Source organism: Stigmatopora argus, chromosome 15 (assembly GCF_051989625.1).
Source record: "Stigmatopora argus isolate UIUO_Sarg chromosome 15, RoL_Sarg_1.0, whole genome shotgun sequence".
Lineage (NCBI taxonomy): Eukaryota > Metazoa > Chordata > Actinopteri > Syngnathiformes > Syngnathidae > Stigmatopora > Stigmatopora argus.
Window position 1 is genome coordinate 10,014,578 of NC_135401.1, and position 52,103 is coordinate 10,066,680.

At 39.1% G+C, this 52,103-nt stretch overlaps 5 protein-coding genes across 11 annotated transcripts; 3 read left to right on the plus strand and 2 right to left on the minus strand.

Annotated features, from left to right (window-relative positions):
- Positions 1–512: 512 nt before the first annotated feature.
- Positions 513–7,947, plus strand: nt5e (5'-nucleotidase, ecto (CD73)). The gene is made up of 9 exons (XM_077620576.1): positions 513–918; positions 1,028–1,250; positions 2,776–2,964; positions 3,350–3,547; positions 3,671–3,825; positions 4,069–4,177; positions 4,515–4,664; positions 5,255–5,455; positions 6,963–7,947. The coding sequence occupies exons 1-9, from the start codon at positions 580–582 to the stop codon at positions 7,127–7,129; spliced, it is 1,731 nt and encodes a 576-aa protein (XP_077476702.1). The 5' UTR covers positions 513–579; the 3' UTR covers positions 7,130–7,947.
- A 273-nt stretch (positions 7,948–8,220) lies between these two features.
- On the minus strand, positions 8,221–26,353 carry snx14 (sorting nexin 14). 5 transcript variants are annotated; one of them, XM_077620572.1, is made up of 31 exons: positions 26,143–26,353; positions 25,876–26,022; positions 25,679–25,799; positions 24,661–24,734; positions 23,802–23,880; positions 23,641–23,684; positions 23,417–23,504; positions 23,254–23,338; positions 22,908–23,064; positions 22,715–22,790; positions 22,555–22,599; positions 22,376–22,456; positions 22,150–22,264; positions 21,810–21,965; positions 21,106–21,230; positions 19,679–19,737; positions 19,468–19,494; positions 18,464–18,613; positions 17,165–17,297; positions 16,037–16,223; positions 14,642–14,725; positions 14,394–14,494; positions 13,346–13,457; positions 13,079–13,119; positions 12,571–12,690; positions 11,862–11,985; positions 11,598–11,762; positions 10,316–10,411; positions 10,139–10,230; positions 8,686–8,742; positions 8,221–8,407 (listed from the first exon to the last, which is right to left on the minus strand). In XM_077620572.1, the coding sequence occupies exons 2-31, from the start codon at positions 26,010–26,012 to the stop codon at positions 8,369–8,371; spliced, it is 2,970 nt and encodes a 989-aa protein (XP_077476698.1). In that variant the 5' UTR covers positions 26,013–26,022; positions 26,143–26,353; the 3' UTR covers positions 8,221–8,368. The 5 variants fall into 5 exon arrangements, with proteins under 5 accessions (XP_077476698.1, XP_077476697.1, XP_077476699.1 ...); XM_077620571.1 differs by having other exon boundaries at positions 25,876–26,067; XM_077620573.1 differs by lacking the exon at positions 19,468–19,494 and having other exon boundaries at positions 25,876–26,067.
- A 617-nt stretch (positions 26,354–26,970) lies between these two features.
- On the minus strand, positions 26,971–34,926 carry LOC144089782 (heterogeneous nuclear ribonucleoprotein Q-like). Of its 3 annotated transcripts, none has more exons than XM_077620932.1 (13): positions 34,688–34,926; positions 33,235–33,357; positions 32,972–33,131; positions 32,066–32,184; positions 31,374–31,481; positions 31,174–31,287; positions 30,415–30,591; positions 30,115–30,250; positions 29,465–29,670; positions 29,232–29,381; positions 29,021–29,142; positions 28,618–28,943; positions 26,971–28,421 (listed from the first exon to the last, which is right to left on the minus strand). In XM_077620932.1, the coding sequence occupies exons 2-13, from the start codon at positions 33,340–33,342 to the stop codon at positions 28,396–28,398; spliced, it is 1,752 nt and encodes a 583-aa protein (XP_077477058.1). In that variant the 5' UTR covers positions 33,343–33,357; positions 34,688–34,926; the 3' UTR covers positions 26,971–28,395. The 3 variants fall into 3 exon arrangements, with proteins under 3 accessions (XP_077477058.1, XP_077477057.1, XP_077477059.1); XM_077620931.1 differs by having other exon boundaries at positions 26,971–28,424; positions 34,688–34,923; XM_077620933.1 differs by lacking the exons at positions 32,972–33,131; positions 33,235–33,357 and having other exon boundaries at positions 26,971–28,424; positions 34,688–34,917.
- A 2,294-nt stretch (positions 34,927–37,220) lies between these two features.
- Positions 37,221–38,763, plus strand: cga (glycoprotein hormones, alpha polypeptide). The gene is given in 5 exon segments (XM_077620783.1): positions 37,221–37,295; positions 37,297–37,398; positions 37,538–37,649; positions 37,755–37,936; positions 38,589–38,763. Coding segments are annotated over 5 exon segments (531 nt in total). The 5' UTR covers positions 37,221–37,235; the 3' UTR covers positions 38,664–38,763.
- A 954-nt stretch (positions 38,764–39,717) lies between these two features.
- znf292a (zinc finger protein 292a) lies at positions 39,718–51,815 on the plus strand. The gene is made up of 8 exons (XM_077620782.1): positions 39,718–39,995; positions 42,781–42,935; positions 43,615–43,693; positions 43,898–44,033; positions 44,209–44,411; positions 44,638–44,774; positions 45,043–45,184; positions 45,272–51,815. The coding sequence occupies exons 1-8, from the start codon at positions 39,846–39,848 to the stop codon at positions 51,371–51,373; spliced, it is 7,104 nt and encodes a 2,367-aa protein (XP_077476908.1). The 5' UTR covers positions 39,718–39,845; the 3' UTR covers positions 51,374–51,815.
- The last annotated feature ends 288 nt before the right edge of the window (positions 51,816–52,103 follow it).

A 52,103-nucleotide genomic window follows, 5' to 3' on the forward strand; every position in this document is an offset into this window, starting at 1 on the left:
CCAGCCAACATGCATGCTTTGGGGATGTGAGAGGAAACTGGAGTACCCAGAGAAAATCTACAAAAGCCCTGGGCGATCATGCACCTAGGATCGAACCCTCGACACCAGAACATTTAAATATATTATATATATATATATATGTGTGTGTGTGTGTGTATATATGTATATATGTGTGTGTATGTGTATATATATATATATATATATATATATATATATATATATATATATATATATATATATATATATATATATGTATATATATATATATATGTATGTATATATATATATATATATATATATATATATATATATATATATATATATATATATATATATATATATATATATATATATCGAGACTAGCACTAGTTAGTACCCTAATAGTAGCTGCGTTTCAACATTTTTTTTCAAAACAAAGGACCTCTGTATATGGTGAGAGTGTGGGTGGTGTACGTGAGAAACCACACTCCAAATTAACAGACTACTAAAAACACCCGACCCTCAGTGGAAAGAGGAGGCCCAAACCCCTTTGCCCTTGTCCGCGTTTCCTTTTACGCGCGCCGTCCACACATCCACAAAATGAGTCTCTCGTGGAAGTCTATAACAGTTTGCCTGCGCTTGTTGCTGATATTTGATAGTTGGCACTGGATTTCCACCTTCGAACTGACGCTTTTGCACACCAACGACAACCACGCGCGCATCGAGGAGACCAGCGGAGATTCTGGGAAGTGTCGCGCCGGGGGTCGCTGCTTCGCCGGGGTGGCGCGTCGTTTTAGCAAAGTGTCGCAGATCCGCAAGGAGGAGAAGAATGTTTTGCTTCTGGATGCCGGCGATCAGTTCCAAGGCACTGTGTGGTTTAACTACTATAAAGGCGCAGAAGCGGCCCACTTTATGAACAAGATCGGCTATAATGCAATGGTAAAATGTCTTTGTTTCCACGTTCGCTCTTGACCGTGGAAACTTAAGTCCGTGTGTTCTGTGCGCGTCTGTGTGTGCGCGTTTGTGCGTTTGCGTGCGTGCGTCGCAGGCTTTCGGGAACCACGAGTTCGACAATGGAGTGGACGGGCTTATCGCGCCTTTCCTGCAGAATGTTAATTGCTCTGTGGTGAGTTCCAACATCAAACCTGACCAGACATTGGCAGCAAATTTTAGTCGCTATTACCGGCCTCACGCGATACTCAGCGTGGGATTGGAGAAGGTCGCCGTGGTCGGGTATACCACCTCCGAGACTCCTGTTTTATCCATGCCAGGTATACAACCTTCATTATGATTTGTTATTGTAAACTGTAAACCACATGTGTCAAAGTGGCGTCCCGGGGGCCAAATCTGGCCCACCGCATCATTTTGTGTGGCCCGGCAAAGTAAATCATGAGTGCCGAATTTCTGTTTTGGGATCAAATTAAAATGAAGAGTATAGATGTATATTAAATTTCCTGATTTTACAACTTTTAAATCAATAATTGTAATTTTTTAATCATTTTTTCTATGTTTTTAGTTCAAAAATCATTTTGTAAAATCTAAAAAAATATATTAAAAAAGCTAAAATAAACATTATTTTAGATCTATAAAAAAACTGAATATTCAGGGATTTTAATCCAGTTCTTTTAATCAATTTATTTTAAAAAATCTAAATATTATATCTAAAATGGTCCGGCCCACGTGAAATCAAGTTGACGTTAAAGCGGCCCGCAAACCAGCCTGAGTCAGACACCCCTGCTTGTAAACAGTGAGTGGAGGCAGTTCATTGTCCTTTTAAGGACATCTCTCTATGGTCTCAACAAGCAGAATAGTACTGTCCTATTTTGGTCTTAAAAATAAAAATGAATAAATAAACACAATTAAACACTGGTTAGAAGAGTACTGATTCGACTCCTGAAATAAAAGTAAAATAAAATAGTTTTTTCCCTTATATTGTTAGAGTTAAACAGAGCATACAGAAAATATTAACAAAAATGTATTTCCTCTATTTTTGCCGAACTGTGACTATTATTTTTAGCTTTTAGTGACTAATCATATTCTTAGCCAAGATGTCGTGAAAGGCACTCAAAGTTTAGGTGGCAGTTGATGACTTTTGACATCTATGTAAATAGCAGAATTAAATATAAATCCCTTCTATTTTTCTTTCAACACAAACAAGACAAAGCGGCCCGGCAGCCGAGAGGTTAGCGGATTGGCATCACAGTTCAGGGGCCGAGGGTTCGATCCCAAGTCGGTCCACACTGTGTGGAGTTTGCATTTTCTCCCTGAGCTTGCGTGGCTTTTCTCTGGGTCTGGGTACACTGTTTTCTTCCCACATCCCAAAGACAAAGCAAATTTGATCATTATGTTTAGCAACCTGACAGTTTTACAGAAACCCTAACGAATTAATCATACATTATTATAATATTAGGAAATTTGAGAAATATGGTAAAATATTAAACTGATGTGATAATATGGCAAATTATGCAAAATGGGATCTTCATTACATTGAATAATAGTATACATAAAAATGTGTTAATTATCAAATTAAAACATGAAATACATTATATATTAAAGAATAAAAAAATCTAGTGAAACAGTAATAAGTCAGGCACAGTTTTATTATGTCGCACTATTATTTCATAACTGAAAAACTGTTTGTCTCTCAATAAAAAGTACTTAAATTTGGTTATTCCATGCTGTAATTAATTGTGTATGGCTTTTTTTATTTAAACCAAGGGCTGTTTGCAGATTTAGATTCAGAACTGCAATAACCTGTTTCTGAACATTTCCTTCCATCATGTGTTTGCCTAATAGGTCCGCACCTAAAATTTGAGGATGAGGTGGCATCACTGCAGATTGAAGTTGACAAACTACAAACACTAGGTTACAACAAGATCATTGCCCTCGGACACTCCGGCTTTGACGTGGATAAAAAAATTGCTAAACGAGTGAGGGGGATCGACGTGGTTATTGGAGGACACACCAACACATTCCTATACACTGGTATGCCACAGTCTTTTATTTTTGTAAATGACCAAGGCTGGTGGCAGAGTGTCGGCTGGTTAACATGTCACCTCAGTTCTAAACTCAAGGGTTCAATTCCGGGTTCCGGCTTTCCTCCATCATTATGCATCCCCAAAGATGCATGATAGATTAATCGAGCACTCTAATTTGTCTCTAAGTGGGAATGTGCATGTGAGTAGTTTTCTCTCTGTGTGCTCTGAAATTGGTTCGCAACTAGGTGAGGGTGTTTCACACCTCCCACCCATGAGGCTCCCGCTGCCCTTTGGCCTGATAATCTAAAAAAAAAATGAGTTTATAATTTTTTCAAAATATAATAATGCCAGGTCATGTTTAGTAATACAAATTGTATTATTTCACCATGTAGGACCTGCTCCATCTACTGAAGTACCAGCAGGTCCATACCCATTCATGGTGAGGTCAGATGATGGCAGAAATGTGCCGGTGGTCCAGGCATATGCTTTTGGAAAATACTTAGGCTACCTTAAGGTTACCTTCGACCAGGTTGGAAATGTTGTCAAAGCAACTGGAAACCCCATCCTATTGGACAGCAGCATACCTCAAGGTACACTGAAGCAACTGACTCAGTCATGTCTGGCTGTGAAAGTAGAGCATCACTGTCAAGGACAACATGAGTGGTCCCATTTTGGCTTGTTTCTTATTTTTATTTCCTTTATTAAACATCCAGATCCCAATGTCCTTGCTGATGTTGAGAAGTGGAAGGAACAACTTTCTCAGTACTCAAAGCAGTATGTCGGCCAGACATTAGTTTACCTCAATGGATCATTTGAGGAGTGTCGTTTTCGAGAATGCAACCTTGGAAACTTGATTTGTGACGCTATGGTAATGAATTAAAATTACTGTAAACTGCAAATTTAACAAATTCCATGGCAAACACAAGGCTATGTTTGACACATCACATTTGCCACTAACCACTGTTCCTAAATGTACATATTCTCTGTGTCTCTTCTGGTATTTGTATATGTTTTAAATGGCTGCAGAAGGAAGGGGGCTAATTACCTATATTAGATGAAGAGTTACAAAGCACTGTTCCAAAATGTAACATTGTTTTTTTTGTGATGATAGGTTAACCACAATTTAAAAGACTCTAATGAACTGCAGTGGAATCATGTCAGTGCATGCATTTTGAACAGCGGAGCCATTCGGACAGCAATTGATGAGCGATACAAAAATGGTAAACTATGAAGAGGATGTTTGGATATTAAAATACTTTTCTACTGCACAGTGATGGTTTACCTAAGATGAGGGTAACATTCCAATTAGTGTCAACACAAAGCAAATTGTATTAACGAATTTATGAATGCGTTAGTAAAAGTTGTTTGCACTTCTCCGTATTAGAAAATACACCTGAAATTCACAGATTTTGCAAATGGAAATACTTTAATAATGAGCAAAATTGGGATTATTAGAGTATTGTTGGTACCGTGTAGTGGACAAGCATATTTGTTGCCGGCCCAAATGCAATTTGTATTCTATAATTGTTGTGTTTCTATGTCACTTTTTACTTTTAGGCACCATAACAATGGAGGAGATCCTCACCGTCTTACCATTTCAGCAAACTATGGACTTGATCCAGATAAAGGGATCAACCTTGAAAAAGGCTTTTGAACACTCCGTCCACAGATACGGAGGCATGCATGGAGAATTTCTGCAAGTCTCAGGTCTTGTTTTTGATCTACTAAAACTAATAGAACAATGTCATTATTAAGATCATCATTTTGGAAAATTGACTTTGGTCAGTATCTGCACCAAATGACAAGAACAGGACAATAGGTCTCAGTATATATTGACTGCAGTTTGTTGCTTTAACCTCCTAATACCCAGACTCTTTCAAGGAATGCATTTTTACTTTTTAAAAAAATATTTAGGCTATTTGGGACCTGATGAGTGTAAAAACTAAGAATTATCTTTTTACATGATGTAGTTTCTGAGAAAAATTATGTCCACACATGTGGACGCTAGGTCCTAGGAGGTTAGTGGTCAAGTACTTCACATAGAAAAAAAATATAGAAACAATATAGTCTTTATTTTAAGATTGATTGTTGCCAAAAAAAATCTTTTCCACCCACGACGTTTTCGACCCACAACATTTTCACCTTGGGATGCCCGTGCTTCATCCGCCATTTAGTCGAGACTCGAGGACATCCTGTATTGCAAAATTCATCTGGAAATAAATTAACACCAATCACGTTGGCCGTACAGTGTCAAGGGAGTTGTTCCTGACCAGATATCTTTTTTTCTACATTTGCAGGCATCCATGTAGAGTACGACCTCTCAAAGCCCATGAACCAGCGAGTCGCTTCCTTATCTGTACTCTGCACTCAATGTAGAGTCCCAAAGTACGAGCCACTGAACCTAGAGATGATGTATACCGTTGTCTTGCCTTCCTACCTAGTAGGTGGAGGTGATGGCTACACCATGTTAAAGGAAGAGAAGCTGAAGCATAATACAGGTGGGCATATGGACAGCATTTGAGTCCATCTTGTGTCTGTAATGTCTCAAAGTCATATCAGCTGCAATGTGTATTACAATAACAATGTGATAAAAAAATGTTAACACAATCCACTTAGGAAAACACATTCTTGAAACATGATTCAATTGTTCTACTTAAATTGCTTATGGGGATTCTCCAATTTACCTTGTTTTCCTCACTTTGAATTTTTCATTTTCATAGCGGTGTGAACCATTCTCCGTCGCAATAACAATACCATTTCCATCAAACTAATTGAATGGAGTTCCACCCCCCAATTTTTCCATTTTTTTTTTCATTGTTAACTGTGAACATGGAAACAATTCAGGTTGAGGAAGATTCATGATACTGTGGCTGAATATTGACATTGAAGAGACATTTTGCAATCACATTTTTCAGCTGATTTGACTCAACGGTCAACCATATTAAATCATTTTAAAAGCTTTAGTTAGTGGAGGGAGAGGATGATCCATCAAAACCAGACAATGACTTTGGATAATGTGAAAATGACTGCCAAGTAATGATGCATATAAAACTGCTAGACTGGTGATTATTCCAGATTGTATCTTTGCTCGAAGTCATCTTGAATAAGATGAGACGTAATACAGATATAAAATCCATATAAAAAGTCTACATATCACCTGTTCAAATGCTTTATATTAGTGATATTATAGACCAATATAAATCATTTAATATGTTCTGCTCTTATTTGGAACTTGAATAGAAACTATTCAGAGAATGAAAGTAGTATTGTGAAAACTAAACACCCATTATGTGATTGCAAATGTGGACACAACTTAAAACTATGGTTGTGGCTGTTAACGATTAACCAATCTTCTTCAATAATTTGCAATTAGTCATCCACTGGATTTGATTGGCACCTTAGTCAAGTTGCAGAGTATTATGAACGGTTTAATCTAGAGTTGCAATTGATCAATTATCAAATTCATTTGTAAATTGTTTTGATCAAGTCATCATTTAGAGACAAAAAGACATGAAAAAAAATTGGGTTTGAAGATCGATATGTAGCTGCCAGGTTTCAAGAAGAACAAGTAATACTTTAAAAGGTATTGTCCTCAAGAAAAATAACAAGTAGTACTTGAGTGGTGACTTGGCAGACCTTCAACCTGTAAAAACAAGTGCCCTAGAGCGGAGAGGAAATGGATAACCTTAGGAATGTTTGGTAGGACAACGAACGATAACTCATCCGCTAATTTCCAGCAGTAATGTTTGTGGTAGGTCTTCTTGCTGAGGTATGTGTTCTCAATACAACATTACCACAGAACATCGCTGAACCTTTTGCGCAATTCGCTATTAAAATAATTATCCCTAAACGTTCTTGGCATTCTGTTGAGAGTATTAGCTCCAATTCTATTTGTTTAAAAAACACTTGCTAGGACTTTGGAGTAAAAAAAATGCCAAGAGCTACCCAAAATGTGCATTTCTTTACTGACACATCCCAAACTATTCAAATATTTACCTCTTCCAGGTGATATGGACATTTCAGTTTTGTCCAAATACATCTCTTTCATGAAGCGTGTGTACCCAGCGGTGGAAGGTCGGATCAAGTTCAAGAGCAACGCTGCGGCATTTTCAGCACAAAGCCTCGCCCTGCTGTTGTTGAGTTTATTCTTATCTTTCACACTCTCACTATGAAACTAGATGCAGAAATAACTGAACAGGTTTATTCTCAGGGGAGATTCAATATCAACCTGTAAGAAATGTCCCATGAATCGAAAAATATTTTTTTGACGCAATAGAAGGTAATCTATTCTAGTGCAGTGGGTGTTAAAAGTGGACACAGCTGAAAAAAATAATTTGGCGTTCCTTTTCCTAGATTGCGTGATCAAAATACTTTTTTGACAACACTGCTACATTTGTGACTCAGCATTATGCAACTTAAAAATTATTTTCACGCACTCCAGAAAAAACGTCCTAGTACAAAGACAACCAACTTCCAAACCTCTTATCAAGGGTCTAGATTACAAGAACACCTAGGTATTCTTAGATCTGCCATTTGCAGTTTCTCCGGCAATGATTGTTACTTGAATTTAAGGAATTCTTAGTTAGAAAATATTGTGGATGTTTTCATAAAATGACCTGATTTAAAAACATATTGCACAGAAATTGTATCACGATAGCCACTTTTTAATACTCCCTTAGGAGAAATATTGTGGCTAATATATGCTCCAAGTGCATTGTTACAATTGAAACCTTACCTACTCACATTTTTAGTAATTTAATTACATAATTGCCTCACATTTTACTAATTGATATTTGTTGTACTGTGTGAAGTTATTACTTCTTAATTACCTCATATAATTTTCCCCAAAACAAAATATTATTGTTATTGCAAATGACAGTTTAGAATGTTTAGTCTTCAGTATAGCTGTACAGTATAACTGTTCTCAAACATCCTGATAAGCAAACGATTGTCACTTTTTGCATAAATAAACAACCAATTGGAACCCCCATATTCTCTTTGTGCTTTATTTGTTAATTCCATTATTTAAAAAGAATTTGAATTAAGAACTTAAACTAAGTATTTTAAGTGCACTATATTTATAACTTTGCTATATTGAATCATTAAAATCCAACTCCCTCTTTCAAAAAAGAAAAATGTAAAATTATTTTAGAATTGACAGTAAATCAAACATGACAAAAAAATGAATATTCTAAAATTAAGAAAAACATTTCTGTTTGGTTAAGGAGTTTAATAATTCAGTAAGAGAATAATCCTTCAATAGTTCTGAATGTCAGAGCAACACTGTTATTTATTTCACTTTAAATATTAATGTTTTACAATAGGAGAAACAACAAAAACAGAGGTCTCTGCAGCCATAAAAGTGCAATTAACGTGCATTGAAATGGTTAGTTTTTGTCAGTTGTACTAATTCACATCCAAGGAGCATTGATTGAAGAGTCTTTATGCACCTTGGGGGAAGATATAGCATAATCGTGAGAGAATATTTTGCATATACCAGATATACACACAGAGTATAATAATCCCATGACTCCATTAAACCAATATCATTGGACAACACAGTTATATGACCACACACGTTTGCAGTCCAATGGTCACGATGGCCTGTTTGATTATGTATTATCTAACAATGATTAAAAGTACAACCAAAACAATGTGAAACTTGCAGTGGTTAGTGGTGTAATCAACATGTTGAACACTGTAGATTGTCAATAAACATAGCTAATACCTTGTTTAGTTCTGGGAAAAGTTCTTGAACAGCAATATCCAGAAGAACATAGGTCAGCTGAGAATTACAAATAACAAAAAAAGAGAGAAACATTTAGGCGGCTGAAATGAAAATGTTACACAAGTTTTCTAAATGAAATGCACAAAAGTACAATTAGAAAAAGGAATATAATTGAAAAGTGGAAGAAGAAAAAAACATAAAACCTTTTGTTCACCAAAAATCTTAGGATACCGTTTAAACATTCTTAACAGTCATACATGTAGTCGCACAAATTAAATGCTGATAATAATAATTAAAATTAAATTAAACTATCACTGAGCTGCCTGACAAGTACTAGAGTAATAGAAAGGTATTTACAGAGTGATATGGTCATCTCACGGTGGTATGCTGTTGCTATTTAACAGGTGTTGCGTAATGCACTCTGAAATATGATATCCTCTTTTTATAATTTTGATTTGCTGTTCTATATTCATCCTCACAAATGGGAAATCCTTGGAAGTGAATGGACAAACATTTGATTTTTAATTCAGTTAGACTTATTAATTAATTGTTCAAATAGATGTTAGAAATAATTTACTTGAATAAAAAGATTAATCATTATCAATCAATCCATCACATGTTTTTTTTAAATCATAGGTTGGTTATACCAAGTATAAAAGTAATTTAAATGCATACACTAAATATTGACATGGTAGTCATTTTTATGTTTCTAAATACAGGAAATATGCTTGTAAATAAGTGCGGAGACTGGCTCAGGCTGTGAGTATTGGAGTGCCCAATCCCTGAGTTTTAGAAAGAAACTCTTAGTCATTTCCTTAGCCATCAGAATATTTTAGACAGGCCTAAACAGGGTCCAGGTGACATCACCCATTACTCTGCTTTCTGCTTCGCCCCTCCAGCTATGTAAAGGCTTAGCACCGTCAGCGGCAATTCGGCACAACTGCAACTCCCTAATATAGTTCGCCATCAAGCTGTGCCGCCAAGTTACAGCCCCACCCCAAGTTCCCAAATGCATCATCAGTCGGATGTTTGTTTTTTGGGCTTTGTCTAGGTGAGAAAAACGGCTAGCCGCAGGCAATGTGGCTGGCAACCATGTGTGGTGCAGCAGCAGATGCATTACAGTCAGCTATAGTTCTGTCCCTCTTCACTGTATTGCTGTTTTTTCCAAGTATACTTGCCTTTAACCAACAAACTTTATGGAAAAAAAACCAGCTGTGTGCTTACTGGACACTTGATAAGCTTCCACTACATATTTATCATTATGGGTTACTCCATCACATGCACATGATATTTTCTGAAAACATATACGCATTCACACTATACCAAAGTGTTTTCTTTCCACTGCTAAGTGAAGTCAATATTTCACCTTGACAGGACAGGTTATTGAGCTATGGAGTAGGCGGCAGAAGAGGACATGAGCCATGCATGAGATGGTGTGGGCGAGTGTTGTTACCTGCTTGTTGACAACTGGCTGCTGAAGCCCATCAAAGAGGAGACATACGCCTTCATATTTTGCCTCCTCACCAATACATTTCCCCAGAAGGTCTACAGATAAACGGTTTTTGAATTGGCAGCCATCCTTTTAAACATCTCTCTGTCTTGTGAGGGGAAAATGCTGACAGGAAATTACCGGGAATGTATCTCATCATCTCTCCGAACGTCCTTTTTGCTCTTCTCTGCTTATCTTGAGCTGAGCGAGGGGGGCTGCTCTCACAGAAAACAGCATCTATGGGAGCAACCAGATATTTTCCAGGATTTTTTCCCTTCTTTTTTTGTATAAATACACACTATATTGAGGTCACTAACCTTTTAGAAACATACTTTATAAAGAAGGTTATCTATGAAAACATGATATGAAACTTCGTGTTCATGTTTGCGTTTCAATTTCCCATTCCTAATCCATAATCCCAATATTTATATAACCTGCTTTTTCCCCTATATTGGTAAATTTGGTTTTCATCTAGGTAAATATTAAAATGTGTACACACACGAGCTGTGGTGTTCAAAGGTGCCAAATTCTGTTTTGGGGCGCAATTTGTCAACTGGAAAAATGCAGACACTAATCTAATGTATCTTCCATTCTATGATCTGGTGCCTCTAAATAAAATATTCGTGTGCGGTTGATTGGTCGCGGTCTTTTGGTCGCCCGGACCCAAACAACGGGCGACCAAAAGACCGGCGACAAAACAAGGTAAAACAACACGGTCTACGCATCAATAAACGCCAACGATGGCCCTGAGCAGTTTCACTGAGCCGACGTGTGAGTGTATAAGAGTTTGTATGTACATGAGTTGTCCCCTTAGGAAGGGACGTCAGTCAGGGTCTTAACAAGTTCTCCAACAAAGCACAATAAAAGTCCGGGAAATTTGGAGCTTTTCTTTAGCCTAATAATTAATAGGGCATTGAGTATGACTAAATAATAATTCGCAGTTTGTATTTATGGAATTTGAGCAACGATTTAAATGGTAATTATCAATAACCTTTCGGGCGACCAAAAGACCGGCGACCAAACGACTGAGTACCAAAATATTGTAGTAAACGACATTTACTTTAGTGGCTCAATTGAAATGAAACATACATTTAGAAATTGATGAATATAACGATATCCTTTAGAAACATTTAATGATTAACATTTTTTTGTTTCCTATAAAATATTGTGTTATTGTTATATTTCCTAAAACAGTGAAATTTACGGAAGAGGATTCTGGCTACAGGTTTTTATCCTCTTCCATGGGAATTGGGGTTTGGTGACTGTAAACTATAAGTAAATAAAAAAATCCAATAATTTCACTACTTTGTAGTAAATCTTTCTATACAATGTACAAAACTTTACGGCGTGATACTTTCAAAATGTACTATATATGGTAACAAGCTACTGCATTCGCCAGTATTTAAGATTCAATGAGGAACACCTCTCAGCAGGGTGATGAGGGAGATCAGACGGTGCTCTTCTACCATCTGATTCAGTTTTTGTTGAAGGTAGCAATCAGTATAGGCCTCGAGTGTGTTCTTAAACAGAATCCTTCCACCCATCAACAGATGGTGCAACCAGTCAGGAATGTGGAAGACAACTCGACCTGCCAAATAAAGTTAGGACCTCACAATGTGTCATACTGGTTATAACAATTAACTACAACAATTACACATGGATGCTGATGATCATTGTACATACTTACCCACATACATTAAATAGTCATACACGCCCTCCACAGTAAGGATTTCCATGAAGTAATTTTGGTTGTGCCTCTTTTCTGCCATTTCGGACCGGTTGGCATTGTTTTTGAAGAGATCATTGAAGAGCTTAAAAGACAAAAATGTTTTTAGTTGTTGTTTTTCAATATATTGAATATATACATCTGTTATATTTCTACTATTTATGAAGCATTAGCTTATATTATTAGTCTATAAGATGCACCAGCCAGAGAATACACAATGAAGAGGAGTAAAAATATACTAAAAGTTGGACTGGAGTGTAATTTGCTTTTTTGGGAGGGTATTTTTTATTTTAATTTGATCAGAAACCAAGGACAAATATATGTTAAAGTACTAATAGTAAAATGGAGAAAAATATGGCTAATTGGCATCTGAAAAACATACGTTTATCCAGATAATCATAGCCTAAAAACATAGCAGCACAACAGGCTGTTGGTGTTGAGTGAGAAAAAAAACATACAAGTGGCAGACGCAGTTTTGTGGCAAGTCGCAGACCCAGCCAAACTATTAAAAAAGTGTGACTTACTGTCCAGAAAATATGTGTCTGAGATAATTTATTTGAAATATGTTACATAATATGCTCTGGTGTGCAAGTTGCAAAGTATTTTACAAAAATTGGCATCCTTTCTCATAGCATTTTGACTGCACCTGCTAAGAATGAATGTTACAAACCTTTTTATCATTTTCTGAAGTGGGACTGAGGATGGTGAGTTCGGGACGGCTGGGTTTGGGTTTGGGTGACTCACAAGAATTAAAGTAGGACTGGATGAATGGCTCAAGATGCTGTCCTTTCTGATGAAGAAAAAGCACAGCTAACAGTACCACAATGATAATATAATCCATGTTAGTGGTCACCATAATAAACAGTCATATTTCATACATTTAAACTAAAGAAATTATTTTTGGGTACGTATTAATAAATGTGTTAGTGGTCAAATACTTGTGCTATTCTGTTTCCATGGTACTTTTAACCCAAGCTAGTTTTGGGGCAGAAAAATGCACTGTAAACTACAACTATTTGGTAAATAATTTAGATGACGCACTCTCAATTGTCGTAAAATCACAAAGGAAGCATGCCTTTGTCTCTAATATTCTCAGCTAACTTCTACTTATTATACTTCTGAAATCTCATGGAAAAGACTTGCACGCATACTTCCAGCACTAGGAAAGTCTCACTCACCTCTTTTATCAGTTTGCTGGGGACTGATTTAATGATTTTTCCTGTAAAACAGGCATAATTATTCTTAGTGATGAATGGTCATGCTGTGGTGTGACGTTTGGATCTTGTTGTCTGAGTCACAAATATCCCTTCACAGCAACCCAAGGTCAGATCGATCAAACACTCAGCATTCCCAACAAAGTCCCTTGCTCAAAAATAATCCCTTCGACCAGATTTTAGTCACATTCTTTTTCCCCCAACCCACAGACAGTTTGTCTCATACTGTACCGAGGTTAACATCAGGCAACATCTTGTCCAGGAACTGCGACTCCATGCTGTGAGGAGACAGGAAGTCGGCAAGGAGTTGGCTATTGCTCAGCTCGGGGTGCTGCAGGAGTTTCTGCACAATGAAATTGTAAAATTTTAGGGAAAACATGAGCAATGTTATAAAAATAATGTCACCTGCAAAAGCAAATGGCAAAGTTTACATGAAGTGTTATGATCCTTGATTAGCCAAGTCATAAAATTAAATCACATGGTTGTACTGCCTTATTGTAGTGTCTATTTCTACTTTAGTCACCAACTTTGGTTTATTGTTTTACAAAGGGTCATAATTCTTGTCTTAATATTTTTTAATCCATTGCAGGTTCTCTGTACGACTTTGAATAACAATGCATGACCTTTAATATTTACTCTGGTCCAGGAAAAAAGTTTCCTTTCCAATGCATCTGGCATAGTGACGCAATTGCAGTGAGGCCATGAATTTGAAGATATGATTTTTGACTCCCTTGTGACCATAAGGAGAACATTCGGATGAATTAAAAATAAAAATCCTCATATTGCTGCTTTCCCCAAGTTATCTCTTTTAAAGTGATTGATTGTGAGATCCATTGAATAAAAACTTAAGAGATTAGTACAAGTCCCCCGGCTGTTGCCCGTAGTTAGCTGGGATAAGCTTCAATACCCCCCGTGACCCCTGTGATGATAAACGGTTCAGAAAATGAAGTAATATATTATCAGCAAATGGCAATTTTCCAGAAGCATAAATCCTCCCAGCATCGGGCAGCCAAAGGGTTAAAATAAAACCACACACCAAAGGAATGATTTACACCAGCCCTTATTAGCTTTGTGTGGGAAGGAAGAAAGTGGAATTTAAAGAAATGACCGAGCTTTAGTTTTACAATTTTGTTCCCCTGCCACACCAAAATAAATACGGCGCAAAGGGAGAGGACGGTGAAAATGTGCTTGATTATACAGTGGGAAAGACTTAAGCAATATATTTACTTGAAAATAAGAGTTCTCATAGAATTCAGCAGCTAACAGCTTAGGCACTCACCTGCAGATACTCTTGAAACTCCTCTCTTTTGGATGACAGGAACTCATAATTTTTGGGGCCAATGATTCTCTTGGAAGGCAACTGTGCATCGGGAAATGAACCTGCAGGGTCATAATTTGAGTGAAATTCTTAACTCTAGCTGGAAAATAAGAGTTCCTTCACAATGTCATGCACTATTATTTTATTCATTTTTGGCAGTCTAGACCAAGGACACAAATATAGTGGCATCTCTGAAAATAAAAACCTACCGTGAAATTCGGTTAGCTTTGACTCAAGGACGTAAAACTCCAGATATCTTCTGTATACAGACCAGTTCTCAGTCTCGTGGCCCACTGTTGTGAGACACAAAGAGAAGCTGGTATTCCAAGTTTTATAAAAAGGGCCACAGTCAGAGTTGGAAGCTGGTTTAAAAACCAGCCAAAAAAAACACCACCCAAATCGTCATGCGATTCTTTGTCACATTCAGAGAAGACTGGAATCAAATAGAGCCAAGTAGTGCACACAATTTGGTTTTATCAAGCCTAAGATTAATCATGTTGTCAGATGTAGTATCTTGAAAATATAACATTATGTACTTAAACATGATTATAAAGGCAAAATTGTGTAAACAATTTTGAAATGCCTTTTACAACAATAATAACAGCAAATTATGTACTCCTCAAGCAATTCTGGATGTGAATGATCTAATAGGGCTAAATTGAAGCCAGCCACTTATAATCTTTTTCAGCTCTGTGTTTTCTTCATTTCAGTGCAATGAGAGAATGAGCCATGTGGAAAGTGAATCACTGCACTACGGGTGGAAAGTTAGAGTAGAAGTTTCCACTGGCTCTATGACTTAAACTACTAGGATGCCAGATGACGAAAAAACAACAACAACATTCTTTTTTTTTTAAATAGAGTTAGTTATATTGTGTGATATGCATATTCAATATATTGATGGATAACTCCACCAGACATTTAGACTCAGTGTAGAAGCAAGCCAAATTTAAAAAATATTCATTTATTCATTTTCTGAACCGGTTATCCTCACAAGGGTTGCGGGAGGTGCTGGAGCCTATCCCAGCTGACTTTGGGCACCAAGCGGGGGACACCCTGAATCGGTGGCCAGCCACTCGCAGGGCACGAAGAGACAGACAACCACTCACGCTCACACTCATATCTAGAGGCAATTTATCAAGCAGCGTACCGAGCATGTTTTGGGATGTGGGAGGAAACCAGAGCAACCGGGGAAATCCCACGCGACCACAGGGAGACCATGCAAACTCCACACAGGAATGTCCAGACCTGGGATCGAACCCTTGATCTTAGAACTGTGAGGCCGACATGCTAACCACTTAAACACTCTCCCACCGGGCCGCCCTGCTTTCTACTAGATTATTTTTTTTACAATTGTTATTTGTTTTTTATTCAACTCATTCTCATATTGGTATATACTTAAGAAATTAAAATTAATACTTCTGATATGTAGTCACAGGACGATGTCCAACCAAGACTACGTGAATACTTCATCCACCACATATTGTTGCAAATTCTTTGAAGACTGAGCACAACTTGGGTCATTGAATGTGAAATCAGATTTTTCTAATATGAATTTGTCTTGAAACAATGGTCATAGAGTAAACTATTGGTGTAAACAGCTTTACCTGCTTTCCGGTCATTCCGTTCCACATCAATGCAAAACACTGGAATCCTCTCCCTCTTCACGTCGTCATCATAGAAATCAATGTAAGGAATGGTGATGTTCCAGGCAGACAGATTCCGTGGGGTGCTGGGAGTGGAGGCCACTTCTATCGGGGAATCATCCTCCAGCACCATCATAGCTTCTTCCACCTAAAAAGTAAGGGAAGTGAAGGAGAATTTAATCATCTTCACACCATATCAAATTCATTCTTTGATGGTTAAGGGAAGTGAAGGAGAATTTAATCATCTTCCCACCATATCAAATTCATTCTTTTATGGTTAAGGAAAATAATGAGAATGTAATCCATGCCAACATCTGTTTTATTGATCTTAATTTGGACTCATTTGCTTAGTGCAAATTTCTATTTAAATTAAGTCAAACCAAATGAATTTTCTGCATTCAACATTTTTTGTAATCTGTAGTCACTGAACAAACATCGAAGGATTGTTGGCAATACTTGACTGAAGTCAAGGGAAATCTCATGAAAAATAGGATATCCCCTGATAGCAGTAAAGATTATACATTCAGGAACACTACTATAAGTCATTGAGCGTCAGCCATTGTACTGCAGCAAATTAGTGTGCCCTGAGAGTTTATTGGGTTTATCTCAGTAGTAAATTTAGTCTCTACAATACACCAATAACGTATTAATTATTCTGCAAGTAAGAGAGCAATGTAAAGTCAATGACAAGTCGATAAATGCTCTTACACTCTATGTGTACCTTAAACTCAGACAAGACCATTATTATTTTAACACACTATTTATCTTGCACACTGAAATGTTTTGCTAATTCCTTGTCTTGAGAAAGAAGAGGTCATGAATTGAGGTAATGAATTTGCCAACTTTTTTTCTTGACTCACTGACGCCCTCGCGTGATACATTCCATGACACTGCAGAACAGTGTTGGAGAAATGTCCATACTACTTAGTTTTTAAGGAAAAATAAGTCTGATCTTAGGATTAATCAAAGAGTCACATGCACAAATCACTTTTAACAATAAGACATAATGAGGACACATCAGAATACATTTACTTTAATCTACTTTAAATTATGCAAAAAAATGAGTATGTATGTGTGGCTTTGCTTTACCAAATCGTCCTCCCCCTCTACCAGTCCATAGGCCGGTAGCATGGCTCCCTCCAGGGTTGTGCTCTTGAAAACCCCCTTGATTTTGCTGCCAATGCGGCTGATCCCAAAGGACTCGCCTCTCTTTGACGTGCTCCTGTGGGCCAAAGGGGAAGGGGGCTTACTAGACTGTGTTTAATTGAAGAGATGTGCTTGGCTTCAGAAAAATGCCAAGGCAGCTTAACAAAATGACAGGGACGGAATTGCAGTGCATAGCAAGGGAGGGAAGCATCGGCAAACTGCTATGTACCGGAACAAAGAAAGCAAAAATAAAAAGCGAACAGCGATTTCATGAGCAAATGCCTTGATTTAACAACAAAATAGTAACACATGGCTAACAGAAGGTTGACAAACACATCAATAAGATTTAGCCTGGCAACATCAAGCATCTTGAAAGAATTATTACTCAAAATCATGAGACCCCTTTCTCTGACTGTTAGAGAAATACCAAATGGGGGAAAAAATATATTAATTGAAAGCATGCAGCAACAAGTAAAAATTAATCAGAACCTTGGTACAACACCGAATACCTATTGGGATCTTGGTCAGAAAACAATGAACCCTTGAAGTTCAGCTGATCATTTCGTCACTCCACAGAGGAGAACCCATGTTAAGAACTACAATTTAAAGCTGCATCCAGCAAAGTGGTATGATAAAACATGCCCCAAAAGATGTGATTGGTCTAAATAGCCTCTTGCTAAAAGTAAGGTGGTTCCTTCCCCATCATGCATGGGGATAAGAAACTATACTATTCATGTACCTTGGCTCTTTTTTTAACTTGCTTTTTTAGGTTAACCTGCCTTGATTAAAAAAAATGATTATATATGTATGCACCAACTTTACTTTGGTGCAATTTAAAATCCTTTAAAAAAATCCATGGAGTTCTGGCAAAACACAATGAACCCTGATCATTTGAAAAAACTGTTACAATTTGTGAACTGCAGATAGAGTGCTAAAAAAGGCACCAAATATTTAAAAAATAAATAAATAGTTTTCCTATCCATGTTCTCCTTTCATTCAAAACACAAGTTGCACTGCATACATACAACATGTACATGTGTGTACAGACACAATATTAGGGATGTCTGTTAGGAATAAAACTTTCTGGGAAATAACGTTGAAGGTAAGGACAAAAACAAATGAGATAGGCTGCATGCTGCTGTTTGGTTGAGGATGGTGTGGGTTGCCACACTGGCACGTCAAAGGGGATTGCATGACATCAGACTGTACTACAGCTGGAGGTATGGATGGACCCTGACTTACTTGGGTGATAAGGAGTGGCGGTGGGATAGAGAGCCATATGGAAAAGTTGTTAACGTGGGCTGCGCATGGAGGGAGTTAAAAGATGCAGGTGAAGAACTGCCAGAGGCGGTGAACTGTGAGGAGGGGGACTCAGGGCTCCAGTCCCAGGAACTATAAGCAGAACAGGGTTATGCCCCAAAGGACACAAAGGAGGGAGAATGGATCATACCAAGGCAAGCAGTATGGCAGTGACAGAATCGGGGGGTGGACCCACAGCATGGCGTGGCTATAGGAGCCAATACATACAGTCAATGGACTAATGTAAGGAGAGAGAGCTTGAATGGATGAGGATGTTAGTTCAGTCTCCTCAATGCTGCCATGTTAAAATGCAGTATGAGTGTCTCTTCTGCTTTGAAAACTGCCTTTGTAACAAAGTAACATAACATGAATGCAACACCAGTTATCCTCAGATTCCAATTTATATTTTTAAAGATCTCTTTTCTGTAATGGGCCAACACGAGAGCAACCAAAATGTCAACGATTGAAAATTTCCAAAATCCACAATGTACATGCATATTCAAATGAGATGCATAGAACTGCAATTTACACTTATACAATTATATATACATTTGCACTTTTTAAAAGGGATATTAAATTAATTTAAAGGTGAATAATATAAATATGTAATGGTTGTCCAAAAGCTCTTTTTAATTGCAGTAGTTCACAAAGAACAAGAGACTGGTGATAGTAAAAATTATTAGTTTATCAGGCCTTTGATTAAAATTAAGTCTAGTTTACAGACTCCCTAATTTGCATTTCCATACTAAAAGAAACAAATATGTAGGAAATGGTTTGAATAAATGTGGTATTTTGATAGAACATCACTTCTATTTGGCTTGCAGTTTTAAGGTCAACTAATGATGGAATTGTTAAAAAGGCAGTATACTCTTGTGTAGAAGAGTCAAGCAAGAATGGCATGTCAACCAGCCACTGTTTGGATCAGGACATTTATTCCTTGTACTCACCGGATGTCATCCATACTGATGCTATTTCTGGAACAATACGCATAAGTAGTTAGTAGAGGGACCTGGGGCCATAAATGCACCCAACCTCCTGAGAGGTAGAAACGAAGACTTAAATCACGTCGCTGAATTAAATAACCGCTAGCTGAACTGTGTTGCATTCCCACTTTGTTTCCTGAGCACGTGTACACACACGAAAGAAAATGACACCTACCTACTCATTTTAGAATTCCTGGCAGGGGACTCAGCCCCCCTCAGAAGCTGGCGAAAGTACTAAAAAAGATAAAACAAAAAAAAGAGAGTTATTGAAAGGATTAACATGATAAATCTACAAATCGTATGGTTTAACACCACACTTTGCATCAAGGGAGCCATTAGGATTAAATACAGTATGACTTACATAAATACGATTGGTTTTAGGAACTCCATGCATGGAAAAGCAGTATCATATATCATTTTGTTTTTTAGTAGTTTGATTCAAGCAGAAGAGTGGTGTACTGTGTACAATGGTTGCCTGCTGCTTCACTTAACTGAGTCTATTGAAATTAACTCAGAGGGGTGAAATTGGTCTTGGCAGCTTGGCTTAATGCCAGAGTCGCCTCGTTGGTCACAGTTGGGTGTCTCGTAGAGATGACACTGAGGATCGGTATGGAACAATTGACTCAAATAAACTCTAATCCCAGTCCTTTCTGAGATCAACCAAATTAGATTTTAAAAGTCAGAAACACTGTTGTGAAGGATTAGAGGAGGAAAGGTAGCATGCAATGCCAGCAATGTGAGGTGATCCTCAGTGAGTGTTGATAAATTGACATCCTACTCTTTCCTACCCGATTGCTAATCCTGGCACCAAAAATCTCATTTAAGTGTACCTAGTTGAACGTAGACATGCGTGAACCCACATCAACATGTTTTAGTCATGCAGAAAAACGGAACTGCTGTGGGGCAGCCCAATGCTGCAGCTCTCAAATGAGGGGGGAGTGAAGGGGACACACCACTCCCCCAAACCCGCAGCACTAGTGGATGGGACGTTAGCTCCCTGGGACCCAGGGAAGTCCCCCAGACCATCCAAGTCGCCACCAGCCAGCCATCGGAGAGAGGACGATGAGACTTCTCACCCCCACACACAAACCCTCTAGCACCGATCTGTCCAGACCCCACCCAACCAGGCCAGCAGAGGGACCCCTGCAGTCACACTTTGCCCAAAAATCTGAAGGGAAAAATAATGAATTGGGGGGTATTTCGTGACCGGACGTTTGGTCGCTGGACGTTCGGTCGCTGGACGTTTGGTCGCCGGATGTTTGGTTGCCGAGCGTTTGGTCACCCGGACGTTTGGTCGCCGGACATTTGGTCGCCGGACATTTGGTCGCCGGACATTTGGTCGCCCGGGTGAATATAATTTTGAGAGCTGGTTTCAACAGTAGATATTTAGATATTAAACTCTCTCATGAATATAATTTTGAGAGCTGGTTTCAACAGTAGATATTTAGATATTAAACTCTCTCTCTCATGAATATAATTTTGAGAGCTGGTTTCAACAGTAAACTCTCTGTCATGTTGTCAAACATCCGGCGACCAAACGTCCGGGCAACCAAACGTCCGAGTACCTATGGATTTTGTGTCTCTCAATGTTGCTGTGCTTACTTCATCACTGTGGCAGAACATAGGTGTGAAAACGTTTTCAAGGAGGGAGAGGACATGCTCGTATGCTTCAAACAAGCATCTCATGGTCTGAAGTTTCACAACCTCCTCATAGGGGCCCTCAGCAACTGAAAAAGCACAGATCATAAAAGAATTTGTATAAAACGATGTAATATACTTAGTTGGCATTAGCCAAAAATTTTCATGTGAAACCAAAAAAATGGTGTAGCTGTTAAAACGCTTGACACGCGTTAATTCAAGCGCATCCCGGTGGAAAAATAAATAAATAAAATAGCACAGCTCATAAAACAAATTCATGTGTAACTCTGTCATAAATATAGCTGGCATTTGGCAGAAATTTTGCATCTCCATATGAAACAAAAAACGACAGTTGCTAAAGCGCAACACAGGTTTTTTGATGAAGTGCATCCCAACAAAAGCATTTTGCTCAACAATTTGGGGAATATATTTCCAGGAAATAAACAAAATGACTGTTATAAGACAAGTTGAATGCCAGAACCATTTAAGCCAATCATATGTTGTTGAAGAAAGGTAAATACTACTTAAAATACTATACTAGTTGTCTAGTGTTTTAGAGTTATACGCAAAATTTCCTAGACTATTGCGATGAAGCGATGGAAGATAAATGAATGAATGTAAGAATTCAGTTGCAATGTGAGAAATGAGAATGAAAGTATGTCACACACCGTTTCGGATTTCTTCCACAATGAAGGGGTCGAAGCGGATCTTGTCAATGCTCTCGTCTAGACAGTAGGTCTCATAGATCTTCTTTACCTCCTCATGAAGCATCATTTTATCAGAGTCAGCTAGGTCTGGGCAAAGTATTCTGTCGTTGAACTCCTCTGTGACAAAATTGAACAGTCACTGATTATTGTATGTTCAGTAGATCAATTAGGTGCTTGCATGGACCACTGAAACAAGCTTTCACAAATATTACTTCACTACGATGTTTTGCAAATAACATTAAGAAAATAATACAATATATATTCAAGTAGGCAACATTTAAAAGGTAAGGAGAACACTTGCCCACTGCAAGGCAGAACTGAAGCACATGGACAGCTCCCTCTTGCTTCAAAAAATTCATGAAGCGGAAAAGGAGGTCTTGCTGCTCTCTTATTTCTTTTAACTCCAGCTTTAGAACCTGGGAAAAATAGCAATGTAATGTAAATCCAATCTTAATTGAATTTATCACATGTAATTAAAAGATATATGTCATATTTTCGTCTTGATGCATTGTTGGATAAGGGCTTACTGAAGGCTTTGTGCTACGGGGATCAGAGTATTTTTGAAGAAAAGGAACCAGCATTGAGGTTGGCTCTGTGGCTTCTTCAGGCTTGTAGAGAGGGAAAAAATTGTATAATGTATTTTAAAAAATTGAACACTGAATTTGATGTTAAAGTTAATTTTTCATTAGTTTCAACAATAACTTACTGGGGAATTGTCAATGAAGATCAAAAGTAAATGATTCACCGTATCCTGAAATGGAAAGCAGGAAATATCAAATGTCACATGCTCCAAGCATTTTGCTACTTTGACAATTTTGGACTGTTTATCTAGTTTTGAGTTCATTAAGTTGGCCGAGTAGACTCACAGGATCAGCCAAAAAGTCCATGGAAGGGAGAAAGACAGAACCAGCCATTACTTCTTTTATCAGCAAAGTGAGCGATCTAAGAGGAATGAAGCACCATAATATGAGGCAATGGAAAAATGCTCATTTTAAAAGACAATGGGTTTTGAAGTGTAATCAAATAACATAAAAATACATTTCGTGGCATGCAGATTACCTGCAATCAGTAGCCTTAGGTGGCAAGATATAGGGAAAGAGCATCTCAGTCAATTTTCTGAGATAAAGAAGCTCGTCTCTGCGACTGCGTAGAGCTACATGAAGGTCAGGACCATACTCCTCTAAGACAGCTTGTTGAAGAAACTCAGCACTCTTCACTAAAGAGAAGAGATAAAAAAAAAAATGCCTTTTTCGAGAAAAAAGACACCTTTGCTATTTTGCCCCTACTGAGCAAGGATAAGAACAAAAGAGTAGAAATTTGGTATAACTCTGTCTGTTTTTTTAAATAATTATATAAGTTGTGTTGATATTCATGTGAGGAATATAGACACAATAACTATCATCACCTCGCTGTCGAGCTTTGGCAATTATTTCAATGTGCTTCATGGAGGCTTTCAGAAGCTTTCGTGTGATAAGGGACGCCACGTCGACCTGGGACACATTGTTTTTTTTGTAAAATAATGTATTCTTTATGTATTTTGAATTCCATTTTTCATCTCGAGTGGTCACCTTCTGGATACGGCGGACCAACACAGCAGCGAAGAAGCGTAAAGTCACCCTCAGCTCATCAACAAATGCCTCATCGTCTGTGACATCTCTGAAAAATAACACCATTATACAGCAGTCACATAACAATGTTATCTTATACGGATGCACTGCATAATAATGAAAGTTCTAACTCTCAAAAACAAGTACCTATGAAGAGACAACTTAAAAAATAAAAAAAGTCCTACCTATACCAGGGATAGACAAAGTTTTCAAGAACTAGCTCCAGAATCTAGTTGAAAAGAGAAACATACATTCACAAAATTTGTACTGACTAAGCAATTTGGAAGATGAATGAAATAATGTTTAGTCATGTGTAGTCAAAATATAGGAGAAATTTAAATGTTACCTCTGAAAGAGAAGCATCCACTTTAGAGGAAACTTTCAGCTCAAGCCATGGTTGGTAGTTTTCCAATAATAGAGTAGGTCTGAAAGTAAAATGATGAAAATAACACCAAATAAATGAAAAATTGGTTCTCAGTTTCATACTAGTGCTGATAGTCTTTGAAGATTTTCAACAGTGGAAAATGTATTTGCTGGTCTTCATTTGACTTCTTATTAATTTATGAAATATCATTAAATCAGTTCCAACAGGAGAAAGGTTGTCGACATATTCCCTTCAGTTTCAGTGTAATATGTTCATGTGTGGTTCATTTTGAAACCACATTTGCTTCATCTACTACCATCAATGGGAGCCAGTGAATTAAGTAGCAAAGGTAATAGAAAAAGTATTCCATCATCATGACTTAAATCTTACAAATACATTGTGAATAAAGTATATGTACATTCAATTTAGGTCAAAACCACAAGAACAAAACTCTGCTGTAAAGTAACTCATGACCTCACAATACATTCCATACAATTTTATTTCAGTCTCCACTAGGAGGCAACGGAACATAAATGAGTTTAAGGACTTACATTTGTTTATTATTTGAGAAACTGCACAATTAGTCACTAAGGAGAAACATCATCGTCTTCACCAGTAGTGAAGCAAAATATGCTATGTACATATATTTCAGCAACACGCTTATTTATTTATTTATTTACGTATTTATTACCTATTTATTTATTTCTAAAATGTTTTTTCCTGTGTCTGTATTCTCCCCCTCTTGCTACTGTGACAGTGAAATTTCCCAAATACGGGATGAATAAAATTATTTTATCTAATCTAATATAATCTATTTAATAGTAATTTGAGCCAGCACTACCTGTGTCTTTTGCACCTGATCTTCCCACAAACAGCACAGCTGTGTCCAAGCGGAAACAACTCCTGCTGGTAGGACTGCGAAAAAACAAACACACAATCAAATTATGCACAAACGCCACTGTATGCAAAAAAAATCATATGAAACATTTCCTACTGGATTTCTCGTTTTTCCTCAAAGACACTAGAGACCTAATTGTTACATTCCTTTTGTGAGGAATTGGGAGTCACGACATTACCAGTGTATATATGCCCTAATCGTCCAGTTTGAGAGGACGCAGCATCTACTTCTTGTTGATTTATGCACTAATTGTAGCTGTTCCCAATAAAATATGCCCTGTGTTATATCACACTGTTATACAGATGGATAGAGAGCACAATAACAATCGGTGGAGGATAAACTCGACTCGTTGACCGCACAATAGTTGACGTGGGGCGAGAGTTTACGAGACTGTATGAAACAGCTTGGTGTGCAGCCCTTAAAGCAGAGAATTATTAGGATCATAAATGTGCTGGTTTAACACTGGATTAAAAACTACAACTGTGATGCGGATGTGGATTAGCGCGTCGACCTTACAGCTCCAGGGTCCTGGGTTCAAATCCAGGTCGGTTCACCTGTGTTGAGTTTGCATGTTACCCCCGGGCCTGGGTGGGTTTTCTCCGGGTACTCCAGTGTCCTCCCACATTCCAGAAACATGCATGGTAGGCTGATTGGACACTCTAAATTGCCCCTAGATATGAGTGTGAGAGTGAATGGTTGTCGGTTTACTTGTGCCCTACAATCGTCTGGCTGACCAATTCAGGGTGTCCCCTGCCTCTGGCCTGAAGTCAGCTGGGATAGGCTCCAGCACCCCCACAACCCTAGTGAGGATAAAGCAGTTCAGAAAATGAATGAATGAATAAATGCCCCAATGGTGAAAAAATCCAGGAGGAAACCCTATACACACCCACGCACGTATAAACAGTTACACTCCAAACAAATTGGGAACACTGACAATGTATTTGGACAGCCAGTATAGTACCTTGATCTTTGGCTTTATGTTGACCAAGATGTTTGGCAACAGAGACTCCGGTCCCAGAGAGCAGTAGAAAGTAACCACACCAGCCAGAAAGGACCAGACCACCATCATGATGTGAATATACCTGAGTAAAAATGAGAGCGAAAGTTGGGAGATGCCACATAACAACGGCTAACGCAACGTAAGCACACAGCTGTTACCTGTTTAACAGCACGGTGGACAGTAGCAGGACAAGAAGAAGGAAGCAGAAAAGGGGGTATTGTCGGCCCATGTCTCTGAGCAGGTCCAGTTTCATTTTGCGCCGTATACGTTGAAAACAAACCCGGAATCTTCCCATTGTTTTTTCCCTTCAGCACAAAAACGTGCCATAAAATAAACGACACGCCATGGCGCTACGAAAGTCGGTAAATAACTGTCAAAAACGGACACCACGATGAACATTATTCCATGATCAAAATGTAGCTTACCTATCATGTCATTTGTGAAGCGGACTGGTCACGTTTCGGTATAGTCGTTTGCTAACGTTACATGGTTTATTGGAAAATAGGGATTGGGGTAAACATCAGCCCCTGCATTTAATGTTTACGGTCCGATCGTGTAGCGTTGAGCTAAAGGCTACTAGTACCATTCTGTGCTGTCATTTGAGCCCGCTCAAGGGGCGTCAAAGAGTGGAGGGCTGCGTGCGCTTCGTAGTGACGTCACATCGGCCCCACCCCACTTTACAGGCGTTTATGACAGAATTCGGATAAACTATCCGATATAAAAGGACAAAAACGTACGCTGTTGTGTAACGTCTCACGTCTGTCTGCATATGAATATTTAAATATTGGATTTAGGGGACGGGTTTATGCGCTCGTAACCATCTGTAAATATTTGCTTTGTTCCTAAAGGTAACAAAGGAATCATCCTCTGTGTTGATATGAATTACAACCGCATTAACAAGTTTGAATTGGCTAAGGTATTACTCTAAAGTTTTGGCAAAAAAAAACATTCATCTTCTGGCATCCCATTAGCAAATAAACATCAAGGATTGTAACTCCCATGTTAATGTGCATTTGCTGCCACTGATGATGAAAGTCGTCCAATCCATTTGAACATGGAAGGCTGTTTCATTGCTAGCTCTTCTCATAGTCCAAATGTCTTTGAATGTCTCATAAATTAATTATTTGAGAGGTATAAAAATGTAAATGAATCACGTACTTGACAGGGAGCCCCTTTAAATTTTTTATAGCCCATTGTTATAAATCCTCCTCCTCACACTGGTCATTTGATATTCAATTGATTTAAGACACACATAGAAATCAAAAACTTTATTACAAAAATAAGTTACACTCACCTCCATTTTACAGTATAAAACAATTTATTTGCAGGAATGCAAAAACGTTGTTGGCCACCAACAACAGTTTAAAACTGCTAACATTTTTTTTCTCAAAAGGTGGTTATGATTTTATTGAGGGAGTTAACTGTATAGAAAACTTGGAACAAATCCGCCGTTTCCTCGTGGCTATACCTGGAAATAGAATGTATTCACTGCAGCATCCCTTCTCTACCAAGATGTGATGTTGACAATCCCACACTAAAACCATCTAACGTTGGACCCATGCTCAGTCTGGGCAACACTGCCACAAATATCTTGAACATGTGCTAATAGGTCAGCGGTTTAGGAGATGGACGAGGGACCAATAGATGTTTAAAAATATGTTGGAAGATGTTTCCATATAAAAGCAAACCCACCAGATTGACAGTGGAAAAAAGGGACACTGCAGGGCTTTATTTTTGTTATCGGTTAAAATCAAAGGCAGTCTGATGCCCATGACATTGAAGCCTTTACAAAAGTAACATTTTATCCAAAAAGGAAAAAAAAAACCTATACAAACAGTAACTACATACTCTGAAGAAGCAAGGCCGCTAATTCAGTTCAAAATAAGATAAAAGCAGGGCTTGTTCTGACTCATCTCATGAGATTGTTTTGCATGCCCAGTTTGACTGTTTGCAGTGTCAGAGCTGCAGCGAAAATGACTATATTACATTAAGTACATTGTTTGTGTGCTGCAACTCTTGTGCATATTTTTTTAAGAGAACAAGCCCTGTTTTCATCAATATAGTTTCCCTATTTACAGTACAGGCCGGGTAGTTTAGTCCTCTGTACTGAGGTAGTCAACCAACCCTTTAAAGACAAGTTCTGAAAAGAACCACTTTCCTGGAATGCCTGACTTATCCATGCCAGGTGGGTACACCCGAAATAAAAACCTGCAAATGTTCTCTTTCAAACATCCACATCAAAATGATTAACATGGATATTCCAACATTAAAATTGCGATTAGCACAAAAATATACAATAGCATCAAGCTCCTTCGAGCCACTTCAAACCTAAGAAACTTAAAAGTGCAAATTCTTCAATAATTATTTAAAGATGGCATGTTCAGGGACAGGGAACAGGGGGAGATTGTTAGGGCAATAAATTGAACCCTGCAACAGGGCAAGCTACGGGGGCTCGGGGTTAAAAGAGGCTTAGGAGAATAGAATAATCATGGGTTCATCTTTTTCGGGGTGGCATCTTTTAAATAAAAAAAAAAAAAGTTTGGGGAAGGGGAGATGCTTCTTCTGTAAGGCTGGAATATCATTGGACCTTTTTGTCACGCTCTTTTTATGTTTCAACATCCTTTGCAGCTCATGGTGTAACCCCACACATCAAGTCAGTATCCACTGTGAGTGACAGGTCAGGACCGGCCTCGGCCCCGCTTGCCTGCTGGACCAATCAGAGGTGTAGACAATGTCTGTTTATTAAACCATGGAGCGCATAGGTTTTAGAAATTTGACTCTATTGCCGTTTTCAATTCAAGTGGTTTTGTAGACTCAAAATAGGTATAGCCACTTAATCAATTCAAATATCTTATTCATAACTATGACCAATTTGAAAATTACTCAATAAAACAATTTACCTCTGCTTGTTCCAGGGCCACCCCGCTGTGAGAAGCCCACTCTCCCCCTGGGTGTGATGCCGCCACGGGCCCTGGTCTGACCAATACCACCGCGGACACCACCCCTTGCTCCTCGGCCTCTCCCAGAGCCCTGGAAATCATCGTAGCTGTAGAAGGGGTCATCATAGCCACCCCGGTAGTTATGGTAGTCGTATCCATAGTAATCATAATAGTCATCGTAGCTGTAGTACTCAGGCGGGTAAGAGTAGCCTCCCCGACCACCTCGACCACGGCCTCTCGTGGGCGGCGGCATATAAGGCGGCGCATAGTAATAGTACTCATCATACCTTGGAGAGAAAACAAAACATCAAAATAAGGGAGCCAGCTTTTTGACACCAAAAAAATCTGCCATTACTTATCATACATTTGTGTCCTGGCCGCTTGTCTCTGCACTTTGCGCTCTTTCCGCTTCTGATCAGGAGGTTTGGCGAAGACTATCTCAATATGTTCTCCTTCGAGATCTTTTCCATTGAGATCAGCAAGAGCCTGTGAAATTGTTCGAGACAGTTACAATTCATCCTAGTTGCATTCACAATGGACACACCTTTCAAGTTCAAGCATTGATATTGCATTACCTTGACAGCACCATCTCTTTCCTCAAAGTGAACGAATGCGTAGTCTTTCAATTTCTTCACACGCTCCAATTTGCCAAACTGACTAAAGGCCTTTTCCAGATTCTCCTCAGTTACAGAGCTAGCTAGATTCCTCACAAACAACACTTTTACCTGTGAACAGAAGCAAATGTTATCACAATGCACCGTGCTAGCATCTACCATAAAAGGATGAGCAAATACACCCCAATCTTTACCTTGGCCATGACCTCTGGGTCTGGGTCCTCTATAGGATCTGCCCACTCCACTGTGACAACGTTGCCCCACACCTTCACCTTGGCACTCATCAGACGCCGACGGGCCTGAGCTGCTGTCTTGTGATCTTCATATTCCAGAAAGCAAAACCCACGGTTCTTCTTCTTGTCATCGGGTTGGTGGTACAAAATGACATCATTTAAACCCTCTGCGGACCAGAAAAAATAGAGGAGACAAGGGGAAGATGAAATTAGGATAACCTATGGTAATGAATAAGTACAGTCCGAGTCTTTCATTTGAAGAAAAAAATACCTTGTATTCTCAACTGTAAAAAAAAATCTAAGTTTGAAAGATATAAAGTGAAAAATGTGTTGTCCTTAAACCATTAACATGCAGTTATTACCAACCAATCTTCATGCTCTCTCTTCCTTGTTATAAAAAAAATGGCTACAACAGTTAGTACCCCCAATATGAGGTTCAATACATCTTATGTGAAGTTTGTACTGAGGGAAAAATCACTACATTATAAAGAGAGGCGTTTTCTTCGGTACTTGATATAGTAGTTTTACACAAATGAAAACTACAATAGTGAATTTGTTGAGTTGTCATAAAGTAAAATATATATATATTTTTTTTAAAGGTGCGACCTCACCTGTGACTTTTGCAAATTCTTCAACAATCTGCTCTTTTGTTTTACTCTTGGGGATGCAGCCAACAAACAGTCGATTATTGGCTACTGAGATGCACACGCCAATTAGTTTGCCAGGTCTGATTTCATTGTTGTTGCACTGCAATGCAATAAAGGAATACAAAAACCAAAGAACAGTGGTATCAGTGCAAAGGGTACTTGATGGACATTTCTTTCAGACATCCTTTTTTTCTGCACTCTTCTAGTCATTTTCACATTTAGAAAATATTATTTCAGTCCCTAAGAGAAATTTGTCCAACTTACCAATTTGACAGCTTGCTGTGCCGCCTCTTTAGTGCAGAAAGTGACAAAGGCATAGCCTCTGTTTTGGCCACTGAGGGGATCCATCATCAGGCGCAGGTCCCAGATAGGACCTGCTTTCTCAAACAAAGGAACCAGCTCATCCTCAAAGAGGTCTCTGGGGATTTTGCCAACAAATATCTGATGGAAGAGGGAGAAATCATGCAAGTGTCTTTTTTTACAAAGGAGATAAAGCCATGATATACTGTATAAATCATAGTGTATCCAATCAATTCTTCATGATAAACTATTATTGTAACCATGGTTACTGCAGATAGATGAAAACTGTCGTTACGGGAACACCACCCCAGCTTCTCATTTGCATGCTACAAGTACAGTAGATCCAAATTTGAAAAGTCAGAGCACTCTTTCATTTTGTAAGTAATTAAGTTTAAGAATACACATTCTTTTTTGTATATTTATATATATTTCACAACATATGTAGAAAAATGCTAACCACTATTTGTGGTTGGTCTTTCATTGCGCTGCACAACTGATCAAATGATGCAATACGCGTGTTCAAGTCTGCAAAGTATGTGCTAGTATTACAAGAATGTCTATATATTTATCATACAATTATGCTGCCGTGGTGTTTAAAAGTTTTACTGTAACAACCTAAATATATCATGTTTAGGTAAAAATTTACATTGTAATGTATGTATGTATCTGTTATATTCTATATAACAGGTTGTATCGACAACCTGCACATAAGTGACTCCATACCTCAGTCCCCACAGTAGGCTGTGCTCCCGAGTGAGCTGAATTAGGTGGTGGACCACCATACTTCCTCTGGCCTGTAGTGACATCAAGTGTGTAACCAGTCCTCTCCAGCAATGCCTGATGGTAGTGATTTAGAGGTTTGTTGTGATTTTTTTTTCTCTGGAGCATTCATATTTGAATGTATTTTGTAAATTGATTCTCACTTTGATTTTGCTTTCATCTGGTCCTTTGTTGGTGTCTGACACTTTGGTCCCTTGTTTCTCTCTTTGCCTGTAAGTCTTCATCACGCCACAAAGAAAGGCACTTTTGTTCTGAAAGAGAGCCAAAAAATGTGGAGGGGGGAATTATATCTAGTAGTTGAAGGTAAGGGTAACTGAGAAATTAACAGATGATGCGAAGCAGGAATAACCAATGATTGTTCATTAAGCCATACACTTCAAATATGTTAATGCAGGTGTGATCTTTAATGTGTGAAACTAGTATTACTGGTGGTACTTGGGCCCGCTCTAGTTGTAAAAATAACTTCTTAAGTTTAACAGTATTCAGCCTGTTATTATAATTTTCCTCTATTGATGTGCAGTGTTAGTGTTCAAACTGTTCATAATCTTAATGGTTTTTTTAACTTTCTATAATAATTTGATTTTAATGAAAGCCCCACACTGGACATTAATGCTGCCATAAGGCCAGGTGCATTGTTACAATTTTACACATCTTACAATAGCTGTGGTTGTAATTCTGTTTTCCTGCAGCCAGATACCACTCTCAATTTTCTTTCAGCCAATTAAGAACAGGAGTATCAGATCAATTCCAAATAGGCAAGAGGATTAGAATGAATGGATAGTTGTGTCGATTCTTAGTTGAAAGACATCTATAAATATCAAAATTGCTTACATACCTGAACATGTGAGAGGTCGCTCTCCTTGAATTGTAAAAGGACTTGGAGAGCACCTTCGTCGTTGAATTCTTTAAGAGCCTCAATTGCTCGATCATCCAAGTCACTGTGTGACACCAATCCTGCAGTAGTGGGTAAAAAACAGAGGGAAAGAAAAAAAACTGAGCACCAAACTCTCCAAATAACACAGAAAAAGAAACTGACAAAACAGCACACAAACTAAAGACATTTTACTTATAGGGAATTACATAAATTCTGGTGAGGGGTTATAAATGTACTAAAATAAAAGGAATGCCTGTTTCAGTCACTGCACCTCATTTCCCAACTAGACTGATATTACAGCTAATTACACCAGATGTGACAGTGCAACTATACACAAACCCAGTGTTTCTCATGAGCAGTTGTATCTTTGTTCTATGGAAGAGACATCACCTGTCATCGGATGGCAAACACAAAGACAGTTGTGGCCATTATTTTTATGCTACAACCACCTGACTTGTGGAACTTTTGGGATATGGCTGACCAAACCTGGATCTAAAAGAAGCTACAAAGACTCAGTCACCAGGTAAAGCATACACTTGAATAGAACTAAAACACAACGGTTCCGAAGCGATTTAAATTGTGGTAGGGGTCAATGGGAAATTGGGTAGGATAGAAGATCACTCAAATGAGGGGGCAACTTTGTTGACCTCACACCAGTAGTGAAGCATCCATTATACACTTTTACTGCTGTGATTTATAATTTAACATATATAGCACTGCAGTACCCATTTTGGTAGGAACCACAAAAAGTTGCTTCAGGATCCCAATTTCCCCCACTCAAAACTGTAACAAAGTGACAGTACATGCAATAGATTTATCGACAAGAGTTGCACATTAGCATATGCAAATGTGTTAACTGTGCCTTACCTGCTATGTAAATTTCATCTAGTTTTTCAGCAACTTTCTGTGGTAAACCAGCTTCTAATAAAGTCTGGAAGTGCTCAGAATGGGTAACTGCAGCAGAGGTGTCCATTGGTTCTTCTGGACCATTTCCATTAATATGTTCTGTGGCCATGTCCCCAGAAATCTGTGTAAATGCAATGAGCCAAATTAATCCTGGTGCAATGGCATGATTTGGGATGCGTTTAGGATAGTGGAAAAGCTTAGACTAGACAGGCAGGTCAGTTTACATTTGTCGTTGCACTGTGAAACACATCCATCGTGGAGGCCAAGGGTGCTAAATTTACTATAGCTGTGTGGTCTCCAATGTCTATACACTTTTCAGTCTTCGGATTCATACTGCATCAACTAACCTGCATGAGCAATTGGCATAGGCTGAGTATTGGGCACAAAACAACTTGCATACCAAACTCTACACAGCAATCAATAACATGACATCTCGTAAAACACTGCAGCATGTCAGTGTGACAATGCTCGGTAAAGTTATCTCGTTATGAATATGATCATGCTTATTGTGCGTGCACAAAGCTCGCCTGCTTTGCTCTCAAAATTACATGTTAGCTTACCTTCTGAGTGCTGACTTCAGCAGAGACTATATTGCTATACACGTGTTACAGCACAGACAACTCTACTTTTCCATGGTTAACGCTTGTATATAAAGAAAGCACCTTTGGGTATTGGGCTTTATGCCATCCTAAGATTACTACTATATTGCGGCTGTAACTACGCGATATTTATTGCTTTGGCCCCTTTTGGGGCATCAATTCTTAGGTAGGCCAAACACTGCTCACATTGCAGTATTTTCCAACGTACTCGCTACTAGGTGGTAGATGGAAATTCCTATCGTAACATCACATTCAACTTGTATTCGTTATACAATCTGCAAATGCTAAACTGAATATCAAATTATAGCCTTTGCATGAATAACACCTACTGTCATGTCGGCAACGAAGCACGTGCTTACGGTGAAAATGCCTTCATCTCAATAGAGTCAATTTTGCAGTTTTATATTCCAAACGGGAAAAGAAATTGGACACCTCAGGGCAAAAAAAATCGGATCATTTCGACGGACATCGGGGTCGTTAAATTTTCAGTATGCATAGCGCACGCTGGTCAAGCTAGTGGGCTAGTTCGCCTTGGGCTAATGCTAATTATACTAGCCGTGCTTTTATTGGACAATAACACACCGCGTTTGTGTAAAACCCTCAAGAATCAGTCTGTATTCGCCAGTAAAATTGGAATCCGCCCCTAAGATCACGAGACTATGAATATCGACTGGAATAGCGATACCTTCAGTTAGCAAGTGATGACAATGAGCGTGTCAATTCCATGATCTGTCAAAAATAGGCTAGCTCGCGATAGCATGCTAATTCGAAGGGAATTTCAGTGAGGCCATTGTTAGAACGGCAACGGTCGGCACTGATTTCACTAGTCACTAAATTATCAAAGTAGAGTTGAATGGTATTGTTGGAAGCGTGGTGAGTTAAGGATTTAGCTTGCTGGGTGCGTGCTCTGCCAACGTGCCGCCACATAGAAGAGTCCATTTTCAAAAAGCCGGTCCGGACAACTCGTTCCCAGCCGCCACCAGTTTCCACATTGTTTGAAACAGCACCGCAAGAATCGGGCTTTCCCCCGCGCAAACCGAGCAACGATCACGCGATCAAAGAGTAGCAATTCACCTACCTGCCGCTGGATCACCACCGTGAACGGTGTAGAGTAATTTGGAAGATAGAGGTTATGATTAAAAGACGGAAAAAGTGGAAAACTCCCGGCACGGGTCCGGCCTCAGTCATTCACTCTTGATGATGTAAAATGGCTGCCACGTTCACGCCTCGAGTTTTGTCTCGTCGATGGGGTTTCTCGGAGAGTTGTGCACGGGCTATGCCTTGTAAGCGTTTGTACAGTTAGAGTAGACTGAATCAGAGAGCCTCTCAGTTTAGACATAGAGGCCGTCCACTAGGACTGAATACATCAAGGATATTCGCTTACTACTCTTGTGCTTATTCCTCCATTTTAAACCCACCACTTACTGAACAAACCTAAGCAAATGTATTGAAGTACAAATGATTTGAAAAGAAAATCGTTATAATAGTATTGGATTAGAAAAATACTGAATTTGAATCAAAGATTTAGTTGTAATAGGCTTTGTTAATTGAAAAATGTAGTCAAATACATTTTGCAGATATTATACTTTATAATATCGATACGTGAACAAACCGCAGGGCGGCCCGGTGGAGTGAGTGGTTGGCGCGTTGGCCTCACAGCTCTGGGGTCCTGGGTTCAAATCCAGGTCGGTCCACGTGTGTGGAGTTTGCATGCCCTCCCCGGGCCTGCCTGGGTTTCCTCTGGGTACTCCGGTTTCCTCCCGCATTCCAAAAACATGCATGTAGCCTGGTTGACCACTCTAAATTGCCCCTAGGTATGAGTGTGAGCGTGAATGGTTGTCAGTCTCCTTGTGCCCTGTGATTGGCTGACCATCGATTCAGGGTTTCCCCCGCCTCGTGCCCGCAGTTAGTTGGGATAGGCTCCAGCACCCTCTACGACCATTGTGAGAATAAGCGGTTCACAAAATGAATGAATGAACTAATACTGCTGTATTTATGGTGCCCAGTGCTTTTTAATATAAAGTACTGATTCACCAACTCAATACAGTCCATACATTTACATCCATTATAGCTACAAAAAGTCTAACTATGAATTAGAAACACATTTCTCACTAATAAAAGGCTGAAGAATTAATCATTTTTTGCTTTGTTATCAGTGCTTTAAAAAAAGGTAAAATGCAGTCTTTTTCCTACTTGTTAATTGAATTAAAAGCCATGGGATTTATCAGTCAAACAACTAAGCGTGTGGGATGAAAGTACTTAAGGAACTAGAAACAAAGTAAATTCATATTAATCCTTGACATTTCAGATACTGAGGGTCAGGCAGACGTAGACCTCTCAAAGGCTATCAGGTATCTTTCTGTTTATTCACAAGTTCTTTCATCGTACTGTGTACCACATTTAAAAAAAACAAAGTAGTGAAATATGTGAGACTAAAATAACCACTGTACTCTATTCATTTTTTTAAATTATTCATACTGCTATGTTACTTTAAATCCACATCTGGTCTTGTTACTAGATTCAATTTAATTTTTTAAACAAACACAAGTGTTATTTTTTCCCTCACCAGAACAATGGATTTGAATTAAATCAAAATAGGATTAGAAGTTCAGTACTTTGGTTGTTTAAAAACATAACATTTCCAACTGTCCAACTCAAAATAAGATTTAAGATTGGGCTTACTTATAACAACGCATATAAGAGTATTATTTATCAGTAAAAAGAAATTAACGCATGGTTCTAAAATCTTAGCTTTGCCCCGTCTCTCTGTGGCAAACATTCAAAGGTTGAAATGTGAATGTGAATTTTTACCTTAATGTAAAGCAAAGACTTAAAAACAATTATTACTTGGATGTTATTAATGCTTTATGATCATTGAGGTTACCAACATATACCAATATGGAGTTTTGTCAAAATGACAGAAAGAAAAAAAACTTTACAACGGAAAGCCTTTTCATTCTCGTGGTATGCTTTATTCCACATTATGTGTCTATAGTATAGGCTATGGTATAGGGCCTATACTATATGCAGTGTTATAGCATACAATGATTAGCAACACCAATCTAAAGACTTCACAGTGACGCTTCATAGATGAGGGCCTTAAACCCAGTATGAATGCAAATCAAGTCTTAAAGAAACAATATTCTCTAAAACTGAGGTCAGTCACAAACAAGCATGGAGTGAAAGTATCTTCAATGACAGCCAGGCAAAATATTACAAGTACAATATTTATTGAAAAGCATTTTCCTCCAATTACTACAAGTATAACTTATATCTAAATTAGTCTGAATTGTTTATATACTTTGGGTGCTGGTACTCCTACATTAAATTACTGTTAACCTTAAAAAACTGAACCAAAACAAAACAAACGTGTCAGTTGTCGCCTTACACAAAGTAAACTGTGATTCTTAACAAGAGTTATCCTTTTATAATAGATTAAATTATATTGCAACAATGTAGCACATCTCATTCTTGTTGAGATTAAACATTTTTTACCAACCATTAGTAACTTGGTAACAAAAGTACAAATTTCAATGACGATCATGGAAGAATATGAGATTGACATCCAATGATTTTTCTTATCTCTCTATGCTTTCAAGGGATTATTTAGGAGGTCATCGTGCACGATGAGAGAGATGATAGATAAGGTTGTCAAGTTTCACTTAATCCAGGAAGTGGTGGAAAACATTGGCACACAGGTATAAAACAGAAAGGCAGAAGGGCAGGTCACCATCAGAAATTCCACCTGAACTGAGATACTCCAAAGGGAAGACTTCAACGCTGAGAATGGTAGTATATTTAACTTTATGCATATTTTCGGTGTACGTATAATTATTTGCTTACTTTGTCTGTGATCCTGTAAAGAATAGGCAATGGAAATAGGTGCCTATTTGAATTAAAAAACAAGTATTTTTCTTTTTGTGATTAGGCAGCCACTGCAACCTTGATGGGATCGGTAAAATCTTTTGGACCAATTCTTCTCCTGTTCTCATCTCTTCTGTACATGGCCGAATCTTACACTGACATGGACTTTTTACACAGTGAGTTGTAAACTAGCATTTTGCAGAAAATACTGTTTAAACTGTTCACGACTTTTTGGCAGAACACTAACCACAAACCTTCTGACTTTTGTTACTTTTCCACAGGTGGATGTGAGGAGTGCTCACTGAAAAGGCGTTTGGTTTTCCCAGAGGGAGAGATCTACCAGTGTAAGGGCTGCTGTTTCTCAAAGGCTTATCCGACACCTCTTAATAAAAAGAAAGATATGTTGAACCCAAAGAACATCACCTCAGAAGCAGGTTGCTGCATTGCGAGCAAGACCCATGAGGTAATTAACTATTTCAACTTTCATCTAAAATACTAGTATAGCAGTTTTAATACAGAGTAGTGTTGTATAATATTGTATAATAAATGTATAAATAAACATGTTAAATTATACTCATATTTCCGGGCTCAATCCCAACCATCATTTTGTGAATAAAAATAATATAGAGATTATAGAAAAAAAAAATACTCAAAAGATCAGTCTAAGGTATAATTTGCCTTTGCCCAAAGTAAGATGGGATCGGCTCCCGCAAATCTGTTGGGAACAAGGGGTGTTGAAAATAAATGAATGAATTAAAAATTAAAAACATATAATTACTCAATAATAAATCATCAATAGTTGAAAATTTAATTTGCATTGAAAGTATTACTCTTTATTTTTTGGGGGGGCAATTATCACAACTGCTTTACAGTCATGAAATTCAGGGGTTTAAATCTTGCCTCATATACAAAGCATGCATGTTAAGTTGATTGGTTATGCTACTGAGAATTTCACTTTCACATGTGCACATACACGCATGCACGCACGTCCACATGTCACTTGTTAAACTTTACAATAACTAAGAAAATGTTAGCCTGTGAAGTTACAATCACCATTGTGAATTATGAAACATCTGTAATATTGCCTATGATTTTTTTGTTCATTTATAATACAGGTTGTCGTGAGTGACATTATGTTGAGAAACCACACCGAGTGCACATGTGGCACCTGCATGTATCACAGGATCTGACCTATGGAAGTTGGAGATGAGCCAGTGTTGGTCCGTCATTGTGTCTTGTTTTCAGTAAGCATGAGCTTTATTACATTAATTAAAAGTACTACTCCTGGGCTGCCCCTGCCAGTCATATTTTTCTCAATGTTATTTTGCGAGAAGTTGTGTACTATGTGAACTATTGTTTTCATCGCTGTGTATGCAATTTTGATAAATTGATAGTTATGCTGCAATAAAATGAAAAATACCAAAAACCAAATATTAGGAAACAGCCTGAAAGCTGAAACCGAAACCAACTATAATACTTTTAAGATTTTTTGGGGGTAAAAAAAATACTTATTTTTTGGTGCATCGCTAAAGTTTAGTGATTGAGTTTGCCAATAAATGTGTGCATTTGTGTATGTGTGAGGGTGGGGATAGATTAAATAAAGGAAATATGGAGAAAAAAATCAAGTTGTGAGTTGATTAATGTTTTTATGTTCAAATGGATTTGGCTTGGAACACTAAATGATAATATGCCCAAGGACAATTTAGTGCCTTCATTGAACCTACCATTGCGATCGGCTGGCCACCTATTCAGGGTGTCCCTTGCCTCTGGCCCCGAGTCAGCTTGGATAGGCTCCAGCACCCCCTGCGACCCTAATGAGGATAAAGCGTTTCAGAAAATGAGATGAGATGAGATGTCCAACACAAATTAAATTTTTCTCAGTGAATAATAATGAATTTTATTGATAGATAGATTTAGTTTTCTGTGACTACTACTCCTATTTTTTCTTTTCAGAGGATCACCAACAATTTTAGTAATCTTCACCACATGACAAAATATTTTTTTCTCTCTCTTAACCCCCAATTTTTTTATTTAATAAACGTTATTTTTATCCTGGCTGTTTCGTAGAATTGGGGAGAGGACTGTGATACTGTAATAGTGAATGAAAACGCTTCACCACCTCTGCTCTTAAAGGTCATAGACGCTTTGTTTACATTCGACGGTGTGTGCGCGTGTGTGTATGCGAGACGCACAAATTTGGAAGAGCCACCCACCCCCACCCCCCCCCCCACACACACACCCAGCCCACCTACTGAAAGCAAGTGAGACCCACCCACCATCGACTCCCCCTTCCCCACCCTGCGTGCACGTGCGTGTGCCATTCTGGCAGCGTAACATCTGTGCGTGCGTACGCGGTCGTGATTGTTGTGAAGATGGCGGAGGGGGAGACGGAGAGGGAATATGACACACGGAACACGAACGACGGTCTCCGCGGCCGCTTCCACGGCTTGTCCACGGACCTGAGGGAGAGCTCGCAGTCCTCGCTGGAAGCCTCGTTGAATTTCTGCCAGGAGTTTTGCCAGGTTAGCCCGCACTTCCCGCTCGCTCATCCCCGGCTAGCCCTCTTCGCTCTGCGCCCCTTCCTGGCCGAGGATGCCCGTTCAACATTGGCTACAACAATGTAGCTAAACGAGCTAGCCGCTGTGTTAGCGCACTACTACTACCGAGAATGAGAACAGGAGGGGGCCCCTGCGTGCTTTAACACCGTCCTGCGGGGATATTTCACTCTTATGGGTCATTCTCCATAAAAGACCGGCCATTTTGGTGGCGGCAAGTCGGGCTCATGTGCGCCGACTGGGTTGTGTAGCTTGCATTTCCAGGCCAGATTGCTAGCAGGAGATCAATGCTGCTAGCTGGTATGCAGGGTCCCAATGTCCTGTGCAGTGGTCATGCCGTGGAAAAAAATGCATTGCTACGTTAGCGAAAGCTTCCTTACTAAATCGGAGGGGGAAGTGCACTGAATTGTGTTATTACGTTTGTAGCAGATGTGTCATCGAGTCGTCATAAACGCAGCAGCTCTCCTCTTGTTGAAATTTTGGATCGTGGGGGGAAATTGGCTACTTTTGTGAAGCAGGAAAAATCAATTTTGGGTTGCCAAGGTGCTAGCTTAGGCCCTATGCACTCATTTTTATCCTGCTAATCACATCAAATGAGGTGCTCATTTAAAGTAGCCACATTAGCACGAGATGTGAATGTAGCTGGGGGATTTTTTTGTACGGTCGCGACTGTGCGGTCGGTGGTGGTCATTCGACTCCATTTCTCTCCCATCTTTTCTCTTATTTGCCACGACCACATACACATATCGTATATTTGTGTGCTCGATAGCCCAGTCGTCCTGTTTTGCACTAATCATTGCATGGTAACTAACAAAGATGTGGCTGCCATTGAGGCTTTCCTGCAACTTAAAACAAAGTTCTTTGTGTGAAAGGGCGAGTGCGGCTCGGCCTGTGTGTACCTTATGGGAAGGAGTTGTGCTTTCGTGAAAGAGAGGAATAATACCATTCAAAATAATGGGAAGGTATCATTCGGGCCTTGCGCTTCGTTAGGAGTGAACATCGGATTTCGTAAATGGGTTGTAAATAACACAACGTTGCATTTTTTTCTATACGAGCCTTTCTGCAGCATTGGCGCAAAATGGGTTAAAAAGTACAATCGACGAGTTCTATATGTAAAAGTGTATTTGTAATCTTATTGTTTCGTTAAATCATATCCGACACAAGAACTAAATAAAAATGCTATATCTAACATAGGTAAGCGCAACAATGTGCTAACTGCAACCACAATTTTAGATAACTCAATATTTATTACAGTGCTGACAGTGTCTATTAAAAATGTGCTTTATCGATCTTCATAAAGGCAGACATTTTTTTGACTTGTGTTTTTGGGAATGCAGACTTTTAGGATTGGCTCTGATTTCAGTGCCATTGACGGCGAGAGGAGTCTAATCAAGTGGTTCCTTTTAAACCTCCTGCTGTGAATTTCAATTACCGGTAGTTTGTCACTTGTAGGCATCCAATCCATTGGAAGCCTGACAGTGAATGAACATTTGTTTATTTGCTTGGCAGCATTTTAATATGTTATTTCCCTGCCAACCCTTCCAATTCAAAGGAATTGGACATCTATCGCTGTCACTGGCAGTCAATTATTTAAAAATCAAAGTATGCCATTGCTTAGAGCAGATGTTTAATTTTTTATTGATTTCAAATCTTTGTAAAGATATATATTTTTAAATTGCAAATGACTGTTAACCAGGCTGTGCGGTGGATTACTGGGTAGCACTTCACCATTAACAGTTATGAAATTAAGGGTTTCCATTTGGGCTCCAGCCTTTGGTGTTTGCATGTTCTCCCCCGTTCCTCGACATTTTTTATCGGATATTTAAGTTTTTTTTACCCTCTCCCAAAAACCTGCACGGTAAGTTGATAAAAGCACTCTAAAATTGTTGGTAGGTGTGAATGTGGTTGTGAATGGTTGTCTATTCGTATCCTGCAATTGACTGGCAACAAGTTCCAGCAGCCCTGCAAGCCTGGCAAGGACAAGTGGTACAGACAATGGGTTAATGAATGGTTTATTGTAAAAAAATGTTATATAATAGTTTATAACATAACCTTTGTGAGACTATTATACAAACAAAAGTTAATTTTAGATAGAAAAGTTTTGTAAAGATAATGTTACAATTGTTGTATTACCTGGAATTATTTTTGTCTTTTTTACAAAGGTGTATCACAAATCACAAAAATAATAATGATATATATTTCTGAGGGTTCGATTCCAGCAGGGTCCTCAATGTGTGGAGTTTGCACATTCTTCCCGGGCTTGTGTGGGTTTTTGCCAGGTACTCCGGTTTCCACCCACATTTCAAAAACATGCGTGGTAGGCTGGTCGAACACTCTAAATTGCCATTAGGTATGAGTGTGAGTGTGAATAGTTGTCTGTCTCTTTGTGCCCTCTAATTGGCTGGCCACCGATTCAGGGTGTCCCCTGCGTGATGCCCGGAGTTAGTTGGGATAGGTTCCATCATCCCCCGTGACCCTTGTCAGAATAAGTGGTTCAGAAAATGAATGAATGAATTTTTAAAATTCTTTATAATTTCTTTGTATATTTTTAAAACTAACTACTATGCTTAAGATTGTCTTTAAGAGCACATTGTTAATATGTTTACAATGTGATTATGCATGAATAAAAATACATAAAATAAGTAATAAGTAACCTTTGTTTGAGTGTTTAAGGACACTAACTATCATGAGGTAATGAAACTACTAACCTGTAATCTGCTTTACTTAGACTGTCTTGCATTTTTCCATCCAGGCCCTTGTAGAGTATGCTGGCCGTTGGAAAACTGACGAGGATCCACTTCCTTTGCTCGAGGTCTACACTGTGGCTGTCCTCAGCTTCGCCAATGCCTCCTCCAGTCTTTCCTCCGAATGTGATAACGTGGCGCTCCTACTTGAAAAGCTAACATTGTGAGTACATGTCCTAGAAATGGTCTTAATTGAAAGTGATCATCTGTTTAAAAAATAACTTTTTACACTCAATTTATACACATACAAAACAATATCCTCATGCGTGACAACATGCAATAACTATCAACAGCCCTTGGTTGCAAAAGTTAATAAAACCCATATTCAAGAGCTTTTTATTCAAATTTTATTAGTTATGACAAAACTCATACTGATAGGTTTCATTCGGCACATTTTTTTCCAAATCTGGTTGTTATAATATAGACATGAACTGCAATTTTTAATGTTACCTTCTTTTTTGCTTTACACATTCCGTACAATATTGATAACATTTCACACTGATCCAACCAGATAAATGAAAACATTTTCCTATATTTTACCTATAACCTTTGTAATTGTGGACTTTTTAGCCCAGCATCTGTATTGGTGCTTATTAAGTGTCTGGAAATGCATGATAGATATACACATACAATAACAGCATGCAACCATTTAATCATTTATAAGTCTAACTGCCACATAGAGAACAGTGTGTATTGTCAAGACCTGCACTGATTAATGTTGCTGATTCATATTTTCCATTTAGCATCGCCAAAGAAATGAGGAGGATGTCTTTGCAATAGACATTTTTCTGTGACATACAGTAAATGTGAATCTAACAAATTTTGAATGTTTTAATTCACAGGAGCTGTGCAGAGCTGGTGCTTTTACTGCCCCAGCACATCCCTGGTGCCTTATGGGAGGAGTTTCAATCCTCCATGAAGGTCAGTATCCTCTCAGTCACCAGTGTGGCCTTTTTTCTACTTTTATGCATGTGGCGATAGACTAATGTAAAATAATCCCAAAACATTCCGTTGAGTTGGACCTAGTAGTGAATATACACAGAAGGATGTGTTATTATTCATAATATATGTGGTCAAGAAAAAGTAAATTAGTTAGTTACCTCATATTAATTTGTCTTGTTACAGTTGGCACACAGCCTTTTGCAAGAAACTGGGAGTGCACAGCTTCGCCCGCTTTTCGCCCTGGCTCAACAAGATGGCATCTGGTCCAACCCCACACTCAGCAGCATCTTGTCCAACTCCATCCCTCAATCTGAGCAAGGTGCTTTCAATTTCTGTGTATTAAACGTTGGCTGTTTTATCGACATATGTTGTTGTCCATGCTTGCAGTCTCATGTGCCCGTCAAACGTCATCAGAATAGTTCTTCTCTTATGTTTGTGTCAGACTAAATAGGGTTGAATCCCCTAATGTTTTTTCTCTCCCTTGTATTCTTTAGTTCACGAGTATCTTGAGTTGGAAGGGCCGACTCTACTCACCATGCGCATAAAGCACCTTATCAAAGTAGACAATGTTGATAAAGCTGCCACCCTTGCAAAGATTTGCTTGGAGTACCCAGGATATGAAGGAAAAGGGAATTTCAAACAAATTTACTTGCTCTGCATTTGCATGACCAAAACCCAGGAACAGCTCATGGAAGAGGTAAGAAACTTCTCATTTACCATCTTGTATTTTAAATTTTTTGACACAAAAAATGATTTTCTAGGGGGAAAAAACATTTTCTAAATTTATGATGCATTGTAGTTTTGGGGAATTTTTTCATCTTTCTATTTAACCAAAAGGAACTATCATTTATGCAGAGGCTTCCAGTCGCTGATTATTGATTTGGTTGTTTGGTTATTTATTTAATTTATTTTTACATCTATAGATATCATCAATAGACTGCAAAGATGCTCTGGAAATGATCTGTAACTTGGAGTCTGAAGGTGATGAGAAAGGAGCACAATGTTTATGTTCTGCTTTTCTCAAGCGACAACTTCTTCAAGGAGATGTTTATTGTGCCTGGTAAGTGTTGATTTTTTGGGGAACAGAAATACGCTGAGAACGCTGAATATTCACAACCTTTTTTTTTACCCAGAGAAGATGAAATAATCTCTAGAAACGTGCACCATCATTAGCAGCTATTAGAAGTTCCTAATCTTTGATATACATATACTTGTATACATTTTTACATATTACCAGGTTTATGTCCACTTCGTTCTCCTACAACAATTTGTGAAATTTTCATCTTAAATGGACTGTCTTGATTGACAAATTAATTTTTCTTTCGTAGGGAGTTGACGCTGTTCTGGAGTAAGCTTCTCATGCGTTTGGAGTCTTCGGCCGACTCCTTCCTCAGCCACAGCAAGGAGATGGCTCTTCTCTGCAGAAGTGTTTGTCACATCCTATTCCTTATCAAAGTAATCCAGAACGAGGTAACAAAAGAAGTCTATCAGAGCAAGTGAACTTGGTTATCCAGTTTATTAAGTTTCTAAAGTGGTTTTGTTGGTGCTTATCCTTAGGTTGGAGAAGTGGGGCTTCCAGTTTGTGTGGAAATGTGTATTCAAGCTCTGAAAATGACATCAAGTGACCATACGGATAGCAAGTCAACAATCTGCAAGACAATTTCATGTATCTTGCCGACCGATCTGGAGGTGAAGCGTGCATGTCAGTTGACTGAATTCCTCCTGCAACCAACTGTTGACTCCTACTATGCCGTTGAGTCACTATACAACGAACCGGATCAAAAGCCTGAGGAAGACGGAAGTCTGCCGGTGCCCAATTCGTTACGCTGTGAGTTACTGCTGGCCTTGAAGACACAGTGGCCTTTTGATCCAGAGTTCTGGGACTGGAAAACATTGAAATGCAATTGCTTATCACTGATGGGTGAAGAAGCAGCAATTGTTTCATCTATTGACACACTAAATGACACAGACGAACAGGAGACGGAAAGTACACCTGGAAAACTCCCAGAGTACCGAGACCTAGAAGACTTTTTGTTAACCACTACAAATGAACTCAACGAAATAGCAGACGAAAAAGAAAAAAACAGGGAAGCAAAGAAACTCCGGGAACAAGGTTTTGTATCAGCTCGCTTCCGAAATTGGCGTGCCTATATGCAGTATTGTGTCCTGTGTGACAAGGAGTTCTTGGGTCACAGAATAGTTCGACATGCGCAGAAGCATTTTAAAGATGGAGTGTATATGTGTCCTATTTGTGCAGACAGCTTTCAAAGTAGAGAGGTTTTAGAGCCACATGTAGCCTCACATGTTAAGCAGTCTTGTAAAGAGCGGCTTGCTGCAATGAAAACAACAAGGAAGGGGATAAAATTACCACAGTCCCCTAAAAGTCCATCAAAAAATACCAAATGTGTTCCCACAGTGATGAACAGTCCTGTCAATAATGACTCACAAACCAGTGTCCAGCCAGTTAAGGTAGAACAAGCGGCGACACCTGTCGCTCAAATAAGTCAAGATTGTTTCTGTCCCGTCCAAAATTGCTCCAAAGCCTTCAAGTTTTTCCGCAATCTCATGGCTCACGTTAGATCACACAAAGACGACGAAGAGGCCATGAGGTTTTTGGAAATACAGAAACAAAAAGTAGTGTGCCAGTATTGCAGGCGGCAGTTTGTTAATGTCCAACATCTCAATGATCATTTGCAAATGCATTGTGGCACCAAACCATACATTTGCATACAACTAGGTTGCAAAGCCAACTTTAATTCGAATTCAGAACTTCTCATGCATAAAAAAATACACTCAGAATTTAAGGCACAGTGTATGTTTCCAAACTGTGGCCAGGTTTTCAGTGAGGCCTACCTTCTGTACGATCACGAGGCTCAACATTACCTTACATACACCTGTTCGACAGACGATTGCGGTAAAATATTCTACTCACAGGCTCAATTCTTGTCTCACCAACAGATTCATATTACCAACAGTACAGTCAACAATGTGGTAGTCATGAATGAGAGCTCTCCTGTCATTCCCCAAATTGAAATACCACAAGAGAATATGCAATGCCAAGTAGATGCCCAAGAAACACATTGTACCGTTGTTTGCCTTGAAACAGGTAATTCAAATGCATTTATGAAAGACACGTCAGAGGCAAACCCATCACCATGTAGTTCCCCAGAAGTTTCTAAAGAGCTCATTCCTGTTAAAGTGAAACATTCTATTGAAAACATGTTGAATTCTGTAGCACATATAGAACTGAATGATCTCGACAAATCCTACACTCCACTAACAAACCCGAGCTCAACACCAGCTGACTTGAAGGCAGAACCAGAGGGTCAGCATGCACACCAAGTAATGACAGAGCAAGAAAACATTCCCCTGTACCCTGTAACCAGTGCAACCACTCTCGTGGCAAGTCAACTGGAAGAAGGGCAAAATAGCATACAAGTTGAAGACGTTCCAAAAGCAATACCGCAAATAATTTCTCCCAGTCAAATCAAGACAGAAATCCCGTCTTCAATCCAAGGTTATCCACCAAGAATGCCGTCTGTATCCAGTAATGAGGAAAATCTGCATTGCTGCCCACAAAATGAGTGTACAAGGGCTTACAGTACGAACAAAAGTTTGTCAAGACATGTAAAAAAACAACACCCTGAAATCTTTGAGGACTGGAAGTTGGCCAAGAAGTACAACAAAGTTGCCAAAATTACAGCAAAAAGAGCACCACCTGCAATAGGTGCACGAAAGCAGTTTACCAACGGTAACAATAATCCGACTAATCAGCCACCAACTCAGCCAGGACCTCTATGCAACAAACCTGGGATGGAGCAAATCGATTACACAGCAGGATGTTCCAACTCACCAGCCCAGTGTTATACCAGCTCAATGGACCCTGTACCCATCACTCCGATGGTGAACCCCACACTTTATCCAACCTGGAGCGGTGCCAATAATACTGAGGAACTCAGTCAGCCTGATGTTTCCCAGTCGTGGTCTTCATCGCCAATGAACAGCTGCTACCCAGATGCCTTCAACGCGAATGAGTTCCCCTCCCGCAGCTATCCTCAGTGGCAGTCTGATCCTTACCCAACCACAGCTTCACTCCCAGCTGAAAGAGAGCACTCAATGGCAGCTTTGCATGGATCTACTGGGTCTCATGTTCCTTCAGATTCAAGTTTGATGTCTCAGTACTTATCCAGTTCATTGATGCTTGACCACGGAGGGCAAATTCACAATGGCGTCAATCAGTATGGACTTAGCCCTCCGGATGGGAGGGTGGTTTCAATGGATGGAAAGAAAACCAGTGTAAACATAGCAGGGCAGTCGGATAACAGCGACAGCATGTCCACAATTCACAGTCTACCCGAAGGAAGTTACCAAACTTCGTATGCTCAGAGTGACAAATCTGGCACTCAGAGCTCACCAGTTAATCCTCCTAGGAAATGTCTTAGCCCACCGGATAAAGAGACACCAAAAGCTGCAACAACAAGACCAATCAAATCAGAAAACGTGGCAACTTCTGTATTTGAACATATGGATAATGCTGTGGATGGCATGCCTAACTCTAACAGCATCACCCAGTCTGATTTTCATTTTGAAGGAAACTGTAGTAATACAGAATGCGTAGCTACTGAAGATAAAGATGATGGTGGTGATGTCCAAAAAGGAAAACGTGGTAAGCTAAGCAAGCGGACCAAATGGCCAGCAATTATTAAGGATGGCAAGGTCATTTGTAGGAGATGCTTCAGAGAGTTCACAAGCACAAAGTCTCTTGGAGGTCATCTGTCCAAACGCTCACAGTGCAGGCCATTAGATGAAATTGACCTGACTGCTGATCTGCCGACATCGTTCCTTGATTTTCTTAATGACCCGCATGTTCCAGAAACAAATGGAGCCCTTTTTAACTTGTCGAATGGGGACTTCCCACAAGAATCGAGTAGCTTGACCCCACTAAATTCTTCCATGCCGCTGAAACAAGAACCTCAAAACACAAATGTAACTGACTTTTTAAACATCTCTGCTACTGCTCTTCAAAGTCAACATGCCCCACCTCATCAAGAAGATCACCTGATGGAAATATCCAATGCTTTTCAAAGGTTGGATTTGATTGAAGCTGCCCAAGAGAAGATGCGGGGAAATTTGTCCCTCGAGAAAAATCATACCTATGGTGATACAAGCTCTAACCTTCAGAAATGCAAACCCACACCAAGCAAGAGAGATGACAAGGTTTTGGGAAAAATGCCGAAACCTTTTAAATGTGTCAAGGAAGATTGCGAGTACTCATTCATGACAAAGGAGGCATTATTCAGACACTTAAATAAAATGCATGATTATTCTAATGCAATGATTGAAGAACTGAAACGAAGCCCAGCCAAACTGTCCCCATACCTTTGTCAGATTTGCTCCAAAAACTTTACAAGAACAACAGGTTTGAGAATTCATTATGAGAAAGTCCATCGCTTGTCAAAGGCTGAAGCACAGAAGTATAAGATGAATGCTCGAAATATTCGGCAGTTAGTTCGAGTGAACAATATTTCATGTACGAGCGAGGCTGAAACTAAAACTACAAATGCCATCTCACACTCCACAACTAGTTATCCTTATATTAAGCAAGAGCCACTTGACATCGAAATTGCACCTCAACCTAGCAGCGCAAACAATCAAGATGCGCCTCACACTGCTGCACCAATAAATTCCTTGAATGATGGCTTACCCCACGCAACATCAACTGTCACCTGTTTGCCGTCGTCTGAAAGCTATCTAGATGACAGGCCGTTGGTTGATGTCATGCAGGCTAATCCTGAAATGCCTCAAGAGCAACTGACCATGGTGGTCCCATGTCCAGATGGTCAGCGTAAATTTGGTTTAACAGAGAAATGTCTCGTTAAACCAAAAGAACATCTCACAGTCAGCAAAATAAGAGAACCAAAGACCAGCCCTCCTCTAGGCTGTGCTTCGTTATCCCCAGAAAAACCAAGCAGCTCAAAAAACACACTCATCCAGGAAGAAGTCCACAAGAGGGTTCAAAAAAGAATTGGGCTCAAAATGTGTGATCCCGACAATGCGTTTAATCCCTATAGACCGTATCGCTGTGTTCATGAAGGATGCACTGCCGCATTTACTATCCAGCACAATTTAATCCTCCATTACCGAGCCATGCATCAGGCGTCCCTCCCCCCTTGTAAAGATGATGGCAGTCCTGAGAAGATGAGTTTACCAAATGGCCAAAACAGTTATGAAATTACAGGCAAAGATGGCGAAGTTAGGTGTCAAGTGAAAAACTGCTCTAGGGTGTTCATGGGTGTCACAAGATTAGTACAGCATTACCTTTTGCTTCACAAATTCACTCGCGACAAAGCCACCTCAATGATGGCCTGCTTGGCCATAGGGACCTTCGATTGTGATCGGCCTGAGTGTGGACTTCCCTTCAATTCTGTGGACAAGTACATTGAGCACATAAAAAATTTCCACAAAGAAATTGCCATATCGGAAAGCGGCTCAGTTGATACAACATTTAGGTGTGAGTATGAGGGTTGTGAACGTTTTTACTCTACAAAGTCAAATCTTCTTCGTCACCTGATAAAAAAGCATGAATATGTTTATGAGCCGAGAACAAGTGATGGTAGAAGGAATAGATCACTGGTTCTGTTCCCAGTGATGAACAATGGAAAGGAAAACGTGGAAAACAAATTAAAAATGAAGAAGAAAAACGTCAAAAAGAAAGATGGAAAGCCCATTGAACATTGGTCAAACTTTGGGAAGCCCACCCTTAAAACCCATGATGAAGCATCAGCTATGTGTACTAAGAAATGGTCATTGCAGTATCCATGCATGCTCATCGGCTGCGATATAATTGAGGAAGCTGAAAAAAGTATTTTTAGGCATTATGTGACCCATGGCCTTACAGAGAGATACATTGAAGATCAGCGGAGCCAGTTTATTTTCTGCAAAAAGTACCCGCGATCCAGATACAGAGATGCAGACAAATCAGAGGGTGCATCATGCACATCCTCGGAAGAGAACGAGCCAGAAGACGACGATAAATCTGATGAGCAAAATACAGATGAGGCAGTAGAAAGTACAGGTCTAGAAGACGGCAAACTTTCAAACGATGAAAGTGTAGAGTCTCAAGTGTCAGGTGGGATGGAAGGTGGAGTTAAAAGAGGGCGTCCAAGAAAACCTGTCAATCCAACACCAGCTTGTCCCGAGAGGATTCAAACACTTCGTAATCGTATGACTGTTAGTAGCTCAAGAGAGAGCTCAAATCCTGGTACCCCTGTACCCCAAGAACAACAAGAGGAGAGTAACACTATGCCCGTGTCTTTTAAACCTTTGGGACTCGAGGACTCTTTCCTTAAATTCTTGGAAACCTCTGAGTCAACCAACCCCTGTAAACGCAAATTGAACGATAAAACTACAGCAGAGCTTCCGTCAAAAAGACGACTAACTCACAAACAGAGGACTGCTTTGAGAACTAATCCCAGTGATCAGTTTCGGGGATATGAGAAACTCATAGACTTTAGAAACCCACATAATCTCAAATCAGTGAGCAATGTGAAGATAGTCATGGATAAAACTTTTTCAAACGGTGCTGATCTTTTGCTTAAGCAGCTGCAAGACATGAAGCCGATGGTCATGATAAAAAAGTGGCTTTACAGCGGATCATAGCCCTATGTTATATTTAAAACTCCGTCTCACTCAGGATTTGAGAAGTATGCTGCAGAATGGTTTGAGAATGCATCAAATTTCCAACTGTTAACAGTAATGGTCACAGTTAACGATAATACGGCCTATTTTGTACACCATGAAATTAAATGTCTTGGATGATTTTAATTATGTATGTTAGTTCTAATAACCAGGTAATCCATAGGGGATAGATTTTAGATTCATGTTTGTATTTATGCTTAGTACTGAAATGTTTTTTTTTTGCTAAATGGATACTTTTAAAGAAAATGTTTTTATATATCCCTATGGGATTTAATGTTTTGTTTGTATTTATTTCATCCTTTTTTCAACACTAGTAGACCTATCTGTAATATTTACATGTCTTCCACAAAGTGTTCAATAAAATGTTACAGTTCTTTTCTTAAAATATTGTCTATGAATTCAAGGCAAGTGTGAGCATATTTTCAATGGTGTTAATTCTTTGCACAGATATTTTCAGTATCTTTTCTGTGGAATGCGTGACAAATTCATTCATTCATTTTCCGAAGCGTGGAGGGTGCTGGAGACTATCCCAGACAACTACGGGAACCAGGCAGGCAACATCCTGAATCGCAGGTCACAAAAAGATGGACAGCCATTCACGCTCTCATACCTAGTGCCAATTTAGAGTGTTCAACCAGCCTATCCAGTATGTTTTGGGGAGGTGGGAGCAAACTGCAAACGCAAGCCTGGT

What these genes read in the sequence shown, in the direction of transcription:
- nt5e (XM_077620576.1), top strand. Translation starts at nt 580, where the DNA reads ATGAGTCTCTCGTGGAAGTCTATAACAGTTTGCCTGCGCTTGTTGCTG. An exon ending in AGAATTTCTGCAAGTCTCAG is followed by an intron (nt 4,665 to 5,254) that starts GTCTTGTTTTTG and finishes CTACATTTGCAG; the next exon opens with GCATCCATGTAGAGTACGAC. An exon ending in GAAGCTGAAGCATAATACAG is followed by an intron (nt 5,456 to 6,962) that starts GTGGGCATATGG and finishes TACCTCTTCCAG; the next exon opens with GTGATATGGACATTTCAGTT.
- snx14 (XM_077620572.1), bottom strand. Translation starts at nt 26,012, where the DNA reads ATGGGAAGATTCCGGGTTTGTTTTCAACGTATACGGCGCAAAATGAAA. An exon ending in TCAGTTCTGCCTTGCAGTGG is followed by an intron (nt 21,966 to 22,149) that starts GCAAGTGTTCTC and finishes ATTTTGTCACAG; the next exon opens with AGGAGTTCAACGACAGAATA. An exon ending in ATCAGTATGGATGACATCCG is followed by an intron (nt 18,614 to 19,467) that starts GTGAGTACAAGG and finishes TTCTGCTTATAG; the next exon opens with TTCCTGGGACTGGAGCCCTG.
- LOC144089782 (XM_077620931.1), bottom strand. Translation starts at nt 33,342, where the DNA reads ATGAATCCGAAGACTGAAAAGTGTATAGACATTGGAGACCACACAGCT. An exon ending in AGATGAAATTTACATAGCAG is followed by an intron (nt 32,185 to 32,971) that starts GTAAGGCACAGT and finishes CCACTACTGCAG; the next exon opens with GATTGGTGTCACACAGTGAC. An exon ending in TGGCCCTGGAACAAGCAGAG is followed by an intron (nt 28,425 to 28,617) that starts GTAAATTGTTTT and finishes TGATTGGTCCAG; the next exon opens with CAGGCAAGCGGGGCCGAGGC.
- znf292a (XM_077620782.1), top strand. Translation starts at nt 39,846, where the DNA reads ATGGCGGAGGGGGAGACGGAGAGGGAATATGACACACGGAACACGAAC. An exon ending in CATCCCTCAATCTGAGCAAG is followed by an intron (nt 44,034 to 44,208) that starts GTGCTTTCAATT and finishes TGTATTCTTTAG; the next exon opens with TTCACGAGTATCTTGAGTTG. An exon ending in TCAAAGTAATCCAGAACGAG is followed by an intron (nt 45,185 to 45,271) that starts GTAACAAAAGAA and finishes GCTTATCCTTAG; the next exon opens with GTTGGAGAAGTGGGGCTTCC.